This window comes from Miscanthus floridulus, chromosome 3 (genome assembly GCF_019320115.1).
Source record: "Miscanthus floridulus cultivar M001 chromosome 3, ASM1932011v1, whole genome shotgun sequence".
In the NCBI taxonomy this organism is placed as follows: Eukaryota; Viridiplantae; Streptophyta; class Magnoliopsida; order Poales; family Poaceae; genus Miscanthus; species Miscanthus floridulus.
Genome location: NC_089582.1, coordinates 26,460,596 through 26,532,396, shown reverse-complemented (window position 1 = coordinate 26,532,396; position 71,801 = coordinate 26,460,596). Strand labels below are relative to the sequence as shown.

At 45.5% G+C, this 71,801-nt stretch overlaps 2 protein-coding genes and 1 long non-coding RNA gene across 9 annotated transcripts; 1 reads left to right on the top strand and 2 right to left on the bottom strand.

Moving 5' to 3' along the window:
- Positions 1-34,484: 34,484 nt before the first annotated feature.
- Positions 34,485-38,937, bottom strand: LOC136545280 (potassium channel AKT3-like). Its single transcript, XM_066537318.1, has 9 exons — positions 38,262-38,937; positions 37,782-38,157; positions 37,408-37,653; positions 37,195-37,293; positions 37,003-37,035; positions 36,707-36,892; positions 36,373-36,570; positions 35,736-35,811; positions 34,485-35,637 (listed from the first exon to the last, which is right to left on the bottom strand). Exons 1-9 carry the CDS (start codon positions 38,810-38,812, stop codon positions 34,679-34,681), a joined length of 2,724 nt encoding a protein of 907 aa, XP_066393415.1. The 5' UTR covers positions 38,813-38,937; the 3' UTR covers positions 34,485-34,678.
- A 4,467-nt stretch (positions 38,938-43,404) lies between these two features.
- LOC136541495 (uncharacterized) lies at positions 43,405-53,805 on the bottom strand. 6 transcript variants are annotated; one of them, XR_010780375.1, is made up of 6 exons: positions 53,470-53,805; positions 52,899-52,949; positions 50,614-51,633; positions 47,339-47,591; positions 44,871-46,913; positions 43,405-44,469 (listed from the first exon to the last, which is right to left on the bottom strand). It is a non-coding gene; the product is annotated as an uncharacterized lncRNA (long non-coding RNA). The 6 variants fall into 6 exon arrangements; XR_010780376.1 differs by having other exon boundaries at positions 43,405-43,858; XR_010780374.1 differs by having other exon boundaries at positions 43,405-43,846.
- A 6,027-nt stretch (positions 53,806-59,832) lies between these two features.
- LOC136545279 (FCS-Like Zinc finger 8-like) lies at positions 59,833-62,635 on the top strand. 2 transcript variants are annotated; one of them, XM_066537317.1, is made up of 3 exons: positions 59,833-60,155; positions 60,263-61,192; positions 62,235-62,635. In XM_066537317.1, exons 2-3 carry the CDS (start codon positions 60,447-60,449, stop codon positions 62,332-62,334), a joined length of 846 nt encoding a protein of 281 aa, XP_066393414.1. In that variant the 5' UTR covers positions 59,833-60,155; positions 60,263-60,446; the 3' UTR covers positions 62,335-62,635. The 2 variants fall into 2 exon arrangements, with proteins under 2 accessions (XP_066393414.1, XP_066393413.1); XM_066537316.1 differs by having other exon boundaries at positions 59,833-61,192.
- Positions 62,636-71,801: the final 9,166 nt, after the last annotated feature.

The window sequence follows — 71,801 nt, the reverse complement described above, 5'->3', positions numbered from 1 at the left end:
ATTAACAATATTAAGCATGTTAAAATAATTAGAGCAACCCTAAAAACATACAAAACCTATGCGAACAAAATACACTATTAGATAGACCATGATTTTAGAAACTTAACAGAATTGGTTTGGCATTTTTATGATTTTTCTATGATTTACTTTTAATTTCCAAGCATTCAGCCAATTATTAAAATTACAGAACACCAAAAAAGAAAACAAAATATCCTTGGGCCCGAAGCAGCCCAGCTCGGCATGGTCCAACGGCCAATGCAGCCTAGATGGGCATGAGCGGCCCAGGTGCAGCGATGACCGGCTAGCCCAGCGGGCGCGTGGCACCAGGCCTAGGAGCGGCACAAGGCCGGCCCAGCTCGGAAGAGCTCAGGTGGGGACGTACTTTCGCATAAAAGACCCTATAGTATTGCGAAACCAACCCGAGATCCAGAGCAGTATTTATATGAGTCACGCAATTTGTATCAAGCACCCAAGAAATGTTCTATTTCAATTCTCACCCTTCTCTCCTTCACAAGCAGAGCATGAGCAGGGGGTGGTGCGACCAGCAGTCCAATCTGGCCGTGCGTTCATCGACGGCGGTGGGGAGGTAGCATCATGGTTTGCCCGATGCCGGGTGCACCCGCTGGTGGATGTGGCTCAGCTAGAGCTAGAGCATGGTGCCCCGGCCACGTGCGTCGACTCTCAGGACCGAGTTGATCCACGGTGAGCATGCCAGCGGCGAGGCGGTGGTGTGGGCTTGCCAGGCAAGGGGCGACTGCGCAGTGGCGGAGGAGCGGGGTGGAGTCGCACGCGGAAAGGCAGCACGAGGGAGGCATCGTGGTTGCGCTTGCTAGTGACGGCTGCCGAAATGCAGGTTGTGCGCTTAGTCGTGGCGGCTATGGGGCAACGTGGGCCTAGGCACGCTCGCACGCATGGCGGTAGGTGAAGGAAGCGGCCGCGCTGTGGAGCCGCAAGTCCAGCATGGGACCATACGAACTCGCACACACTCGCGCACTCGCGCGAAGGGGGGGGGAGGGCCAGTAATGGGCTGGCGGGAGGCACATCTACGGCGGGTACACTTGCATGTGCGATGGCCGGGCAGTGACCGCAGATGCATGTAGGAGGTCGCCCAAAGCAGCGGCGTCGGCGGTTGGCAACAGAGAGATGGAGAGCGGACAGAGCTGTGTGCGCTCACCACCAACCTCTTAAACATGGCATGGGGCAAGGCGGCCTGGCACAACATGGCTGGCAGGGGCAATGCGGCGCGATGCTAATAAATCTGATGGCTAATTCAGAGCAGGGGGGATGCACCACTGTCCCACGAACTAGCGCATAGATGGGATGACTCAAACTTGGCGGGACGCTCTTGGCACGACGAGAGGAGCAGTAACACGTAATCAACGGTCGTAGCATGATGGGACAGCAAAAGCAGCTAGCTCCTCCATGGTTAGTTGGGTCATGCGGTGGGCGAAGCACCATGTTGGCTAGATGGCTGGTAGGCAGTGCACTCAATGACCGTAGGTCGAGCCGTACGACGATGAGTAGTGATGCCCACAAATTTAAAAGAGATGCAAAAATTGTGGATTAGCTCACCAAGTTCCAACCAACATGCACTACCCTAGAGTTGACACTACCCTCTCCCCAACGAAGCAACCCATACAACTAGAAGATGACCAGCGAGAAGGAAAGAGAGGCACGAAGATAGACTGGTCGCGTAGAATGCTGGTTCACGGACACAGCGCCACTATCATGGTTAACATGTTCCAAGTGTAATTGGGAAATTTTTCGAGAGCATTGTGACTTCCAAACTAACCACAACCTACACCGTGTTCAAGTACACATCTCGATGCAACCTATCATTCAAAAACATAGATATATTGCCTATCCAGTTTTGTTGGAATTTAAATGCCAAAATGGCATTATCAACAATTCTTTTCCGACTTAGAGAGAATAATAACTTAGCTAGAACCAACAACCTTTAGCGCCTTTGCCAAAAATTTTAATATGCCTAAACCTAATTTATTCCAACCACTATGCATTTCATACACTAGTCCATATGTCATACTGACTCATAGAAACAAAACATCTAGGAACTAATTAACCCGTTGTTCAATATAATTCAAAAAATGACACTTTTAAACATAAGTTAAATTTTAAAATCCGAGAAAATCATTCGGTAAATCCTCTTAGGTCTAAATCTTGGTGCTAAGCGAGCTCGTAACACCAGAGGTGTTACACTAATGCAGGTACATTGGGCCAAGGGCTCTAATTTGGTCAACAAGATGAATGAGCATATGCAATGAGATATCAAAGTAAGTCGGTGGGAAATGCATCTCAAGCCTAACGAGAGTTTCGGCTATGTTCTGTTGTAGCTGCTCTAGCGTGGACACATCAATGACCTTTTTTGAGATCGCATTGAAGAACGAGCATAGCTTTATGATTGGGGCGCGGACCTTTGGGGGAGCATACCACGCAGGGCAATAGGGAGCAGCTGAGTCATAATGACATGACAGTCATGGGCCTTCATAGGGCCATAGTTGAACTTGAGTTCTCTCATGTTCACTAGCCCCTTCGGGTTCGCACAGTAGCCTGTCAGGACTTTGAGTTCATTGAAGAAAGAAATAACTGCACGCTTTTCTTCCTTCTTCAATGTCCATGACGCAACCAGAAGTTTGAACTAGCCATTCTCTAGCTCCACGGGATGCAGCTCCTTCCTGATTCTCAAGTGTTGCATGTCTAGGAGTGTGGCTAGTGAATCCTTTGATGTCCCCCCCGGTGTCCATCAAGGTGTTAAGAGTTTTAGCACACATGTTTTTAGTGATGTGCATGTGATCAAGACAGTGGCGTACACTCATAAATGGCCAGTAAGGTAGTTTCCAGAAAACCGATTTTTTTCTTCCAAACGCTACCATCAGGCACTGCTACTGCATTGTCCCCCTTCCCAAGGACAACCTCTAGTTTGTTGAGTTCTCAAAGTATCCCAGGCCCATCTCGATATTTTGGAGCTAAGCGTTTCTCAATAGTACTGTTGAAATCTTTTCTGTTCCTACGGTAAGGGTGATCCTTAGGTAGGAACCTACGGTGTCCCATATAAACTATCTTTGAGTTATTTGGTAGATTTACCGCATCGGTGTCGTCCAAGCACTCAACACATCCAGTATAGCCTTTTGTCTTCTCTCTAGATAATGAACCTTGACCTGGCAGGTCCGTGATTGTAGCGATAAGTACTCCCTTGATCGTGACATGTTCCTTTTTGTACTCATCCCAAACATCCGGCACACCCTTTTCAAACATCTCCACTAGTTCATCGATCATTGGTTCTAGAAACACATCGATGTCATTCCTAGGTTGTCTTGGCCCTTGCATCAGTAGTGGCATCTAGATGTACAACCGCTTCATACAGACCCAAGGTGGAAGGTTGTATATACAGAGCGTCACTGGCTAGGTGCTACGATTGCTTCTAACCTGGTCAAAAGGATTCATCCCATCTATGCTCAAAGCAAACCAAAGGTGCCTTACCTCTCCACCGATGCCCTTATAGAACATAGTACTGATAGTCCTCCAGTCATGCCCATCGGTAGAGTGCCTCATCATTATATCTTTCTTACGCTCTTTGCCATGCCAGCGCAACAGCTTGGCTAACTTTGCACATGCAAGCAGCCTATGCACCTAGGAAGCTATAGGGAAATACCAAACGACCTTTATGGGACCTCCTCTGGTCTTGGTACCCTCATCTAATGGCCCTTCCTTGTACCATGGAGCTTCACACTTGGGGCACTTGTCCAAGTCTTTGTATTTTTCTCCATGGTACAATATGAAATCATTGGAACGCACATGGATTTTTTCAACCTCGAGGCCGATGGGGTAGATCATTTGCTTGGCCAAGTATGTCTTTTCTGGCAACTCATTTTTTCTGGGAGCATTTTCCTTATTATTCCTAACAATTGATCAAAGCCTTTATCGCTCAATCCATTTGTCGATTTGAACTCTAACAGCATGATGTCAGCTTCTAGTTTGCTCATTGGACAATTCCTATACAATGGTGTTTTGCCATCTTGTCTCATTTTCTTTAGCTTTCTTAGCTGTCTTTCACTAAAACATCCGGTCTCTACATTACGTAGCAGCTGATAAATGCCATCGTTATCCTCGATGTCATCAGCTAGCATGTTCCTAAACACATTATTAAATATGGCCATAGGTTCCGTGTTGACACCGGGTTCCTCGTCAGGATTGTGGATGGCTACGTCAGGCATGTCCACATCACCATCGTTTTCCTACACAACATTCACACCAACCTCACCATGCATAGTCCATATTGTATAGTTTGGCATGAACCCTTGGTAATCAAGTGCGATCATATAGACTCAATTTGATGAAAGTTCCTTTGATTCTTGCAATCTTTGCATGGGCAGAAGATAGGGTTCCCATTCCTAGCATGGGCTTTGGCATTGGTGACAAATTGGCTGACGCCATGCATGTACCGCTTGTCTATTCAGGACAGATGCATCCACTCTTGATCCATCTCTGCACAAAAAAATAATGAGACAGTGATTACAAAGAATTAATAAGAAATCGAGCTTTGTGAACAACAATTGTAGCTCAAAAGTACCATTTTTGCCCTATAAATTGAAAATCATAGTAAAAACAATTATTGCACAATAATGAAGAACAACTATTCTACTCTACTTCTAAGAACTAATAATAGCATCACATACTAACAATGATGATCTTGACCACCATGGAATAATTAGCTAGGAATTTAAATGTGTTCATAGCCACCAACCTTTTGGATAATGGATTCACCACAATTTGAGCCTTGCACAAATGTCCAATTGGAAAAGTGCTATCTAGAATGGAGAAAGAACAAGAATGAGAATCAAGCAATGTAGCCATCAAAATGAAGCTAATTAAGCAACAAAATCAAAGGAGTGGATATTTGTTACTAACCTTAAAGCAAAAAGATCAAGCCATTCTTCAAAATCTAAGCGCTAGCTTCATGGTGAAGAGCAGCCACAACAATGGAGGGAAGGGCCCAAATGCGCGCCTCTGTTCTCAGGATGGAAGAGAGGAGGAAGAAGAGGACGGCTGCAGCCTTTTGTGCTGTAGGCTTATCACCATCGGTTCTTGGGTAGAACCGACAGTGATAGATCCCAATCACTGTCGGCTCTTTGGCTAAACCAGCAATGATAAGTGGCTACCAAAACACTACCGGTTCAAGCCACAAACCGGCGATGATGTGGTCCTTCACTGCCGATTTTAGCCCAGCCCCAATCGTTTTCTCATTTTCAAGTTCATAACTGGCAGTGAAGGTACATCACTGCCGGTTCTCACAAATTCGGCAGTGATGTCCAAATTTGTAGTACTGATATAGCATATAACATATTTTCACAATATGCTCATTTTATATCATAGATGTTGTTACTCTTTTCTATAAAGTTATAGTCAAGTTTGACTGGCATGGATTCTAGGAATTGATTTATTTGGGGACGAAGGGAGTACAACGTTAACATCATTGAAATTCTCACTCTGACCCACCATCCCTTCTCTCTCTTTTTTTTCTTTTTGGCATTATTCAGCTCTGTCTTTCAAGCTGTTTTTTGTGCTCACCGAGTTCTTAAAGGGTAAAGTGCAATGTTCTACCTCCAAATTGTAGCATGTCAGTTCAATTTTTCACCCTTAACTATGAAAACAGGCAACGAGCACCCTATAACTGTTAAAACTACATAAATTCTGGCATGTGTTTGGTTTTATATGTGGTTTTTTATTATTTTCTAAAAATAATAAAAATCTAGCTTGATCTCTAAAAAATCATAATTAATTTATTTTAAATCATAAAAATTTGGTCTCGACTGGTGGCTCCTTTTTCCATTGTCTTTTGGGATTGATCGATCCTTTGCCATATTTTAGCTAATCAATGATTACTTGTTAACGCGTGTGGGAAAGCCAAATAAGTTTTCATGTACATGGAAGCTTTGTTGCAAGTGCCAAGGCTAGGAATCGAACATTGACCACAATGAGTTTGGCAACACTAGAAATAATTTAAAGCAACAACCCCTGCTAGCTTCATTGACCTCCTGGATCACACCTAGTTACCACAATGAACTTAGCCACTTTGATTGCAATCCTTGTGCCTTGAATCAAGGTCCAAGGCATGAAGGTTGTCTCTATGTGGGGTTGATAAAAATGTCCACTCACTGATGCCTAGAATAAGCTCCTTGCTACCTAAAGAGATTGTCGACCTCGGTCCTAGTGGAGTTGATGACCACCTAACAAACTCAATAGTGGCCTCCTTTTTTGTGTGAACTATGAACTATAGCTAGGGGTGAAGGTCTCATCAACAAATTTGAGCTCAGATTGAGCTCCTCCTATTGCGATCTATCAAGTTAACACCCGACTTGCCATCCTCACCTTAAGAATTGAGGAAATCAGTATTAGGTGCAGGTACTACTATACTTATCACTTGGTAGGAAGAGGATGATGAGTAGAAGAAGGGAATAGTGTAGGGGAGGGAACCAAACAAGTGCCCTAAACATGCCTTGCTTTGCTAGGCAATGCTAGGAAACTTTTCTTCATGAGGAAATCCTCATAAAGGATCAAAACATGACTTTAGGTTGGATCTATGTAGCATGGCATTTAAGGAATACAAACCACATGTCCTAATTTGATCTTGGATGCGAGGCTCGCCAAGTGGTCAAAAGTTGATTGCTTATGTTGGTCTCACAATGTGTTGCACTCCTAATCCATACAAATTGTCCTACTTCTTTTGTAACAACAACAACAACAAATAGTCTCAATCACATGATGATTAACCTATTAGAAGTTGCATCCAACAGTCTCCATCAAAATATTACATATATTCTAAAACTACTAAATGTATTACAAGAGAAGCTGACAAACTTTGAATCATATAAGGGGCCTCACATGGGATAAAATAAATGGTTAATTGTTCTAGAGTGCTTAAACATTGAAGATGTTTGTTTCCAAATCTGATAACATAGAGTACAACTCAAGGATTTGTCCAAACATCTTAATCAATATAGCTAAGAGCTTGGGGTGGCAGATGAATGAAGAACTCTCCCACAATGTCTAGACTGGCTCATAGTTCCATATGTATGCACCTTAGTCTTGACGTTAATTTCATCATAGTTTTGCATAGTCAAAACCTATCAACAAAACATCCTTTCTGGGAGAATAATAAGCATATAGTAGTGATTTTTGTACAAATAACATGGTTTCACTTGTACATGTCATTATTTGCTTGTAGGTACTCCCTCCGTCCCTGAATATAAGGCGTGATTTGACTTGGTGTGGTCTTCAAGGACATATTTTGACCTATAATTTCTCTTATAATATATAATTTATAGGAACAAAAGTTTGATCATTAGATAGTATTTCTGAATGCAAATCTAATGTAACTACTTTTGTAATACAAACTTTTAATATAATTAGGTTAATTGTTAGTCAACGATAACAAAGTTTGAATTTTTTGAAATATGTCCATGTCTTATATTCGGGAATGGAGGGAGTACATAATTGAAGGACTTTGGGTGGTTGTGGGCCCACATAGGGGGTCGGCCAACCACCCTATGGGCCACTGCCCCCTCCCAAGCCATGGCAATCCTCCCAACACCATTGGATCACAAGTGTGTTTTCTCCCAATGGCCAACGATAATTTCACATGGATTGTATGACCCACATCTTCATCATCTAAAATATTAAGTGGACCCACTACAAGATAAACACACTAGAAGATGTGGGAAGGCACCCCCAACAAGAGGGGTGGCCCCACCTATCAAAGGGGGGGGTTAGTCGACCCCCTTATAGTCACCCGAACACGCATGTGGGCCCATCAGCCTTCCACCGCCTCTAGCATGTCTCCATGCAAGAAAATACACCTTATCTTGATCTCCACCTGTTTACACCAAAATTTGGGAGAAGAGCACGGGAACTCGCATGCTTCCAAGATTGTGCCAATCAAGGAGTCGATTGAGTAATGACGTCAGCAGGTAACAATGGCGAGATATGATTGGCATCGAGAAGATACATATCGGACTATACAAAAGGGGAAAGATTAGAGTCCAAGTTACCTTAAAATAGGAATGTTTTCTTCGTACCAAAGATTGTATTGAGTCATACTCGAGTAGGATTTGTTTTTAGGCTCCAGGTATAAATACCAAACCTCGACTATTGTAAAAGACACAATCAATCAAATACTAGTTATTTACTTTTTTCAGCTCTGGCCACCCCTTAGGAGTAGGAGTAGAGTAGATCTCAGCGAGTTCTTCAGCAAGTATGGCTGCATCGATCCGGTTGACCTCCACTGCTTGTCTGCAAGTACCATCATGGCTTATACCTCTGATCGTACGGCTGCATCGATCTGGTCGACCTCCATTGCGACTCTGGTATGAGTTAGTTATCGACTCTTGTCTAGTTCAAGTATGGCTGCATCGATCCGGTCGACCTCCACTGCTCGAACTAGATTAAGGTCAAGTTATCGGCTCTATCTAAGGGTGGCATTCCTTCAGATAGATTCATTAAGTTACCGATGTTGCTTATTGCTTCCATTATTTATTTAATTACAACAATATCACTTCGCCCGATTGGGATTGATCTAGATCGGCCTTATATCCTTTTTAACCCATCGTTTGTTAATCTAAAACTGATCTAATCTGTACTTTAAATGATGAGTTATGTTTTATCGGCTGTTTTATATCAATCTTGATCGTGCATAGCATGTGGTTAAGGCGTGTTTGATCTTGGGTAGATCTATTGGCTAGCGAAACTGTTCCATGGCCCGTTATCATGGCCTGTGTGATTCTACCACACACCCCACTATTAGCACCATGGAGTGGGGATCGTTATTTGGTAGATCTGTTCCTAAGAGGGCATGACCTTAACTGTGCGCTATGCCTGAATCGGCTGTTTTAGCCGATATCGAGCGCTTTCACGAACAGTTCGCATCACGAGATTGTTGAAGTAGCGATAGGTCGAAAGATGTGTTAGCCCCATGATCTATTATTGTATTATGGCCTGCATGATTCTGCCTCATGCCCCACTGATATTAGTAATAAGTTAGGGTCGTCGAGTCTATTGTTGTTTCTACGGCCTGCATGATTCTGCCTCATGCCCCACTGGTCATAGCGATAGATGAGATCTAATATGTTCATTAGATTTATTTCTATTAAATGGTTGAATGATGATGAATTGTTTCTTTTATAAAGGAGTTCGGTTACTTGTAGTCATTGGCTTAGCATGAACTAATTATTGTTAATATCTTATTGCCATTGACCAATATTTGTTTAAAGAATGATATTCATCCTGAACGATAAACGATTCTTCTTACACAACCCCATGAATTTTAACCGATTTATTCTTATGAATATGCTAGAATCGACTATTTAGTCGACCTCCTTTCATATCGGCTCTCAGAGCCGCACATTTGGGACTGTCTAGCAACACTGGCATGTTCCACCCTTATTTACTGATAAACTTTCTCTCCTTGTCAATTGCAGGGTCAAATTGACTGGCACGTCTCGGGAGGAGTGCGTAGGATTGACCACCCCTGCGCTAAAGCTAGGCCGATCTCTAGCTCCATCGAGCGGACCCTTCCGACTTGCTCGTGTGTCCTCGGCATGGGACAAAATTCTATGTCGACACACGTTTCTGGCACACCCAGTGGGACACCACAATCGTCATGGCGGTTCACAACAACAATGACATCCTTATGCTGCATTATGAAGATCTACCTGATGTGGATAAGAGTATCATTAGCAAAGCTATAGAAGAGTTTCAGAACAAATGCTTGTTGTCCTACACTAAAACACGTGACAACACGATTGTTCAAAAATTTCCACTACCAAGAGTTCTACTACATGGGCAGACGGATACAACTAAAGTTGAAGACAGACGTTTCTTTAAGGAAGTTGTAGACAAATCTGTTCGTGATGCCATATCAAGCCATAACAAAGCTTTCTTGGACATATTCCACAATGCCATGAGAGAGGCGATTCATGAGTTTCCAGTTGGTCAAGGTGGGCCGGCTTATTATAACATTCCAGTTCCATCGACCCAAAGGACTAATCAAGTTGGTACCAGCCATCAAGAAGCAGCACCAGCCGGTAATGGTGATGTCCAGGCAGTTCAGGGTTCATCTGAATAGGCTCAAGGAATTATTGCGAATCATATACAGTATAATCCTGGACCACCAGTACAGCATGTGCAACAGCCGGCGGGGCAAGGTCAGAACCAGGTGATCAATTTTGGCACATTAGGCCACATACCATTGTCAGCTCAAAAAATAGCACCATCAATTCAAAGGATCCGTAGAGATATAGATCCTTATGTCTACAATCAGAGACTTCAAGCAGCAGGCCAGCAAAGAACCCAGCAGATCGAGATTCCACAAGGGTATCACTATGGCACGGATTATAACACCCTTCACATGGTGCTAAATCTAGGATATCAAGGCACATAGGATTTCAATCCACAGATGGGTCAGTAGGTGCAGAGGAATCCAAATCCGCAAGCTGATGAGTTATTGCTGAGGGTGACCGAGATGATGAAGAATTAGTTCGGTCTGAAGCCAAAAGGGCTGACTTTTTCATACAAACGCCCATATCCAGAATGGTATGATTTGGTCGCTCTTCTCACAAATTATAGGCTCCCAGAGTTTGCTAAGTTCACTGGCCAAGACAGTACAAGCATGATAGAATATGTCAGTCGGTATCTTACACAATTGGGCGAAGCATCAGTTGAGGATGCCCATCAAGTTCATTTCTTCTCCTTGTCCTTATCAGGGCCAGCCTTCACTTGGTTTTTCATCACTACCAGTCAATTCCATTGCCAATTGGGCTGACCTAGAGAAGAAGTTTCATACATATTTTTATACTAGGACTGGAGAAAAGAAGATTACCGATCTAACAACTATAAGACAGAAGACTAATGAATCAGGCACTGAATTTCTTCAGAGGTTCCGAGAAACCAGGAACTTGTGCTTCTCCTTAAACTTGGCTGATGATCAACTAGCTGTTTTAGCTGTTCAAGGAATGCTGCCAATGTGGAAAGAAAAGCTGTTGGGACAAGAATTTGATAACTTGGGTCAATTGGCTCAACGAGTGGCAGCGCTCAATAGCCAATTCCAGAGTATGCACAGAGATACCCGATTTTAGAAAAGTACCACAGTGGCCAAGGCTTACAATCCATACTCAGTCGATAATGGCTATGAAGATGAAGAAGAAGAGGTTGTTGTGGCTGAATGGAATTGGGGCAAGAAGACAGTAATGGTGCCAAATCCTTGGGAAGAGGAGTCGAGGAGAGCTATGACTTTGATGTCACCAAATCAGATAAGCTCTTTGATTTCTTGCTTGAGAAAGGGCAGATCAATTTGCCCGATGGTCATGTCATGTTGCCCCCTGATCAGTTGAAGAACAAGAAGTTCTGCAAGTTCCATAATGCTACTTCTCATTCCACCAACGAATGCAGAATTTTCCGACAGCATAGACAGAGGGCTATTCAGTAGGGGAGGCTCAAATTTAATACGCCTCGAAAAATGAAAGTTGATGATCATCCTTTCCCAGGAGATCAAAACATGGTTGATGTTGGGCTACTCAAAGGAAAGACTAAGGTCCTGACATCAACCAAATCAAAAGAAGCTGGAACAGTCGACCCCAAGATGCAAATATCGGCTGACGAGTACAGAGAGATTAGAAGACGTCACGCCGAGCAAAAGAGCCGATACGAGCAGGGGGAGATGTCAAAAGATGGGGCGACAAAGCCATGAGTTACATCTCAGATCCTGTTGAATAAGTGGCAGCGACAGAAGGAAAAGGATTATCAGCGTTGGTTAAAGGATCAAGCATACCAGCATCAACTGAAAGAAGAGAGGTATGAAAGGAAACAAGCCAAATTACATTGGAATTGTCCTTTCTTCAGACATTGCTGGACTGAAGGTTTGAAGTTGCCTACCAGACATGACTGTCTAGAATGTAGCAATTAGTATTAGGAGTTTAGGCAATCTCAAACCAACCGCCGGTTTATCCGTACTCAAGATGCATATCATCATAACAACATGGATCGGAACTTAAAAAATAGAAGTGCTCATAATCGGCTGGGAAAAAGAGTTGTTGACTAGGACTAGACTGATTATGAAGAGGAAGGCAACAAAAGAAAATATGTTTGGCAGGAAGGCCAATGGTGTCTAGGAGGTTTAACAAGAAGCCAGAAGAGAAGAGTGCAACGCCTAAGGAATAAAGAGATGGAACAGGCTCAGGCATCCGGTAAACCTCAAGCATGGCGTACCAAGCAAACAGCCGATAAAAAGCAACCATCGGCTAATATCCAAATGGCTTTTGTATTGCCATCAGAATTCAGAGCTCCGGCAGATCAAGAAGTTTATTCAGATTTCGATGAATCAGAGTATGAGGAGATAGTTGCCAAGTTAACAGTTGTACAGCAACCAATATTTGATAAACCGGCCAAGCATTGACACTTAAAAGCTTTATATATGAAAGGCCTTGTTGATGGAAAGCCGATGAACAAGATGTGATGGAGGTGCTTCTGTCAATCTCATGCCTTACACCACTTTTCGTAAACTTGACAAGGGACCAAAAGATCTAATGGAGACTGACATGATGCTTAAGGATTTTGGAGGTAATGCATCTAAGACCCGGGGGGCAATAAATGTCGAACTAACAATCGAGAGTAAGACTCTGCTCACCACATTCTTCGTCATCGATGGAAAAGGGTCATACAGTTTGCTCCTTGGTCATGATTGGATTCATGCGAACTATTGTGTACCGTCAACCATGCATCAATGTTTGATCCAATGGCATGGAGATGATGTCAAGTTGGTTTGTGCTGATGAATCTGTGAGCATCGCAACAGCCGATCTAGTCTTCTGGGAACTAGGAGACTTCGAATGCTTTTCTAGCAAGTTGTGGGAAGGAGGCTTCATTAAGATCAGCAATGAAAGCCAACAGCCGAGTTTGTTTTAGAAAAGTCATGGCTCCACGTCGGCCATTGGATTAAAGGAAGAATAAGCATTGAGTCCTGGAGATGGGTTTAGGCCAACATATGTGGATGCTGAGTCAAATTGTAAGTGCAATTCAGAGTTAATGGATTTCTTAAAGAAGTTCCGTTTCGCTTAATAGGATGCTTGACCTACGTTGATTAATCGTTTGACCTTTGATATGAAAAGTTCTGCGGCAAAATATTTAAAGGGACGTTATCCTAACATCTGATCAACACTTGATAGCCGATTCATTCTCGGCTCTAATAGCCGGTACTAGGAGGGTATCGCCTCTAGTTCAAAAATGAAAATATTCAAAGACAATAACAGTCGATACGATATGTATCACCTATAGAGCAAAAACAAAAAGCAAAAATAGTTATACACGAGGGCATTGCACTAAGACAATCATGGAAAGGCAGAAGATTTCATTCATCAGTTCGCCCTAAATACAACCTAATTGAAGACCTTGTTCACCACATCCTGAGCGGATGTGATATCCACTATGGCCTCCGCTGCCATGACAAATTCTTCGAGCATGTCTTCATGTTCCTTAGGGCCGTCACCCATTGGGAAGCCAGTCTCCATGGCGTGGAACTCGTACCTAGTCTGGACCTGCGCCATGGTCAGCGACACCGCCGCACCATGGTGAACGTTGTGAAAGGCGATCTCCTAAACGTGGGTCGGAACGTCATGGAGGCGAGCGTCAATGAGGGGACCCCGAGCTTTGACGGCGTCCACGGCCATGTTCACCGCTAGTTGGAGAGACTCCAGCTGCACTGTCAGGGCTGATGATCATAGAAGATGGAAGGAATGTCAACATGAAAAAATAATGGAAGTAGAAGTAAAAGCATTCATGGAGTTCATCTTACCTGCCACCATGGCGTCGGATTTGGCCAGCCGTGCCCAAACGGCACTGGCCTCCTCTTTGGCGGCATGAAGGGCCGCTTGAGAGACCCTGAGACGGATCTCAAGCTAGCCATTCTCCTGAGTCGCTTCGGAGTAGCGGTTCTAGGCCACCCTCCACTCTCGGAGAAAGCGCCAGGCATCGTCGTCGTTGTACGAATCAGAGGAGTTCGACAACGAGGTCGGCGTAGAAGATGCAGTGTCAGAGGGCCCGCTGGCCCTAGGAAGAGGACGAAGACTATCATTCACAACAAACCTATAGGCGAGTTAGAGCAGTTCATCATGATAAACAAGAAATGTCAATCTCACCTCATGTGTTGGAGACGCTGGTTCATCGGCATGTTCTCCTCCGGGATTTCCTCTGCCGTGCGCTTGCCTTGGTTGTCCTCGCCGGCCATGAAGAATGATTGGATCTACGGAAGGGAGAAAGAAAACCGCTATAGGGTTTTGGCATGTGAAGAGGAGCAAAGGAACAGCTGACGATACACCAGTAATATCTAGTTGAATTAGCTCAGAAATCTCAACATCGGCATCTGCAAACATCAGAAGATTTTTAGTTCATGTTTACTACAGAGAGATAAATTTAACAAATAACTCCCTCACCATCAGTTGTTTGCCAGATTGGGGAATCAACAGTCTGAGTGTTGGTGGCAACAAGACCACCTTCAACGTCGACATGATCATTGAGCGGACTATTAGGCCCCTAATCTTGCACAGGTGTTTCATCAGGAAGTATCTGGCGCAGCAGGAAGTCAGATGAAGGGTAAAAGATTGAATGAAAGAAGTTAAAGAAAATACCCCGGTAAGCATCGAAGATAAAATTCACATTTTCTGTTGTTGTAGAAGTATCGGTTATTTCAACTGAGATCGGCTCCCTTCATGGAACAGCCGATGGGAGTTCAGTTGGTGCTGAGTCGAACGCCTGGGATGGTAGTTCCGCACCCAGAACATGTTGGGATGCAATGCTCGATAGGTGTGAAGGGATGAAGTCAGCAAGTAGATATCATTTTGAGAAGGAGATGAATTGTTTACCTGAGCAGCTGATGGTCTTGTTCTATGGAGTCTCTTCCCAGTAGTGGTTTTCTGGGTTGCCCCTTGGACCACCTTGCGCTTTGAAGATTGATATGTCACAATTATGGGGGCAGCAGGGGTTTTCATCAATTTCTTCAGCGAAGGTGCAGCCGATCCCATTCTCGAAACCAGGCACGGTGGCTGGTAATCTATAGGACGCCCCTTCCTATCCAAGCTCGGAGGATCAAATTCAACAATCTAAAAAGGTCGATTAGGACGGTTAACAGAGGAATTCATCAAGCAGTTTTCTTGAAGAGAAATAGCAAATTACCTCTCCGTTAGAAGTAAATTTTCCATCCAGGGATATACACAAAGGATGCACCGATCCACAGAAAAGATGGGAGCACCATTCTTGCCACCAAGAGTTGAAGAGAGTAGAAGAAAGGTTGACTCTAATCTAATCATGCAAATAGAGGGAAGGAAGATATGATCCCAGTTGAAAAACTCTGTCGGCTTCCAGCACTTCACTGATATCTTCCTGAGGCTTCAGTATGTCCTTGAAGAATAGCTAAGGAGGCAATTGACCAAAACCAAACTGACAAGCTACAAAGGATGGGTTGTAAAACTCATACGTTGGAAGATTGCCTGGAATAAAAGAGCATGTGGCCATTTTGCCACGGCCATGACGAAACTCGGCTAGAAGAACACAGGGCTTGATGAAAGAATTGAAGATTGCAGCCGTCACATCGTCCAAACAACCCAACTCAAATCAAAACTTGAATGGGAAGGCCAGCTCATCATTCTCATCATCATATGGTAGCCAAGTCAGGAAGTCTACACCAAATCCTCTATAAAACTTCTTGAAGAGATAGCCAATATCGAAACCAATTGTTATGGCCGATGCAGCCTCACCATAGCTCATGCACAGCTAAGTTCTTCCTTCTTCACCTCTATATTCTTCATCAAAATTGGAAGAAGGGAAACTCAGGCTTTTGAGATCAGGCCTCACAAACTTATGCATATACAAGTTAAGCCACAGTTGTATTAGCCACCAGGGGCCACTGACAGTATGCACTGGTTCATTCTTTAGTAATTGAGCAGCCACCTGGTACATTAGATGATAAGCAGCTCCTAGTAGATATTTTCCAAGAGGGATATCCTTGCCTAATGCTAGGTGCTCCGCCATGAGTTTGTGATTATAGGTTGGACCACAAGATGACCCGTAGAAAATGAATTTTTCCAACCACATGTTCAGAAAAGCCATGTATTCCCTTTCGCTGACAGTTGATCCATCTTCAACGTGGTTCAGAATGTAACCGACCCATCCTATACAATCTGCTATTTTGGCTAATTTCTTAGAGCCAGCACTCAAGTACTCGTAAGGTTGCATTGATCTAGTTATTCTGAGGCCGATCAACATGTAAACATCGGCCAGGGTGATGGTCATTGGGCCGTGGCCAAAGATGAAAGCATTCAGGGCATTGGACCAGAAATAAGATGCAGCAATCAGAAGTGAGTCATTCCTCTCCATCCCGGACAATGAAAGAGTCAAGCATTGATTCAGATCATAAAGTTCCTAATCTCCACCCTTTTTCTCAGACATCCTACGAAACTAATTTCTCCATCCCTTAGGCATCTTTGGCCAATTTCTGAAGAGAGTTTTGGTATTCCAAGAGGACAAATCCACTACAGATTATTTGAAGGGGATTTGATTGGTTTATTGGTGATTGAAATCTGATGGATCGGGATCACCCATAGGCCCAAGAAAATAGATATTGGGGGAACGGCTGATGGAATCAAGATTTCGTTCCTCATTTCCTAAGAAATCAGATGAAATAAGTTTGAGAAGAAAAGAAATACAAGGTAGCGGCTGATAATTGGAGAATGGAAACTTGGAGACATACCTCAGGGACGTGGTCGATGGTCGCCATCATGGTCGAAAATTGGTTTAAATCTGGCGAGGATCGCTTGGATGATGGCTTGTTAGAATAGATGGTTTGCTAGGGTTTGGGGCCTTGGCGATGACGGCATCGGCTGTTAAAGTTGGCTTGAGGAAGAAGGAGAAAGCGAATAGGCCGAGTGGGTTGCAAAAGATACTGTTGGGATGTTATATAAAACTCAGGCTAGAAAGTTAGGAGTCGTGCGTATATCTCGGGATAGTACAGTTGCAGCATGGTAAACCAATGAACTGGAATTTTGGGATAAAATCATTTTATCCCAAAATTGGGGGGCATGTGTTTACACCAAAATTTGGGAGAAGAGCGTGGGAACTCGCAGGCTTCCAAGATTGTGCCAATCAAGGAGTCGATTGAGTAATGACGTCAGCAGGTAACGATGAAGAGATATGATTGGCATCGAGAAGATACATATCGGACTCTACAAAAGGGGAAAGATTAGAGTCCATGTTACCTTAAAATAGGAATGTTTTCTTTGTACCAAAGATTGTACTGAGTCATACTCGAGTAGGATTTGTTTTTAGGCTCCGGGTATAAATATGTTCATTAGATTTATTTCTATTAAATGGTTGAATGATGATGAACTGTTTCTTTTATAAAGGAGTTCGGTTACTTGCAGTCATTGGCTTAGCATGAAATAATTATTGTTAATATCTTATTGCCATTGACCAATATTTGTTTAAAGAATGATATTCATCCTGAACGATAACCGATTCTTCTTACACAACCCCATGAATTTTAACTGATTTATTCTTATGAATATGCTGGAATTGACTATTTAGTCGATCTCCTTTCATATCGGCTCTCAGAGCCGCACATTCGGGACTGTCTGGCAACACCGGCATGTTCCGCCCTTAATTACTCATAAACTTTCTCTCCTTGTCAATTGTAGGGTCAAATTGACTGGCATGTCTCGGGAGGAGTGCGCAGGATCGACCACCCCTACGCTGAAGCTAGGTGGATCTCTAGCTCCATCGAGCGGACCCTTCTGGCTTGCTCGTGTGTCCTTGGCACGAGATGAAATTCCGTGTCGACACCACCATTGAGTGAAGGTCGGTTTGATCTAAGGACTATGAAGATGCATCACATGGATCCATGGGCCCACACTAATGGGCTATTAATACCCCCTACCCCCTGACTCTCATTCATGACACAAAGGAGGAGCTACACATTCTATACATGGGTGAAGCCCTACTCTAGTATTAGTAGTGTCGATGATATGTGCCCAGGGTACCTCATCGCATGAAAATAGCCCAAGTGAGATGGAGTACACCAAGCAGGCTACACAAGGAGCCCAACCCAAATGGGGTACCTCATCTACTTTTGACGACAAGCATAGCAATATGTATTTAGAAAACTAACTCTATCTTGTAGATTTCCTTGTAACAAACTAGGTGTCGGTGCGAAAAGTGACCAACACATATATATTTGTAGTTTTGTCGTACGTTGTGATCTGATGTGGCCTAGCACTCAATGACATGGGTTTATACTGGTTCAGGCAACGTGCCCTACGTCCAGTTTAAGTCGGTCGGTGACTTTATTCCTAAGCCTAGGTGCTCGAAGTTTGCTGTGGGGTTACAAACAAGAGGGAGTAAGATGGCAGGTATCAGAGGACTGGTCAGACTCTAGACCGAAGGGCCAAGAGTGACTGGATCTCCTATGTGTGCTAAGTGTTCGAATGTATGCTCTATCTAGCTTTAGAGTTCTAGAGCCAAGCAGAGAGCATCAGAATCAATTGTCCTTTTAGGAGAGGGCACATCCCATTTTATAGACGAAGGGGACGGCCTTAAGAGAGAGAGAGTGTGTGTTTCCTAGTCTTGTTGCCCACGCCGTCGGGTACAAGATGGTTTATCGGCGCCCACAATACTGTTGACGCCTAGATGCATGTGGTGAGCTCCATCGTCTTCTTCTGGTATGGCAAATGTTGACACCTACCATACTGTAGGATAAATATCGGCGCCCACAACATTGTTCGTGTTCTGACATGTCTATAAGGTTGAAGAGCACCCTTCTGATATGGCCTGATAGTACTATTCTGTAGGCATGCAGGGTACGGTCCTCGGTATTGTGGTTTGACCTGAGAGCATCACCTTATCTGCTCCACTTGAATCTTGGGTCCTTTACTGAGCGGGCGTCCCCGTTTGGTCGTTTCCCAGTCAGCTCTGACTGTGTCGGTCGGAGAAGAGCTATAAGTAGAGGTTCGGTGTATCCCCGGTCGGAGAAGCGGGTCGAAGTCAGAAGCGAGCATCGCCCTCCTCGGCCAGGCCTTCTGGTCAGAGAAGCAGGTCGAAGTCAAAAGCGAGCGTCGCCCCTCCTAGCCAGGCCTTCTGGTCAGAGAAGCGGGTCAGAGTCGGAGGCAAGCGTCGCCCTTCCCTGGTCAGGCCTTCCGGTCAAAGATTGGATCGCTCTTCCGGCCTATCGTTAGGTATCTGTGCCGGCCTAGGAGTTGCGCGTCGTTCGCAACGTCGTCTGCTAGGCTAAGCTTTTGCTGGGAAGCAGACCTATTAGGGACCCTAGGTTTATGAACCCGATAGGAGCCCCCAGGTGATTCGGGTAGAATCGTTTGGGGGATTTTTTGTTTTGACAGCGGGTGTGCCTGAGAGTACCCGGTGGGTGTAGCCCCTGAGCAATTTGGGTAGAATCATTTGGGGGATTTCTCAACTTGCCAGCGGGTGCGCGTGAGCGCACTCGGTGGGTGTAGCTCCTGAGCCTGCGTTCGACTGGCGAGTCGGTTGGACGCTGAGTATCTTGGTAATCTTTCCTACGGCTACAGACTCCTGTGTTTCTGCCATTTGGGGTGTTCGCCTATGTTTGTCCCACCCGTGACCTGCACATTCAGTAGATTTCCTGAGTCTATGTCAGGTGACTTGAGCCCCTGAGCCCCATTTGGGCTCGGTAGGGGTTGGTCTAGTTCCGTGCATTACCCTGTCCACGGTTTCCACAACCAGAGGGGCTGAGCTAACGTTGCTTGCCTCGATGGCTCGAGTGACGCGCACGGTGAGCTCACTAACGGGCACGTTCAAGCAGAATCTGGGTCCATCGTTCATGATTGGGTCAGTATAGCCCTCATGTGGCATTCCACTACTCCTTAACCCACGTCCCGGCAGATGCCCAGGTCGTTCTAGAGACTAACTCAGGTGGCCCACTGGCCTCCCCTCGATGGAGATTCTATGGGCATGGCTTGAGGTTAGGATCGAAGAAGAAGGTTGAGATGACCCTGTCTGCTTCCGAGCAGATTGGGTGAGGGTCACTGGGGCTCATCTACATTTTCTCCCCTAGCTCTGTTTGATGAGAGGCGGCCTTGAGCCCTTCACGGGCTAGCCTTCGAACCTCATTCATTCGTTGCTCATGTTGAATGAGGCAACTACCGATTCGTGACGCAACACGGAGCGTTGTGATGCATTAATTACATATGTGATGCTTTGGATGTATGGGATGAATGAATGACTATATGAATGAATGTGTGAATGCGTGTATGAGAATGGATGAATGAATGATCATGCATTAGAAAAATAAAGTAAGAGGGATTGGTAGAGTTACCTTGATGACTCGAGTGATAGGCTTGAGGAGTTCTTATTGGATATGTCCAAATGGGATCCATGTTCGTCGTTCATGACGGAGACGGCATGGCCCACATGGGGTGTCCCTTTGCTCCTTACCTGTCTCTCAGCTTTCGCCTAAGCCATTCGATCGACTTAGGAAGCCCATTGGTCTCTCCTTGGCGGACATCCCATTGTTGGGCCCTTCCAAGTCCTGCCTGGGAAGGCAGAGGGCCACCTACGTGCGGTTGAGCCTTGTTTCCCATGCCCAGGCCATGTCCCATTTAACTGGGCATCGTCTCATCAGGCAGGGCACGTCCCATCAGTAAAGACATGTCCCATCATATTCCCATCTGCATTAAATAGGGGAAGGGAGAGGGTTTTTTGCCCCAATCCTTCGCCTTTCTCCAACTACTGCCTCTTCTCCTTAAATAGGGGAAGGGAGAGGGCTTTTGTCCTGTTCTTTCATCTATTCTCCAACTACTGCCTCTCCTCCTTCCTTCTCACCAAGCATGTTCATGCACTGCGGCGGTTCCTAGGAGAAAGAGGGTAAAGCGAGGGAGAGGAGAACTTATAGATCTGTTCGTGAGTTCGAAGCGTGATGTCGAGCTAGAGGCCATCCAATGTGGATGAGATGGTGCTGGCCACCTTCACCAAGAAGGGGCTGCTTCCACCAAAGGAGGTGGCGCACTGGAGGGCTCCTACGGGGGAGGCTTTTCCATGACCTCGGGCCAATGAGGTTGTCTCTTTCCTCGCCTTCCATGAGCATGGGCTAGGATATCCCACACATTGGTTCCTACGTGGGCTCCTCAATGAGTGGGGCTTGGAGCTATAGCACCTCAATACGACTGGGGTGCTGCATGTTGCTGGCTTCGTGATCGTCTGCGAGGCCTTTCTCTGGATGGAGCCGCACGTGGACTTCTTCTGGTAGATCTTCACCAGGCGACCCTTGTCGGAGGGGAAGCCACCTAAGACTATGCCAGTTGGGGGCTTCACGCTGTAGAAGAAGCCGAGGCCGCCGGGCTCTTACCCTGCGTACACCCCCTATGACTCTAATTGGGGGTGGCATGAGGAGTGGTTCTATATCAGGAACCTAGCAGAGGCGCCGTTCTCGCCGTTCACTAGAAGGAGGCCAGAGAGGCGGGAGAGCTGGTCATGGGGTCCCTCTAGTCAGTAGAACAAGCTAGAGTTCATCGAGACGGAGCTCTAGAAGCTAGTGTAGCGCGACCTCGATGGGTTGCGGGTGTTCCACACCTTCTTCCACCATTGAGTTGCCCTGCTGGCGGAGAGGAGGTGGCCGATGTGGAACTACTTGGGCACAATAGATCGTGACCGCGCGTCGCCGGAGGAGTTGGCGAAGGACGAGGTCTAGAGTCGGCTCGACCGGGTGTTGCAACTGAGGGCCCCAAAGACCCTTGATGGAAAGCCCAGGCCCCTTCAGCCATGAAGCTGTCAACTCTGGTTCATTCTCTTCTCCTTTTTCCGTGTCCCTTTCAATCTTGCTCTCCTATAATTTGACTTCAAGTCGTCCGTTTCGTAGGGACTCGCCGGTTATAAATCCCGACCACATCTTCTGAAGGGGCCAGAGGGTGTGGCCTAGCAAGCTGCCCTAAAGGAGGCAGCGGTCGTGAAGAAGAAGAGAGTTGAGCAGGCTCAGAGGAGGCACGGGAAGGAGATGGAGATCACCCGGTGGGTGCGGGCCAGCAAAAATCAGAGCAACGTGGAGGCGGAGCTCGAGTCAAAGGAGCCCACGGAGCTGGGCGGTGACGCAAGCACATCTGAAGATGAAGGAGACGGGGACGTCGTTGCGACCTCGGAGGAGCATTGCGAGCCTACAGCCACATCTGCCAATGGTGGGCGGCATGCAGAGAGGCACGGCAATGTTCCCGCGTCAAGGAAGCGCGCCGTGAGCTCGAACGCCACCGTTGAGCGAGAGGCAAAGCAAACGTGGTCGCCGTGGCCTTCAGAGGCATTGCTAGCATTTCCCCCTGCTCTAGGCATGGTGGGGCAGGCCGGCCGATCGGAGGAGCGGGCTCGCACCCCCACATCTTCAGGGTCAGTGCGTGCGCGCAACCCTCAACGAGGGGACGCCCCGCTAGATGCTTCGGTAGGCGTGCCACGAGTTGGCGGTCGTGGCGACTCGCGGGCCGATCAGGAACCAGCTAGGTTGACTCCCCCCTCAGTCAAAGTGAGGGGGCATGGGTCGTTACCCATGAGCGGTCCTCGTTCGGTAGGCTCGTTGCTAGTGGGGCGGGGTTTCAGGGCCCTACCGCTTTCTTCCAGGTATGTATCCATGCTTCTTTTTTGATCTCATAGTTGAGTTTTTTAGCGTGATTGACCTATACTTTTTTGACAGTGGCCAGGTACTGATAGGACTAAGCATCACCCCGCCTCCCATGTAGGAGGAGTGGAGACCCAGCCTACAGTGAGTCACGATGAGCGGTGGGGAAAGCAGGATGGCGGCGGTGCGTCCTTCCCTTTCAGGGGTTGTGCCCTCCCGGCCGATCGCAAGTATGGCAGCAGCGGCGGCGACGGTGATGGCAGCGATCCCGATGGTGACGGTGGAGGTTGGGTCGAAGGTGACCCTTGCGACCCCTCCCCCAACAGTCACTGCGGAAGAGAGGAGGGAGACCGGGCTCCCTACCTCGCCTGGTGGAGGGACGCATGGCTCGCCCTCCTGGTCGGAGCTGGAGGCATTGGGGGGTGATGCGGCTAGGCCAGAGGCAGAACATCCACCGGTGAGCCATGATGTCGAGGTAGTGGAGACCCCTTGCTCTGATGAGGTAGGTGCTAGGGTGGAGCCGCCGGCCATCCCGCTGTCGCGAGACTTGGAGGTGGTCTGGTCGTCGCATGATGTTGCGATGGCTAGATCCTCCAGCGGGTTGGGGGCAACCCGCGAGCTAGTGTGGCCCTACCCTGGTGACCCAAGGAAGGCTTGGTTCATCCTTCATGACTAGGAGGAGGTGCAGCTCTAGGACTTACTTGGGGGGAGAGGACTCGCGATGGAGTCCGATCTCGCCCAAGCCAAGGCGAGGCTCAAAGAGGCCTTGGAGCGGGTTGAGTCCATCCATCAGGTGGTTATGGTCGACCTACCTCATGTCGTGGAGGTAAGTTTTCTGTGTTTTTAGCGATTGTCCTTGACTCCTTGTCTTTTGCTGGTTGTTTCAGCATGTTTGCTTCTCGTTTTGCAGGGTTTAGAGGAGATGTTGAGCCACAAGTCCCATTTCCTCTGGGAGGAACATGGTCGGATGGAGCGGGAAGCCACAATGTCATGGTGGGTCATCGAGCTTGAGCACCAGCTAGAGTCCGCCCACCGTGAGTCCCAAGACCGGGCGGATGAGGCAACGGGAGCGTAGGCGGTGGAACTGCTCACGGTGGAACGGGCGACTGCCGCCGAACGGGGACTTGATGCGGCGAAGGTCCACAAGACAAAGATCAAGGCGGTGCTCCAAAAGTCTCTAGTAGAGACTGAGGTAGCACTCCAGAAGTCCCTGGAGGCTCTAGAGTCAGAGCGGAAGGCCCAGTCGGAGACTGACCGAGAAGTACTCGCGCTACGGGGGCAGGTGCTTGGGGTGGAGTCGAACGCTCGACTACATGAGAAGGTGAGTCAGCAGGAGGAAGGACTATCCATCCTTGAGAACACCCACCTTGGTATGTATCTATTCCGCCTTTGATTGATGCCTTAGTTTTTCCCTTCCCTTGCTTCTGAACTTGTCGTGTTTTTTCTAGAACTGGGCGGAAGAATCGGTTCTCTAGAGCAGGACCTGGAGATGGCCAAGGCGATGATTGGTTAGAGCATGAAGGCACTAGCCAAATCCCTTGAAGAGTGACATGCTCTTGAGTGGGAGCTCGACCAGATTCACAACATCGCCTAGGTCATTGTTTCGGAGGTGTTCGGGTCGACGCCGAGCACTAGCACGCTCGCCATCCAGCTAGCGGAGGTCCCGAACAAGGTTTGGGCTCTTATCTCCGATGAGATGTTCTATGGGATGTCAGGGGTGCTGACCTCAATGGTGACGCACCACCTGGACCTAGACTTCACCGCCATTTGCAGAGGGTACACCGACGGCTGGAGCGCGGATGACATCCCTGCGCTCGGGGAGAGCTTGGTGCCATGCGCACAGATGGTTATCGAGCAAGTCTTCGTGCAGTGGGTGATGGAGCTCTCCATGCGAGCGTAGCTGAAGGTGTGCGTCTAGAAGACATCGTCTAGCTTGCGGATGGAGTGGAGCCCGGGTCAGAAGCGAACATCGTCCCACCTCCGACCGAGCCAAATGTCGTCCCGTTAGAGACCGAGCAGCTCTTATCCTCATCGACCGAGCCGACAGCTGATGCTGCTAGGCGGCCACAATAGAATGTAAAGTAAAAAATAGTCAATATGTGTAAGGGATAAGTTCATGGGGGAGCCCCCTATGTAAACATTTTTGTGTTTTCATGAATACATCAATTTCGTTTTGTAATGGAATCACTTCGTAAGGGGAAGCATGTCCCATCCATTCCTTATTTTTACCCTAGCATAGCTTTGTTTTTTATTCTTTCTTTTTTGCACCTGCCCATTTGAACCATAGGCTGCAACCTTTAAGAACCCGAGCGTGGCCTGTGAGGCTCAGCTGCTCGTAACCGTAGGTCGTGGTGGGGTGTGATCGGTCAGAATATTTAAAACATAAGTTACATAGGGTGACTAAAGGAACGGACTACCCTATTGATCGAGTAAAAAGTATTTACTATATGATAGTAAAAAAGAGAGGTGGTACCACACCCTCATGGTGCTCCCAAGCGTCCTAGGCCGAAAGTGTTCGGGCCGGGGTGCTTGTAGGAGCAAACGTTGAATGAAAGAAAGCGGTAAGACCGAATTTTTAGGGGAAGAAACAACGTAACTGTTCGATGTTCCAAGTGTTGGTGAGAATGTTACCGTGTCATCCTTCAGTCGGTAGGCACCCGGTCGGATCACCTCGGTCACCGTATAGGCGGAGAGAGTTTGTGTTTCTCCTTGGTTGATTGGGTCTTTAGAGTACGAGGTCTCCGACCTTAAGGATCCTCCCTCTGATTTTCCTTCATGGTACCTACGGAGAGTTTGCTGGTAGCGAGTGGAGCGGATGGCATCCATCTCATGAGCCTCCTCGAGCAGGTCAGTTGCGTCTTATTGAGCCTCCACGGCTTGTTCATGGTCGAAGGCCTTCACTCTTAGGGCGCTGTGGTCGAGGTCAGAGGGCCAATACTACTTTGACTCCATAGGCTAGGAAGAAGGGTGTGAACCCTATGGATCAGTTCGGGTCATTCTTAGGCTCCAAAGGATCATGGGACCTCTGCAAACCCATCGCCCAGCGTACTTAGTGAGTCGGTCGAAGATTCGTGGCTTGAGTCCTTGGAGGACCATGCCATTGGCTCGTTCGACCTGACTATTAGTACGTGGATGTCTGACTGAGGCCCAGTTGATCCTGATGCCATATCCATCACAGAAGTCCAGGAACTTCTTCCTGGTAAAGTTAGTTCCATGGTCAGTGATGATATAGTTAGGAATGCCAAAACGGTAGATGATGTCAAGTTAGAACTTGACCGCCTCTTCCGAGCGAATGTTGGTGATGAGCTTGGCCTCTATCCACTTGGTGAATTTGTCGACCGCTATGAGTAGGTGAGTGAAGCCACCTGGCCCCTGTTTGAGGTGCCCTACCATGTCGAGGCCCTAGACCACGAATGGCCAGGTGATGGGGATGGTTTGAAGCTTCTGTGCTGGCAAATGAGTATGCCGAGCATAGAACTAGCATCCCTCACACCTACGGATGACCTCCTCTGCATCTCATAGCGTGGTGGGCTAGTAAAAACCTTGATGAAAGGCTTTTCAGACCAGCGATCTCGGGGTCATGTGGTGTCCACAAATTCTGGCATGGACCTCGAGGAGGAGCCGCTTGCCTTGGTCGGTAGGGACGCACTTCATGAGTAATCTCGATGGACTTCATTTGTAAAGTTCGTTACCGAATGTGACAAATGTCTTGGCGTGTTGAGTGATCCGTCGCGCTTCATTTCTTTTAGGTGGGAGAACCTCCTCAAGGAGGTAGGTGAGTAGCGGCACTCGCCAGTCAGCTTGATCGAGTGCTACCACGGTGACATCGGTGGGCGTCGTCATCATGGAGGCACCGAGGTCGGAGCCCCCGAGCGCCAGGTTGGCATCGAGGTGTGTCTAGATTGGACCTTCTAGGATGTAGGCAAATGGTTCATGAAGGTCGTTGATGAAGACCCCGTCTAGAGACGGAACCCGCCTAGCAGCCAATTTTGTGAGAAAATCAGCGGCATCATTATCCTTTCGGGGGACATGGTGTAGCTCATTCCCCTAGAATTTGTCCTCGAGCTTGCGCACCTCTGGGTAGTATGCTGCCATGAGGGGGCTTTTGCAAGAGGACTCCTTCATGACTTGGTCAACAAACCAACTCCGAGTTGCCGCGGACGTACAGCCATGTAGCGTCGAGCTTGATGGCGATGCGTAGTCCGTTAATGATGGCCTCGTATTCCATGGCATTGTTTGAGGCTAAAAAGTGGAGACAGATCGCATAGCAGAGCCTACTCCAGTCTGAGGAGATCAGAACCACTCCAGCCCCTGAGCCAGGCGCCATTACGGACCCATCAAAGTACATCGTCTAGTACTCGTGGGTGACGTCTGGGGTTAGGAGCTAGACCTTTGTCCACTCGACGACAAAGTCCATGAGAGTCTAAGACTTAATAGCGATACGGGGGATATACCTGATGTCGTGACCCATTAGCTCGAGTGCCCACTTGGAGATTCATCCCGCGGCATCATGGTTGTGGATGATGTCTCCCAATGGGTATGAAGTGATGACCGAGACTTCATGGTTGGTGAAGTAGTGTAGGAGCTTCCGGGTCACCATCAGCACGTCGTATAGAAGTTTCTACACCTAGGGGTACTGAACCTTGGCGTCGGTGAGTACCTCCCCGACGAAGTATGTGGGTCGTTGGACCTTAAGGTAGTGTCCCGGCTCCTCCCTTTCGACGACTAGGGCGGCGCTCACCATGTGTTTCTTGCCACGACATAGAGGAGGAGGGGTTCTCCCCGTTCGGGAGCGATGAGGATTGGGGCCAATGTCAGTGACATTTTGAGGCATTCTAGAGCCTATTGTGCCTCCTCAGTCAAGATGAATGTGTCTGTCTTTTTGAGAAGCTTGTAGAGAGGCATTCCCCGCTCACCTAGCTGGGAGATGAACCGGCTCAGGGCGGCCAAGCAGCCAGTGAGCCTTTGTATGCCCTTGACATTGCGTATGGGGCCCATGTTGGAGGTGGCCATGATTTTTTTGGGGTTGGCCTCGATACCACATTCGGACATGATGTATCCAAGCAGCTTCTCCTTTGGAACCCTGAAAACACATTTTTCGAGGTTCAGTTTGATGTTGAACCTTCGGAGGTTCATGAACGTTGCGGCCATGTTCACGATCAGGTCACAAGCTTGAGCCGTTTTGACCACTATGTCATCAACATAGATGGCGATTGTTGGTTTTGGCCACTCAACTTGGTCAGGTTGGTCGAGTGGGTCGATTTGATCGGTGAAGCATTGCTGCATGCACCATTGATAGGTGGCACCAGAGTTCTTTAGACCGAAAGGCATGGTTACGTAGTAGTATGAACCATATGGGGTGATGAATGAGGTTGCGAGAAGGTCAGACTCTTTCATCGTGATCTGGTGATACCCTGAGTAGGCATCCAGAAAGGAGAGGATTTCACATCCTAAGGTGGAGTCGACTATCTGGTCTATGCGCGGCAAAGGAAAATGATCCTTCGGGCATGCCTTGTTGAGGCTAGTATAATCAATGCACATTCTCCATTTCCTGGTTTTCTTTTTAACAAGAACAGGATTGGCAAGCCAGTCAGAGTGGTATACCTCCTTGATGAATCCGGCTACCAGGAGTTTGGCGACCTCCTCGCCTATGGCCCTGTGCCTCTCGTCGTCAAAGCGACATAGGCGTTGCTTGGTGGGCTTAGAGCTTGGGATGAGGCGTAATGCATGCTCGACAACCTCCCGTGGTATGCCTGGCATGTCAAAAGGTTTCCATGCGAAGACATCGTGATTGGCGCATAGAAAGTTGGTGAGCTCGCATTCCTATTTGGCCAGGAGCTGGGTCCCGATCCACACCATCTTGGTTGGGTTGGTGGGGTCGATCTCCACTGCCTTAGTCTCCTCGAGTGGGCAGTAGGCAGTCGAGGAGGTAGGCTTGTTGCAGTCGAGGACTGCTGGAGTCGATGAATCTCCAAGCTGAGGGAGCTCGGCTGAGTTGATGATGGTAGTGGCGAGCTCAAAATGCTCGCAGTCGCACATGTAGGCGTGCAAAAAGGTGCTACCCACAGTGATGACGCCATTTGATCCTGGCATCTTCAGCTTGAGGTAGGTGTAGTTGGGGATCGCCATGAACTTGGCATAGCATGGTCGCCCCAAGATGGCATGGTAGGACCCTGGGAAGTCCACCACTTCAAAGGTGAGGATCTCCGAGTGGAAGTTGGCTCGGTCGCCAAACATGATGGGAAGGTCGATCTGCCTGAGTGGGTATGCCTACGTTCCCGGGATCATGCCGTGGAAGGGAGACCTCACTGGGCGGAGCTCCGACCGGGGGATGCGCATGGCATCGAGGGTGTCGACATAGAGGATGTTGAGGCTGCTGCTTTTGTCCATCAGCACCTTGGTGAGGCGTTTCTTGAGGACAATGGGGTGATGATGAGCGGGTAGCGACCTAGTCTAGCGACGTGGGAAGGATGGTCCCTCTGATCAAAAGTGATCGGAGATTCTGATCAGCTAAGGAAGGAGGGGACGGCTGTTTCGGCGACGCATGCCTCTCTGTAATGCACTTTGTGCTGGCGCTTGGAGTAGATGGCATCGGATCCCCCGAAGATCATGATGCATTCCTTGGGATCAAGAAAGTCGTCCCCATCCTTGCCTGCTATGCCTCCTTTCTTGGCCACTGCCTCCTTGCCCTTTCCTTCTTTTGGCCCACCGACCTATCGCATGAAGCGCTTGAGGGGCTCATAGTCCTTGTAGAGGTGCTTGACAGGGTAGGCATGGTTGGTGCATGGGCTATCCATGAGCTTGTTGAAGTGATCAGGCTAGCCCTGCTAGGGCTGCTTGCCCGTGCAATCGTCCACGGCGACCAACGCGGAGTTGGCCATTCAGCGCCGATCCTTCTTGTTCTTTTTTCCCCTTTGCGTGGAGGGGCCCTCGTCTTGGTCCTCACGCTTGGCCTTGCCCTTGTCCCAGCCACCACTAAACATCACTCCGACTGCCTCGTCGCTGGAGGTGTGGTTCCTGGTGATGTCGAGCAGGTCATGGGTGGTTTGGGGCTTCAGACAGCCAAGCTTGTGGACCAAGGACTCACAGGTTGTCCCGAAAAGGAATGCATTGATGACGTCCGCATTAATGACATCAGGAAGGGAGTTGCATTGTTTCGAGAACCTATAGATGTAATCCCGCAGGGACTCGTTGGGCTCCTGGTGGTAGCTCTTGAGGTCCTAGGAGTTCCCTAGGCGAACATACGTCCCCTGGAAATTCCCGACGAAGATCCTCTTGAGGTTCGCCCAGTCGTGGATGCTGTCATGCAGGAGGAATTCGAGCCATGCTCGAACATGTTCCCCCACGCAGATGGGGAGGTATTGAATGATGAAGTGGTCATCATCCACTCCTCCGGCTCGGCAGGTGAGCTAGAAGTCTTTGAGCCATATACCAGGATTCGTCTCCCTAGTATACTTAGTGATGTTGGTAGGCGGTTGGAAGCGCTGTGGGAATGGCGCCTTCTGGATGTGATGGCCAAAGGCCCGTGGTCCTGAGCCATCCAGGTTGGGACTCTGGTCATCTGGCCGGTGACCATGCCTGGGGTGCATTTCCCTGCTCCCCTCGATGGTCCAGCCGAGGCCCATGCCGCCTGCTCTCACCGCCCTATGATGGACGTCATCATCATGCCGAGCTTGACGCCGGTTGTTGATAACGCTGTGAGCATCTTGGTTCGGCCCGAGCCATTCGCGCATAGGGGGTCGGTGTGGAGTGGGCATCGGGTTAGGCCATGGTGCAGCTACGGCCTCCTATTATGCGCCTGGCGACTGTAGTGGTGAGCGGATGGAGCGATTCATCTAGTGCATCCCCATTCCCCTGGTGGGGAGAGAGGCCACGAGTCAGTGTAGCGACGTGGAGCTCTCCGTCTGTTGAACGGCGGTGGTTTCCACCAGCACCCAGAGGTTCTGGTGGACCACCTACTCCTCGGGGTTGACAGGCTCTGGAAAGCCACGCAGAAGCATCGCCGCAACGGTGATGTTCTGGCCAGCCCGAAAGAACTATGGGGGATCGTTCCCCCTGTCCATGATGTTGCGCTAGACCTAGCAGGCGCGACCCCGGGCGCCGCTCGCTAGGTTACGCGCGCGTGGCGTAACGTGCTGCGCCGAGTGCTCCGGCGTAGGTGGTGGCTGGCTTTGCCGCCTTTGTTGTAACTCCTCACCGTACTCCTGCGCGAGCGCAAGGGCCTCCGCATGAGGGTATAGAGGGGCGTGGGTCTATAGAGACTCCGCTACCACCAGCGGCTATCCCGGAGCATCCGCCATAGCACACTTTCGGGACAAAGGGTGGCTATGTGCCACGACATCGCCGATGCTAGAGCCATCGCTTTCAACCTCGTTATCCAAGAGGTCATGGAAAGAGGCGAGAGAGTAGCCCGCCATCCCCATGAATTCAGATGTGAGAGGGGGCGACATCCGCATCTTTTGGAGCCCCCGTGCGTACGCGTCTACGGGGGACGCGTGGCCGTAGGGGAACCGATTTCATGGCGGTCACGGTGGGGACAACGGGGTCCCTCCAGAGAGTTAGCAGAATATATGAAATAGCGAGTAAAGAATAATATGTACGTTACTCACAGTGGGGTTTAAGCCTAGCGTAGACTCAGAGTGAAGTGTAGGCATCTCGTCATTGAGGTCGCCGGGTGTCTCAGGGCCGACGGAGGGTGCTCCTCCTTCGACGGGAGCTGGGACAAGTGCCTCCCCACGAAGGCGAAGCATGATGAGCCAGTTGGCAATGAAGTCTGGGCTTCCAAAGAGGAAGGTCTAGAATGGCTCGAAGACAGGAGGAACCCATGTCCCAACAGGTGGGAGCATGGGAAACTCCAGCAAGCCGAAGCGAATCAAATCGCTTGAGCCTGTCATGGCGAAGATGGCAGAAAGGTGGGCCATCTGATGACCAAAAGTGTGAACGTATGGCGTCCTCCCCATAGACGGCACCAACTGTCGGTGCGAAAAGTGACCAACATGTAAATATTTATAGTTTTGCCATACGTTGTGATTGGATATGGCCTAGCACTCAATGACACAGGGTTTATACTGGTTCAGACAACGTGCCCTACGTCCAGTTTGAGTCGGTCGGTGACTTTATTCTTGAGCCCAGGTGCTTGAAGTTTGCTATGGGGTTACAAACGAGAGGGAGTAAGATGGCAGGTATCAGAGGTCCGGTCGGACTCTAGACCGAAGGGCCAAGAGTGACAGGAGCTCCTATGTGTGCTAAGTGTTCGAACATATGCTCTGTCTGGCTTTAGAGTTCTAGAGCCAAGCAGAGAGAATCGGAATCAATTGTCCTTTTAGAGAGGGCGCATCCCCTTTTATAGACGAAGGGGACGGCCTTACAAGAGAGAGAGATTGTGTGTTTCCTAGTCTTGTTGCCCACGCCATCGGGTACAAGATGGTTTGTCGGCGCCCACAATACTGTTGACGCCCAGATGCATGTGGTGGGCTCCATCGTCTTCTTCTGGTATGGCAAATGTTGGTGCCTACCATATTGTAGGATAAATGTCGGCGCCCACAACACTGTTCGTGTTCTGACATGTCTAGAAGGTTGCAGAGCACCCTTCTGATATGGCCTGACAGTACTGTCCTACAGACGTGTAGGGTACGGTCCTCGGTATTACGGTTTGACCTGAGAGCCTCACCTTATCTGCTCCGCCTGATTCTTGGGTCCTTTCCCGAGCGGGCATCCCCGTTTGGTCGTTTCCCAGTCGGCTCTGACCGCGCCGATTGGAGAAGAGCTATAAGTAGAGGTTCGGTGTATCCCCGGTCAGAGAAGTGGGTCGGAGTCGGAAGTGAGCGTCGCCCCTCCTGGCCAGGACTTCCGGTCAGAGAAGCGGGTCGGAGTCGAAAGCGAGCGTTGCCCTTCCCTGGTCAGGCCTTCCGATCGGAGACTGGATCGTTCTTTCGGCCTGTTGTTAGGTATCTGGGCCGGCCCAGGAGTTGCGTGTCGTTCGCAACGTCGTGCTTTGATCCATTTAGGATTCTTTGAGATTTAGAATTAAGTCTCGGTTTCTTTGAGATTTCTTGAGATTCAAAAGAAAGTCTTCGTTTCTTTTAGATTCAGAAGAAACCCTAGTGTTTTCCTCACGTCTCCTGACAGCCATTTGTTTCCCACTTTCTCTCTCCTGTCTGCCATAAGTTGCAGATGTACTGTAGTTACAAAAATCATAGCTACCGTGCAACATAACTTAGCACAAAATTACAGCTCCAACAGAGATTACTCAATAGTATGACGGTAGAACTTAGCATATAGCAAACATAGTTCTAAAACAAGCTAGAATCTGCACCCATTTTCAAATTAAAAGATCCAAAGACCAATAAGACCAGGAAAAGTCTACATCACCCCCTGAGGTTTGGAGAGTTGTCTACTTAACCCCCAAAGTATAAAATCAGGTATTGAACACATTAAAGTTTACAAAACCGGTCAATTTACCCCCTGGGTGGTTTTGCTATGCGATTTTTACTATAGTTCAAACATACCATAAGTTATACAATGAACTTATACAATGTAAAATTTCACCTAAATAAGTAATACAAGTTATACATGATCCGTTGAATATAAAATTTTTGCTATAGTTCAAGCATACAATAGTTAGTCCATCATAAAATTTCACCACAATTGGACCATAGAAACTGCATTTATGAATTAATTATAGAAAATCATAGATCTAAAGCTACAAGAAAAAATTTGTACTAAAGCATACCATATTCTATGTTCACTATGTAGATCTACTCATGTGGAGTCCAACAAAATTAGATTTTCTATTTTATTATTTTTTTGTGATTTACTATGATTTTTTAAAGATTTAACCGAAATAAATAAAAAAAATAAAGATAAAACCGCCTTTGAACCACTTATAACCGGTCAGGGAGGTAAAACGAACGGTTTTAAAAGTTCAAGGAGGTGGTTTACCCGGTTTTAGAGTTCAGGGAGGAAAAGTAGACTTTCGCAAAAGTTGAGGGGGGTAATCTGGACTTTTTCCTTGTCTTTTCTATGTCGATATAACTAACTATCGTCATGAGCTCAGGCCTACACCATTAAGTTTATTTCTACCAATAATGATGTTTATTCCTTGCTATTAATAAGTTTAACGTTCTTTTAATTAGTTTTGGGGTATTTTAAGTATTGCACGGAATACTTTTCCTGATAACTTAAAAGCATGAGATGTTAAGACCATTCATTTATGTTCTTTTTAAGTTCTTTCTTAGCAACTTAATTATTGATTTAAGTTTATAAAATAAGTTTGATGCTCTCATAACGATACAATAATGATATTCCCACTTCATTTTAAGTATCTTTTTTCATTAGCAATCTTTAAGTTAATTTTATGTATGTTTTGAAAATATTTTGCTGAGAATATTTAATTTTAAGAATTTTCTTTTCTTTAAGTGCAATTTCCTTATTAATCTTTCATGCACTATTTTAAATGAGTTTTAAATCCAAGTTTTATATTTTCAGTTTCAGTATTAGATTTTTTTTCATGCTTTCAGCATTTCATGTTTTATTGATGTCCTAAGATCAAGTGTTGCATTAATTTGCATTTAATTAAAGTTTTGTCTGGCCTCTCTCTCTAACTACTCATTAGCCTCCCCCTCTAACTACTCATGTGGCATCACTCTTCTTCTGTCCATTGGGTCGTCACCACTCGCTCAGTTTAGAGTTGTAAATTCATTGGTTTATCATCACTCATTGGCCTCATTCGTTTCGCTGAAAAAACAAGCCGAAGTACCGTTCCGGCTGATTTGTTGTAAGAAAAAAACACTGTTTCAGCTGAAAAAACAAGTTAAAAAAGACGGATTATAAGAGAAGCGAACAGGGCAATTTAGTTTAGAGTTGTAAACCTTAATAGCATTGCACCACCCTTGTCCTAGCATAGCCGGTTGAGTCTGAATCTACAGCGAAGGGTCTATCCTCTCATCAGGCTCCCAATAGCCATGACGGCCAACACGTGCAAGCGCAACGATCATCCCATCTACTGTTGCTGATCCGTATGCACGACCTTAGTGTCAGGCACCCACTGATGAGTGACGAGGAGGAGGTGGTCGCCGTCCCTGACAAGCCTGGCGTCGTCAACTTGGGCACCGTCCATGGTCACCACCCTCGTCGGAGCGAACCCGAACTGGCTCCCGGCGAGCTCCACCAACTGCACCATGGTGTCAGGCATGAACACCAGCTTCCTCGCGCTGACGCCCTGCTCGGGGCAGGAGATGGTCACCCTGACACGCGACCTGCTGCTGTGCGTGTGCCTCTCGTGGCGGCTAGGCCCGCCGCCCCCTCCTCCTCCGTCGTGCCGGTTCACGTGCGACGAGGACAGGACGCCGAAGAGGGAGTTCCGGAAGCTGACCATCCGGCGGGGAGTGCTGTGCCTGGACGACGACGGCGACGGCGACGAGCCGGCGCTGTCGTTCTGCGGGACGGGGACCCTCGGAGCGGGCGCGCTCTTGAACCTCGTGACCGCCGGCTGATGAGCCGCGACCGCGAGCCTGCTTCCATGGTCCGTTCCGGAGCCCTGCTGTTGCTGCCGCTTCGGGCTCTCCACCACTCCTTCCCGTTGCGACGACGACGACCCGAACAGCTGCTGCATGTCGCGGTGGCCCAGCTGGTCGGCCATGGCCCTCGGGGTGCGGCCGCCGCCGTCCTCCCTGTCGGCGTCGGCGCCGTGCTCCAGCAGGACCCTGACCATCCCGACGTTCCCCTGGAGCACCGCGCGGTGGAGCGCGGTGACGCCGTCGTCCCAGCACGCCACCGTCACGTCCCCGCCGTGGCGCGCCACGTCCTCCAGCAGCGCGACGTCGTCCGCCTCCACGGCCGCGCGAGCGTACAGCGCCGCGTCGCCCGCGGCCAGGTCCGCGCCGGCGTCCACCAGCAGCCGCGCCACCGCGCGGTGCCTCCTGGACAGGGCCTCCCACAGGGGCACTCTTCCTTGCGCGTCTGGACATTACGATCGATCACAAGGTTTGGTTGCATTGGTGACCCCAATCTGTACATGTAATAGTGATGATCTTAATGGTAGTACATGGACATGGTACCTGTGGCATTAGGATCAGCGCCATGCTCTAGCAGAAGCTTGACGCACTGATCATGTCCGCTGGAAGCTGATATGAGCTGTTAGATCATGAGCAGTGTGAGCATTGAAAATTTGTAGTTTAGGCAGTATAGACATTAAAAAAAACAATCATTTTAGGGCATGTCTGGTTCCATGAGACTAAAGACTAGAGACTAATTTTTAGTCCATTTTAACTAAATACGAGGGATTATTAGAGGGACTTTTAGTCTCTAGTCCACTAGTCCTTTGGGAGAGGTTTTTTAGACTAATGGACCAACTTTACCGTCCTTATGCCTCCCTCCCTCTCCTCCCTCACCTCTGTCCAAAGGAAGAAGAAATATATTTTAGTCTTTAATTGTTCAGCTCTTTAGTCTTTTTTAGTCCCTGAAACCAAATTTATTATTTAGTCCCTCTTTTAGCCTCTAGTCTCTGTAACCCAAAAAGCCTTATGCTCTGTTCGTTTGGTTGATAAGTCATGTCTGAAAGTACTGTTGGCTAATTTGTTGTTTGAGAAAAATATTGTTCGTTGGCTTAAAAAAATACGGCTTATAAGCCCAGCGAACATATCGTTAGTGGTGACGGTAGAATAGAGTACAGTCTTGAATAGTGAGATGTATTACCAGTGCTGTATGCCAGTAGTTGTCAGACTCATTGGGGTCAACCCCGCGCTTGAGCAGCTGATGCATCAGGAAGTCATCTCCTTTGGACGCGGCGTAGCACAGCGTGACGGGGAGCTCGAGCTGGCCCCGAGCTAACATGTACTCGATCTCCTCCGCGACGCCGGCGATCGCGCAGCTGTCTCTCTTCTCCTTGAGGTACTGCAGTTAGTTGTTCAGTGCAATGCAATAGCATGGGAATCCACAAGCTCATCAGAGCAGAAAGCAGTACGAATTCAGAGTTCCTCTGTTTTATTTCCCCCCAATTTTTCAATGTCAAAACTGTGACTAGGCTTGCCTGGATAAGGTTGTTGATGATTATGGTGCCGTCCCCGACATTTGCCTGAACAATCCTGAGGAACGCGGTCCGTTCCATGCGCAGGAGCTGGCACAGGGTCCGTGTCCTCACCGTGAAGAGCTGGGGCTTGTAGCACAGCATCCCGATCTCACCGACGACGTCGCCCGCCCTGGCCATCCCAGCCAGCTGCAGATCACGATCACATGCCAAGATTATCCGAGCGCATTGCGCAAGCAACCGTTCGATGAATGAACCTCAGCTCCGAATGCATGCTCGGAGCAGGGAGAAGGACTTGCCTGCTCTGAACCGTTCTGGAGCTCTATCAGCTCCTGTCAATCAGTCAATGCACCATCGCTTGTCAGTGTCATTTCTTGTTTGTTCAGTGACCACTTAGTAGTAGTACCGGAAAGAATGTCTATCAAAATGCAGTAGCTTCGAACTAATCGTGAGAAGAGAAAACAATGTGTGCGCTTTTGTTTGTTTTTTACCACACTGCCAGTGACTAGGATGTAGAAGTCCGACGGCGCCTCGTTCTGCAGGATCACGTCCTCCCTGGGCGCGAAGTACTCGGCCTTCATCTCAGAGACCTGAATCGATCGAACACTCAAACATGTTGCAGACAGAATTCAGAACTGCACGGATCGGAGGTTCCAATGCCTCTGATGGTGGCGTCGTTACAGTAAATGGTAATTACTAATTACCAGCTGGAAGATGAGGTCGTTGGAGACGCCCTGGAAGAGGTAGACGCCCTGGACGAGGGCGAAGAAGAGGTGGTGCGAGATGCCGGAGCGGATGGCCTTGGGCAGCGCGTCCAGCGTCTCCTGCTGCTGCAGCCCCTCCGAGTCGGTCCTGAACTTGAGGCTCAGGTGGGAGACCATCTGCTCCTGCAGCCGCGCCGGCAGCTGGTGCCGCACCGCGAAGCTCGTCGCCGCCTTGATCGCGTCCCTCTGGATTCATTCATTCGATCGGTGTCCATTTCCATGGCGACGGTGCACGCAGACAAGAAGATGTCAGGGCGGCAGGGCTATAGGTGTCGTCTGACGACGGCGGCGGCAGAAGAAGCGTGCGTGCGTACGTATTTCCTGGTGCGGCTGGTGCCGTGGACGACGAGGTTGGTCATGTTGCCGATGAGGTAGGCGGTGAGGCCGAGGTTGAAGAGCATGTAGAGCGTGGTGAACACCATCTCGCCCGTGTTGACGGCGTGCATGTCGCCGTACCCGACGGTAGTGAGCGTGGTGATGGACCAGTACATGGACGCCGCGTACCGCTTCCACACGCTCTGCTGCTTGAAGTCCGGCATGGAGGAGCTCAGCCACGTGTGCGCCGGGTCATGGTACCTATCCGCCAGCAGGTAGTAGAAGCACCCCGCGCAGTGCACCGCCAACAGCGTCACGCAGATGAGCCTTATGCATCGAACCCAGAAGTAGCTCAACTTCCTGTCCTTCTCCAGTCTAGGTAGAGATCAACGAACCAAGCAAAGCAACGCCATTGTTGATCAGTTCAAGAAAAAAGCATCGAACAATCCATCGAGAAAGCAGCGTGCGCGCGTGCGTACCGTGTGAAGAAGGTGCCGACGCGGTGGAGGCGCCAGAGCCGGAGCATGCCGAAGAAGTTGTAGTCCCTGGCCTGCGGCGGCAAGATCCGGCGGTACACCTCGATGGGCACGGTGGAGGCGACGTCGAGGGCGAGCCAGGTCCGGGCGTACCGCCACGCGATCCGCCGGGGGTCGTCCTGGAGCAGGTACGTCCGGCCGTCCGCGTACGCCACGAAGAAAGTGAGCGCGATGTCCACGGCGAACGCCGTGTTCACGGCGTTGTCGGCGATGGCCAGCGCGCCGCGGGGGTCCGGGAGGAAGCCGAACTCGAACGGCGCCACCCACGCGCAGTACGCCACCAGCGCCACCAGCGAGTTCTCCCACGCCAGGTACCGCGGGTCGTAGGGGGACACGATGAACCGCCGGAGACGGAGCCGCAGCCGCCACCCGCCGCCGTGCGCGCCCAGTGGCGGCAGGAGCGCGCCGATCGCGGTGCTGTACCGGCTGCTCGTGGTCCCGGCCGCCAGCCGCCCCGAGCTGCCGTCGCCGCCGCCGCCGCAACACAACGGCATGGCGCGCGCGTTCGGTCGTCCTGGTGGTGGCTGGTTCCCGGCGTAACTGTGGCCGGCGGCGGCGAGCCGTGCACGCGATGCGACTGCCCTTCCTCTGTGCTGCCGCCAGATCGTGGCATGTTCTGATCCGCTTCCTCGTGCGAGCGGCTTTAATTAGTAATCGAGCATCGAGCGCGGCGGGAGTGACAGTGGCTTTGCCCCCATCGCGCAACTGGGCTTCATTGGGCTTTGGGCTTTCGGGTCTATCGTTAGGAGCAACGGCCTGACTAGAAAAAGTTAGGCTCCAAGGGCTCCGATGCAACAACACTCGACTAGTTGATATTACTGTGACTAGCAATTTTTTTAATTTACAAAAATGTACCATATAAAATAGTCACAATTATATTGTTGTGAAAATATTTTTCTAACAAAACTAATAATATCAACCATGTGTCACAAACCTATGTTATTTTTGTATATTGATTTATACCAACTTAAAAGAGCAATTTATTCGGATAGAATCCTAAATCGACCTGCATACGAAAAACTGGAGAGTGAAAAATAGCATTACATTTGCCTCCTCTAAGAAATTAATTGGACAATTAGCTTTTGCCACTTATGTTTGAACGCATCCAACAGTATATATGTCCCTTGAACCTAGGAATTGACCTCAAATCATAGGAAAGATTTCACTTTTTTATTAGGTTGTAGGTTTTTTATGGAATTTGTTCACCTGGGTTCTAGTTTTATACTTAGCACGGGTGCTCGTATTTCCTAGATTTACTGTGGGAATTGGCCGTGTTATTCTTTCAACGATAGCCGGTACGTATGTCGTCAACAAATCGCCTATGCTGACTTTATCAATCTCAATATCTGGCAGCTCAAACTGTTGGAGGTACTCATAGGGCTATGTGTATGTGCGTAGTCATAGGCATAAGTGTGTACATGGGCACTGCTCTTGCTCTATGTTTAAAAATAAAAAAGATATTAGCAAAGAACTTGAACTCTAAACATGGAGGGTTAACACCTTTTTGTTTTATTCAGTAATATGATTGAAACATGTTAGTCCCCTAATCCATTTTATAAGACGTAATTTCGAATGACATGGTCTCCAAAATTATACTTTGATCATTCATTTACTTTATATTATATTTTTTATGCTTATAAACTTATGATTATTGGATAGTACAATTGCTTATAAATCTAGCATATCAAGTTTGGATTATAATAGTTAAACTTTTAACCAAATTATTTGTCAAAGAATTTAAAGTTTGAATCTTGATATGCATGTACGCCTTATAAAACAGAACGGAGGTAAGTAGTTTTTATGAATTATGATTCAAGTTTAGATAATTTTTCTACATAATAAATGGTAAATAACCAACTAAATTTTTGTGGATAAAGAATAGGGAGGGTGCCAACGCACGCAATACATGATCTTTTTTTTTTGTCTGCACAAAATGGTATCCACTAAGTTCTTCTCGCTCGTAGTAGTATCGACCAAGGCATATTACCATCCTAGTGGCATAATATTACCATCATAGTGGCATACAACTATGTACTCATCGACGTCATTTAAATGATCTTGTAAGCCCCCACGGACCCCTACCGCAAATTATTCATCAAAGTGATCATCATTTCAGTAATCATTAGGTTTTTACCACGAATTAGTGGAACTGGTTAATACGGCCGGTACTCATATCGCATTGGTGTTATTGGTACGTCCTATGTTTGTTTAACCAATCTCTTCATGTCAATTTCATAAGAGCTCAGGGTCTACTACTGATTCATGTTCGCTTCAATGCGGTCGTTGAGCTATCATTAGTCAAACAAAAGCGATTATCATTTGGCTCCCAGATTGGAGCAAGGCGTACTACATGCCAAGTCCCATGTGTGAAGATGCTGTCATCTTCCTCAATTTCTTCTTTTCTAAAAGGGTGGTTGTTTCGGTTTTATGTGCATGGCTTTTGAAAATGTCACTTGTATTATGTGTGCGCTAGCCAAATGGATCATTGTTCATAATCATAGTTGAATCGAATCTTTATATTTTATTTTAGATGGGTTATTTTTCTCAAATAAATAAATAAGCAATCAAGAGTATGGCCAGCCAACAGTGGCAGAGCTAGGATCTGGAGAAGGGTGGTCCACTGTAGATGTAAAACCAAATTATAGAGTGGTCCATGTGTAATTTTTATGATTTTAAAGAGCTCATCTACTGTAGTTTAACCTTGAGCTAAAGTTTAGGGTGGTCCATGGACCACCTGTCCACCTAGCCAGCTCCGCCTATGCCGGCCAATAAACTATAAAAGTGTTGCTTCATTATACTCCCTTGGGGCTTGGGTTAGAGCATGTGTTGCTTTATTTAGGCAACCGATAGTGACAGATAATTATCATTGCTGGTCATATCACTACCGGGTTGTATTACCAACCGGCTGCAATTCCCTCATCCCAAATTTGAATTTTTTTTTCAACATGATTAACTCCGCTTCATGTCCGTCTACACCTTCTCTCTCTATTTTTTAGATAATGAATTCATTAATGCGGCCTATATATCCACCAGGGATATACGCAGCCAAAAGGAAACAAGAGCACTTAGACTCACATCTCAACAAAGAGCATGCAACCAAAAGAGAGAAAAAAACTAAAAAACTGCGACCACGGCACATTCCCGACATCCTCTCCTAAAACGGTCAGATTCGGCGAGTGGAAGTCGTCAAGTCACCGCCGCCCCTAGTGCACCATCGCTGCAAACCTCCGCTGGTGCCATCTTCATCCGCTTGAAGTGAGGTGACGCCAAGCGCCGTCGCTTAGCCCAATTCCATCCTCGTTCAGTCAGAACTAGCTGATCACACACGAGCCGACAGGATTCTCTTCCGCTTTACCGGACTCCAAGGTCTTTGTCGCCCATAGGGTAGCCACCGTCATCGGGATCATGGTCGTCACCTTTGTCGAAGTCCTCCGTCGCTGCCGTCGAGGCTATCCTCTTCTGCCAAGACTCCCAAGCCACCGCCGCCCATAGGGATGCTGCCGACGGGATCCGCCTCCACCGGAACCACCTCCGTTGGATCCGCTTCTCCTTGCTGAGGACTTACCGTCGACGCTTAGGCCGCCACACCCGCGGCCGCCCCATCTCCGCTGCCGTCAGCATAGGGTCCCGCCGATGCGTCGACCCCATGATGCCGAAGATGGAGGCGAGATCCGCCGTCGACACAATCGGTGAGGGAGAGGGAGGCGGGATCTACCCTCGACAGCGTCGGTGAGGGAGAGGGTCGAGATCCATCCTGGGCGGGCGGTGAGGGAGAGAGAAGCGAGATTCGCCTGGCCACCTCAGCCTCCAAGCCACCAGCGCGCGGGGCCCACCTTCTCTCTCTCTCTTATCCTTGTCTCTCCCCTCTCACCCTCATACTCTCTCTCCTTAGGATCTCCTCTCTCCGCCGTTCCATTCTCCTACCCCTGTGCTCTCCTCCTCCCCGGTGCGGGGTGCATGCAACGAGTTCAGCCTAGGGCGGCAGCCTGCTCGTGTTTTTTTTTTTCCTTTTGTTGTTTTTTCTTCCTTTATTTTTGTTAAAATGGGCATGACTGTCGGGTGACCCGCTGATAGTGAAATGCCAAGGCTAAAGCTGTCAGATCAAAATACGACAATAAAAGCTGATTCCAAACCGGCACTGATTGTAGGTTTTGGAGCGCCACAATATCTTTTCAAATATTTATTTCAATAGTAAATTTGTGGCAGATGTGCTTTCATGATACAAGAATTAAATCTACTGGATTTAGTAATAAGTACATTAATATTGTAAAGCAACTTAATACCATCATTTTAGAACCATATCGATGTCTAAAAATCACATGTAGTTGTGAGTGAAAGGAGAGTATCACATATTCTGTGTAGTTTGTCAAACCATCTTAGAGAATGACCCTTGGCACACCACATGCAAAGTTTGAATCCATTTTAGACATCGAGTTTGAGCGCTTTTCTTTCTTTATAGGTAAAATTTTGGGTAGTATTCCACGGTGTAGTTTAATTACCCAGGGTACTAAATAATACTCAGTACCCGACCCCTCCGCTCCACCAGCGTCTTTTTTCCTTCCGCAGGCGTGGCCGCTGCTTTTGTGGCGTGGTTTTTTTTCCTTCCGCAGGCGAGATTTTCATGCACACATGGATCCAGTTTTCTATTTCCTATTGCGTGGACTGAGTTTCCATTTCCTTTTTGGCGTGGATTTTTCACGTTTTTTTTTGCATGTTTCTTTTTTGCGTGGCATTCTTTTTTTTTTGCATGTTTCCTTTTTTTGCGTGGACTTTTCACGTTCTTTTTTTGTATCTCTTTTGCGTTACTTTTTTTTTTGCATCTATTTCTTTTTTTTTCATTTTTCTTGGCAGTGCTCAAGTTATATCGCCTTCAAGAACAATGAATTTTTATATTTTTATATAGATATTTATTCTCTTCTTTTGCCAAGGATTAGTGAAACTATATACTTCCTATAATCGCTGCAACTGATCCATGATAATGAAAACAGACTTTCCTTTTGATCGACACAAATCTGCTATTTGAATGGGTGAAACTTATAATTACTACAAATTTTCAGCAAGATCAAGTACTCATAATAAATTACTGTCAACTATCATAATTCATTATCCAAACCACAAATACATTATTTGATCATTTGCCTTGCAAGATACAGCTATTTGATCTACTCATTTTTCTTCCCACCCCAGGTTCCTCATGATGAACTACTTGTCAACTATAATATTTCATAATCCGAAACATAAATACTAATTTAACTGGATTATTGCATCGCCAATCCTTAAGACAAATAAATTTATTTAGACATTATTCAAACCACAAATATTTCCTCCAGACTATTCAACAACATGATGGTGTTGGTCATGAGCAGCACCATCGTAAGATGCTGTTCACAACTTTCTAAAGTGACCTTGCTGATCAAACTTTCTAAAATGAGACTCCTTCAAGGCAGAATTAAAGAAATTTGTCGGTATCGTGTGATCCTGGTTCTCTTGATGGAAAGGTAGGTAATGCAGCAGCTCAGCCTTCATATCTGTTAAGAGATCTTGCAACAAAAGTATTATACTGATATAAATCGTGAATCTTCGATAATGAATTGATAGTAGCATACACTTGCACATCGAATTAATAGTACACTTGTAAAATAGAAACAGCAAAGGCAAACTGCTCATGAGTGCAAGCCCCAAAAAATTCAGTATCAATAGAAACTAGAGGCGAGATAATTAAGATTGGAATGTCACTTCACTAAAAAACAATGATCAGGCCGGCGACTACATACACCGGATACCCAAAATACCTTTGCTCCTATTAGTTTTCAGAGTCCTCTAACAGACGAACAACTGGGGACAATTATTGTTGCAAAAATGGCATTTGAAGTAATGCTTCGTTGGAGGACTAAGCATTTGGTTGTCAACAAAATTTGTGATCAAAGAAAGCTAAGATCAAACAAAAGCATCCATGACCACAGACACAGAGTAGAATTTGATGGGTGTCCAGTGTCAAGTTAGTTTCTTATGCACAAAAAATGATGCTTGTGACTGCAAATAGATCTGGATATATACATCAATACTAATACCTTATCTCAAAGGCCACGTGAGGTTATTGTCAGAACTCCTAAAACACTTCCGCGCAGATGATGGTCCTCTAGCTTAGAACCTGTGTGGTGGCTGCTAACTTATAAACAATGTTTTAGCTAGCTGTGTTGAAGAATAATTAGTTCTTAGTTGTTCCTATACACAACATGGTTATTTGAGACAGGTGCAGAGATATTATCAGTTAGAGAACCGAATAATTTTGATCAGATTGTATAGTGTATACATCTATCCTATTGTATATAAATTCAGTTCTAAATGAGCCATGTTTAGGAACAGGGAAACAATACTATACTGAAATTGATATATTCTAATCTGTTCTAGTTGAACTGAAAACCCATCAAAATCAACACGCCTAGATTTCAGATCGTATCTGACCATGCACATGCTACAATTTCATTCCATATGTACAAAAAAAATAACCAACAACCTCGGCTAGTGAAATACAAGTGAAAAGCAATATACCTGTATATTACTCCAACAACAATGTAGATTCCTTTGGGTGTCGTTGTCCAGAATGGAATGTCGCCAGTTCTGGTACCCTGCTATTGCGCGGTTGCACCATACAGCATAGCCCTGTGGAAAATCTTTGGATTCCTCAGTGAGAGATCTCATAATGCATCACGAGACAACGAAACATCGCTGCTGATGCCAAGGTCTCCTGCACTCACTCAATATTATTTATATGTAGGGATAAAGGGATGCATGATAAAGAAGCATTTTTTGGTTTGAAAAATACAATTTTATTGTATATAACATGTTTCATCATAAAGACTCTTGAAGAGTTGATCTATATTGATGAGAAGGAACTACAATTTATTGTGGGAGGAAGAATTATCTGTATGTTGGGATAAAGGGGTATATGCAAGAGGGCTTCAGTTGATTAAAGGGCACCAGAAAATATATTTGTGGGTCAAATAACAGAACTTGTGGATAGGACAGTAGAGGTTTATGAAAGAATAACTGAACATAGAACCGATACTACATGTTATGAAAAATTAATACACATAAAGGATGATAAAAACATTTTGTGCTTAAGATAGCAGACTTTTATTGTTTAGAAAGTACTTAGCAAAAAAGAGTCGTGAAAAGCTGCAGGGGAGCTAAACGGATAAGGGACTGTCGCAGCCGTCGAATAGGCCAAACAGGCCGAGGAGTCACAGGAGGAGTTGAATGGATGATTGGAGCAGGATGGAAGCCAGCACCGCCACTGCCAAATACACGGTGAACCCACGGAGGAGCTAGACTACAGCCACCATGAGAAATGAACTGCCTCTACCAGGCGAGAAAAAGGAGGAACCACCCTCTTCCCCCCTGTCCCATGACCGAAAAGTTGAGGAAAAGAACTAACATAAAAAAAGGAAGAAGAAAGGAGGGGCGGTGGAAACGAACGAAAGGGAGGCGCCAAGGCTGTTTTTGGTGGCTTCGGAAATAGCTTATTGGGCATCCACAAGCCCTTGTGACCAAATTTATTTCTAACCACAAAATTTCATTGTTCGAATAACAAATACTGTTTCTTTTCTTGGATGCACATATACTTATGGCCATATGTATTCTTAGCCGTAAAAAATATATTTTCGAACCACATTGTTTCCTGAGTTCGATCCACAAATACTTATACCTAAGTTTATTCTTACTTTAAAAATTCATTTGTCAAACCACAAGGAGTACTCTGTTGAGTAGATAAAAATGCATCGTAAAAAGGCAAAACCAGATAGACTACTCAAGAAAATTATATTTGACCAAAAAACATTAATTTGTAGCATACAGCTACATGCAAGGAGTATTTTATTTTCCTATGTAAATTGATAGAAGTGAACAGGAAAGGAGGAAATATTTTCTATCTCATGCAGAGCAAATACTTGAAGATGTTTACTTAACTAAGAAAGATACGTGAACTGGATCACAGAATAAGACTGTTGTGAGTGTCTACAGCTGTTTATTCTGGAGGCACAAAAAAACAAAATAGAGAACAGGTATGAGATCAGGACCGAGTGTTCCTACTGAAACATATTTCATATTTGTACTGAAGCGTTCTCAAGTGGGCAATAGGTAGAAGATAAAACAACAATATGAGTAGCAGTCCATTAGATTAAACAAGAAAAATTTGAGAAACAGGACAGGAGATCAGGTCTTGCAAATGCTGACTGAAAATAAACTAAAATAAAGTAAAAAAGGTAATAAGATGCACAACTAAACTGAAAGTTAGAAGACAGAAAAAAGGTCTGGCTCCTCATCAATCCTCACTATACAACCTGTAGTAATCTGTGAACGATAAATACAAATAAGGTATATCTAAGTAAGCTAAACAATCTGCAGGCTCATTTCACGCAACAAGGAAAAAGCCAAAGAACAGAAGTACCTAAGGAAGCATTGCACAAATCTGATTTTGATGGCAGATGAGATGATGACATCGGTGTCAAGCCTGAGCACTATAATGTTGCTGCAGCGGTGCTGTTTTGTAACAGCCTCGCCCTTCGCCTCCTCCACAGGTGCTCCATTCAGGTGCTGCCAAATCCAGCGCACACATGTGGTCAAGCCAACACTAGATTTGCACAATACAATGTGTAGCTGCTGCTGGTGAAGATATACAGATTAAAGAGAGGTGGATTTAGGTTGGGAGTAACTTGCATCGTTGCGGATCTCCACACAAAATGAAGAATTAGAAATGTAAACTATATGCTTAAATGTACATATTTACTGAATTATGGCTCGATGCATTAGTTATCAGTTATCACAATCAGAAATTAGGTAATCCTTCATGAGTGATGTTTACAAAACAAATTTCAATTAGGCAATGTACTAATATCAATCCTAAGCTTTTCGACATGGTGAACCCAAAAGCACAATTTCTAGAAAATTAAGCTAAGACAGTGATTGTGTTCAAATTAAGAACCAGTAAGATCAATCCATTGGAACTATCGATGGATTACCTTCTATTCCCCGCTGCCCTCGCAATTAGTGGTAGCAGCACGCATTGAAGGTTCTCCTGCAGTATCCCAAAATAGGAGGAAGGACACATTTAATAAGATGCTTAAAATATCACGTAAACCATATGAACATTAGGTAAAATAAGAATGATAGCATGGCAACTAGGAACACCAGCACAGTGATGTTGACATCTTCAACAATACTAGCCTTTGAGCGTTCTAGAGAGGAACCTAGCTCTGTTTATCATGTCCGTATCTTGCATATCAAAAGAAAAAATGAGAAGTACAATTATCAAGAGGAAAAGAAGAAAATATAGGCAAGCAGAGAAAACTGAGACAGAATAGCATGGAGCCATAAATATGAGCACAAGAAAAAGATCCTGATCCAATCAGACAAGATGGAGAAAACATGACAGAGGGAGGCCATGAATACACATTGGCATGGAGTGGACAGCCCAATTCAGTAAACAGGTGGCAGTAGAACTGTTCACATGAGTGCAGCATTTTTAGAATTAACCGCAATGAGCAATAACTGTGAAAGGTCCTAATGGCTAGAGGGGGTTGAATAGCCTATTAAAAATTTCTACAACAACACTAAGACAAATGATTAGTCAATAAGATGGCGAAGCGAATTTTGTGCTAGCACTATACTTGGGATTGTAAGCCACCTATCTAATTCTATTTTCTATGATCTCTAGTATATCACAACAAAGCTATGTCACTAATATACACCTAGGTGATCAACCTAGTCAGAGTAATATAATTAAATGATACACTATCTAGTCTTAACTACCACTAGCTCTATCCAAGTGAATGTATAATGAAATACAAGAGAGTAGTAGAGAGGTATACCGGCGTGGCAAGTGACCAATGAGTGAATACCAAGGAGACAATCAAGACATATTGATTTTTCCTCCGAGGTTCACTTGCTTGCCGGCAAAATAGTTCCTGTTGTGGCGATTCACTCACTTGGAGGTTCACGCGCTAAATGGCATCGCACGCCAAACCCTCAATAGGGTGCCGCACAACCAACACAAGATGAGGATCACACAAGCCACGAGTAATCCACTAGAGTACATTTTGGCTCTCCGCCGAGGAAAGGTCAAGAACCCCTCACAATCACCACGATCGGAACCGGAGACAATCACCAACCTCCGCTCGATGATCCTCGCTGCTCCAAGCCGTCTAGGTGGCGGCAACCACCAAGAGTAACAAGCCAAACCCGCAGCGAAACACGAATACCAAGTGCCTCTAGATGCAAACACTCAAGCAATGCACTTGGATTCTTTCCCAATCTCACAAAGATGATGAATCAATGATGGAGATGAGTGGGAGGGCTTTGGCTAATCTCACAAAGTTGCTATGTCAATGCAAATGGCCAAGAGAGTGAGCTTAAGCCGGCCATGGGGCTTAAATAGAGAGCCCCCACGAATAGAGCCGTTGGCTCCTCTGGCCAGTGAAACACGGGCTGACCGAACGCGCCGGTCAGGTTGACCGGACGCAGGACCCCAACGTCCGGTCGCCCGATGCTCGCCACGTGTCATCAGCCTCAAATGCTGAGCACCCGATCTTAACGGCTAGTCTGCTTCGCCCCACGTCTTATGTTGCGACCGGACGCACTGCTTAAAGTGACCAGACGCTCCATCACTGGAGTCCGATCGTTTCCAGTGAGGTTCCAGAGAGGCAAAATCATGACCGGACGCGTCCGATCATAGGTGACCGGACGCGGCTCAGGGTCCGGTACTCACTGGCTTGTTCTGATGCTTGCGTCAGCGTTCGTCATAGCCTGACCGGACGCACCCACTCCCAGCACGTCCGGTCCTATTCAAAGTTCGGCCAGGCGGCGATTCCGCGGCGACTACGCGCGCCTAGTCGCTGGGCGAAGCCCGTCGCCGCGACTAGGGCCATAGTCGCCCATCGCGGCGCTAGGCGGCGCGGAGGCGCGCTAGGCCCCGCGAGGGCGCCAGGAGGACGAGGGGGCTGGGGGCCGCTCGCCGCACCGAAGGAAGGAGGAGGCCAGGGGCCATGGAGCCGCCGAGATCCAGGCCCCGCGTGCCGGAGGGAGGAAGGAGAGGCGCGCCGCCGGGAGGACGAGGAGGCCGCTCGCCGCACCGGAGGAGAGGGAGGAGGGGGCCAAGGGCCGCGCTGCCGCCCAGATCCGGGACTGCGCGCCAGAGGGAGGGAGGAGACGCACGCCGCCACGAGCGGGGCCGCCCCGCGCCGCCGGGAGGACGAGGGGCCGTGGGTCGCGCGCCGCGCCGGAGGAGAGGGAGGAGGGGCCGCACTCCGGAGGGAGGGGAGGCGCGCCACTGCAGCTGCCCTGCGCCTAGCGCACCGCCGAGAGAGGGAGAGAGAGATTTGGCATTGGAGGGAGGGAGAGAGAGGAGGGCCAGTGAGGGAGAGAGACGTGTGCGCCGTCGGTTGCAGTTTACCTAATTTCAGTTTTGATTGCAGTTGCAGTTTACCTACTGAATATCTAATGTGCACGCTCTGTTCCTACTGAATTTCCTACTGAATGATTGCAGTTGTAGTTTACTGAATGTCTAATGTGCATGCTCTGTTCCCTATTATCTGTACTGCGGTTCATTGGTGAACTCTTGAATTTGAATGTAGGATGTCGACAGAACAAGGTGTTTCTGCACTAGCAGCAACAGGAACTGAGGCCCTCTTTTTATACTTATTGTGACTCATATATAGTAGTTATATACATATATATAGTTATATACATAATATATATATATATAATTTATGGCTATATTGCCAAAACGCCTAGGAAAACGCCTAGGAGCGCCTAGGACCGAGTACTCCCGACTAGGCGCTAGGCAATGGGTCAGCGCCTAGATTCCGCCTAGCGCCTAGCTGAACTTTGGTCCTATTTCTTCTCAGCGTCCGGTCAAATGACCGAGGGCGGCCTTCACTGCGCACCACTAACTGGACGCAGGGTCAGAGTCCAGTCACTGCCCAAGGCAGAGTCCGGTTAATACGAAATAGCTCCTTTTGACCCCAAACTTCACCACCCTTGATCAAATGTGCTAACCACCAAGTGTAACACTTCATGCACGTGTGTTAGCATATTTTCATAAACATTTTCAAGGGTGTTGGCTCTCCACTAGATCCTAAATGCATATGCAATGAGTTAGAGCATCTAGTGGCACTTTGATAACCGCATTTCGATACGAGTTTCACCCCTCTTAATAGTATGGCTATCGATCCTAGATGTGATCACACTCACTAAGTGTCTCGATCACCAAAATGAAAAAGCTCCTATCAAGTTTCACCTTTGCCTTGAGCTTTTTGTTATTCTCTTTCTTCTTTTCCAAGTCCAAGTATTTGATCATCACCATACCATCACCATCATCATGATCTTCACCATTGCTTAATCACTTGGAGTAGTGCTACCTATCTCATAATCACTTTGATAAACTAGGTTAGCACTTAAGGTTTCATCAATTCACCAAAACCAAACTAGAGCTTTCAAAATGGCATAAGGTCTAACTAGGAACAGAGTACACGAGAAATAATGAGAGACATAAATGTTAACTACATTTAGATGTGATGTAAAACAAGGGAGAAATATTCAAAAGAACTGCTAGTATTAAACGACACTAGTTGACCATACCATGTTTTTTCTACATTCAAGTATGGACACACATCATGCTAATATATTAATGGATCCATACCAGATGCAAGCATATGCAAATACGGATGCAATCTAAGCTATGTTTCCAATCTCATTAATTTACTCTTGTGTTCTTATTCACAAATAATAAAATAAAAAATCTCTAATTATGCTCCTCAGCCAGCATACAACCAACATATCAATTGATGTTAGCAACATCTCCCACAAAATGGATCAGACCATGATCCTCCCACAATCAAGAAATCGATGCACGTCAATAATTAATTGTAATAATCTCATCATCATCCTGGTACCATCTACAACTATGGAATCGCTAATAGAAAATTTAAGCAACATTTTCAGGAATACAAATTTTAAAAGCTAGTTGAAGGAATGAAGGCTTCAGTTGTATTCATATGAGATAATACTGAAATGCATGTGCTTCTGGAAAGAAAAGATTCACTTCTAGCTCGAAATCAAGCTTTTGTCCACCCTGTTAGTGTTATGCCATATTTTCTGGTAATCTCATATGAATTCAAAATTAGAGAAAAAATTATCAACCCTAAAGACAATCGACACAGCAATAGGAAAAAGGTTAGTGCACTACACCAAGGGGACATGATTCCTGAACTTTGCTGCTTCCACGCCCTTTATCAGATGGCCATGAGGATGTATGAATCTGTGTCAAAAATCAAATTCATGCATGGTTCGGATCAGGCAAAGAAGACCAGAGGCTAGGAGACAAGGATGCAAAGAAGGCCTGCAGCACTGGGAGGATGGGACAAATTCACAGGCGTTCCTGGCGCTAATGTTTCCCCCATGCAGCACATTTGCACAAAAAACGACAATTACATGTTGCATAATCCTCTTAAGTTCTGACAGAAACGTGAAAAATAAAAAACCCATAGGCTTGCCTCCACGAAAAAGGAGGCAACACACTTGATGATGTAGATGAATTGGGGCGGGGATCATCTAACAAATCTCCTAGATTTTGGAAAAAACCAAAACAAATCATGGGGTTGATAGCTCTCTTTTTCCTTTGTCTTGCCTGGGACAAATAACGAAAAATTGAGATACAGTACAGACAAGTTTGGGTTAAAAAAGAAGAGATGCTCGATATTCTGAGAAGGGCTGTAGCAACGATGAACAAATGCAGGGGGCAGGGGTAGTCCCAAACAAGACATTTAAAATAAAAAACTAAGAATTGTCGAAAGGGATGGAGCAAAGATATGCTAATGCAGGGGTAGTCCAAAACAAGAAATAGTTAATATACTGTAAAGATTTGACAGTAGAGCTGTGGTACATTAAGGGGGGGGGGGAAACTATTGATCAATACCTAGAAAGTCCAATGCATGTGGGGATCCCAACTTTTCATCAAGTGATGAACATATGAGAGCTTACCTCAGATGCCTACGGCTGGAGGTCCTCGCCAAGGAGAGCCATGAAAGGAGAAAAAAACAGAGAATAGGACAGGAAGGATGCATAACTCAAATGATAATTTAAAACTAGACTATGGTTTCTAGATAAAGTCCTACCTTGCAACCATCTATCCAACCAGAACTTGATCGATTCCCCATTGCCAGCTATGGTTTCTACTGCAACATTGAAGAGGGCCCTAACCTATTGTGGCACTTGGATTGGCAAACTTGTCCAAGAATATAAAAGATGAACATTTATATGGCAAAAGAATAATATGATTATCCAATGTAGCATAATTAGTCACCCAAACAGATCAGAGGACCATATTGATATGGTTATCGTCAAGTTATTTTAAAACAGATCAGAGGGCTATACTGATATGGCTAATTATCTAGCAAAGCATAAGTAGTGACACGAACAAAAGATATACAATATGAAAATTCAAACATAATAAGTCACACAGACAAATCAGGAATATTATAAATAAAAAATGACTATTGTTTTCAGAGAGTTTGCATCACTCACATAATTCTGCATCAAGTGTTGCCTTCATTCTCAAGGAGTCTACATCAGTACCTGGAAAAACAGAAATGATAACATGCTGTGATCTCATAAGAATCCTACTGGGCTTGATAAAGAAACACCAAACTACTTGCAAACCAGCCCTAAAATTCACAATTTACAAGATAAGCCTCAAATTAGCCTAATCCAAATCCAAAAAAATACAAGATAAACCTGTAAATTTAAAGAACAAATCAATTACGGTATATGATATGTGATAATACATTTACACAGCTATGAAAAGACATAGCACTAGTGCATTTCGATAATGAACTGTAACAATCAACTGGTAAATCATAAAATCAACTGCCATTAGCTATTGTATACCAATGGGGGAATTTTTTTATTTTGACATTTTCCCCTACGCAAAGGAAGACAAAAATTATCTGATAAATCCAATCTAGTCGCAATGTTGCCTATGCGAACCCCAGTTTCGACACGCTGGGTCATCCCAAACCAGAGGTTTCCCATCCGAACAGATTCAAGGCAAAAAGAGAGAGAAGCAGGGTGGGAGGGGGAAATCGATCTAGCGGACCTGGTAGGGCTTGGGAAAGCCATAAAAATTGTGGATGGTGTCGTTGCTGCTGCGGATGACACTGACCGCCGGTGTGGCCGTCTCCAAGTCTCTCGGAATCAGGAAGATGGCGCATGGTGGCTGGTCGCCCGCGACCGACGCTAGCAGCCGTGACACACAGCGCTACGGCGGCCAGTGGCGCGACGCCCTGATGCGGCACCAGAGGGGTGGGGAGTGGCGCCGATGGGATGGGGGTGGCGAGCTGGGCTCGTGCGGCGGAGGGGGCGGCGAGCTGGGCGAAACCGGCGTCTGCGCATCTCCTCCCCACGATCTCGAATTATAGAACGAAAAAAAACTCGATACGGTAAAGAGGAGGTGGGCCGTGGGCGCGGGGGGAGCGCCCGTGGGTTTGGCTCGGGTGCGGTCATCTGGGCTCGGTGTTTGACTCGGGTACTCATTATTATTCAGTACCAGGGTAATACATAGAATATATATATATAGGACATATATATATATATATATATATATATATATATATATATATATATATATATATATGTGTTTTTGAGTGTCGCAAATTGACATGGCGCGTCAGCTGATGGCAAATTAAAGGAACACATTCACTGTGATACTTTGCCAGAAATTTCAAAGCTACATCAAACTGAATAGATAAGAACGGTCGGCGACTTAATCGAGGAACTTCGCTATCATGATCGGAAGATAGTGAAAATGTTATTATGGGCTTATTTTGCACTGTCGCAGTCCAAAGGTTTTTCTTTTTAGTTCTTTCAGTGACACCCCAAGTCCCCAATTAACCTAGACTTACTACGTACGTACTTTGCTCGCCTGCATGTATGTCACAAGCAATATTAGACTGGTTCAAAGGTACTAGAAATCAAATTACACACCGTCATCAACAAATAAAACAATGGTCAAGGATATATGGAACCTAGGAGTTTTTCATCAATTGTACAAAATAAACTATTGAAAGAGAGCAGCGGCGAAATAATTCTCCATTTACTTTGAAGGACCTCATGATATTGATGTGTCTTTCCGAGATATATACAATACATATTGCCCACTAGCTCTATTAAATTCGTTCACCCACACATATGGATCAATCTATTTTGTGGGGGTTCTAATTTGCACTGGAAAAGTGCACTGTAGGTCCGATCGTAGTCCTTCAGATCGACGTGCATTATTTGATGTGCTCTTGTCACCTCAGTGGATTCATGGCCTTACTCCATCCACGTCGTGTGGTGTGGTGCATCATGGTTCCCTGCTGCCATGGATTCTCCTGTCCCTTGGGTCTACCATGCGTGTTCTTCATGTTTGCTGCAAACCCTACGTCAAACACCTATTCTCTTCAGAAAATGGAGAGAAAAAAAGTCGTTTTTAATTAACAAAATGTTGGTACTACTACTGTATCTACAGATTAAAAAGAAATATAGTACTCCCTCCATAAAAAAAAGTATCGCTATGAGATTCGTGCTGGTGAAATATTCTTAGATTTTACTAGATTTATAGAAAATATTAGCAATATTTGTATATCTAAATATGTTTATTGTAAAAATATATTCAGCTATTTATCTGATGATACTAATTATGCACCAGAAATATTAATATTTTTCATATATTTTTGGTCAAAGTTGAAAATAATTGACTACTCGGGAAAGGAGAATGACACTCTTGGATGGAAGGAGTAAGTTGTACATGTATTCCTTCTTAAATAATGGAACTAGTAATATAATAAACCTATAAAAATGTGAAACAAAAACTGTCAATGCATGGATATATGCATAATTTATTTTATAATTTATAATAACTTATTATAAAAGTATGGCCAAAGGAAAGGTCTTGTCATGGCGCATGGGTAGCTGCAAAGTGAAACCAGACATTTATGCGGAATATGCCAAATTGCCAATAATTGGAGCCCTAAAAATATTCGGAGCTACATGAACGAGGAGATCGCTAGCTCACGAGACGGACGGACGATGCATGGCCGGAGACGACGCGTCAAATCGTCCCTTCTTCTCCATCAAAAGTTGCGTCCAGCAGATCGATGCGCGCGCGCAGCGGGCATCCGGATCACTCGCCCATTTCGCGCCGGCGCTTTTGCCGGGGGAGACTGCCGGTCCCCGGTATGGCGAAACCTAGACCAGCCGTGATGCCAGCTCTTGGCTCTGGCTGGCCGGCCACCATGGACGTGTGCTAGCTCTAGCTCTTTGTGCACTGGATGCTAGCTGACTGCATGCGTCGATTATGGAAACGCGTACATTGCATATTTGCATGCATGTTAAGGACATTTTTAGATTGCTTGTGGATATATTGGTCTTTTATTTAAGGTGTACTCCCTCCATCAAATATTATTTTTTGTATTTTAGCTCTAGACACGGGAATTACGAACGAGTGAAAAACTTGTGGTGCACAGAAAACAAGAAGTACTCCGTATAGAGATAGAAATGTCTTGGCAAAAAACAAAATATGTATTGAGAAGCACAAATAACAAATAAATTGGGACAAAAGTAGAAGATTAAAATGACTTTTATTACCTGATAGAGAGAGTAGGTTTTATTTTCATAGATAGGATGTAAATAATGGGTTCTGCCTATGCGATTTGCCACATGGGCCAAAGTCAAGACACACCTCTAGCTAGGGGGCACCATGTCTAAAAATAAAGATTCGTAGAGGTCATTGTTTAAATTATCAATCTCTGATAACTATCTATTTTCAGGGACGAGAAGTGTCTGCCCTATGGAAAGAAGCATAAACGAGGTGAGTAGTACCCCCTTCTTTCCTGGACTGCTCCATTCAGAGTAGCAAGGGCTTGGAAAGGTTAAATTTTGTCATTTATTCCCATGTGTGCGTTTTGTTTTTTAGCTTGCTTCTTAATTTATGGCTTGGTTGGTGCTTTTGACTTAGAGAGGGCATAGTATTTTTCTCCATATTTTGAAGATCATTTTAGCTCAAATTAGTGGTCAATCTTACTCCAATGAAGTGTGATCACTCAATTGGATGTTCTATAATCTCTAGCATGTCCACCATGGATGGAGAGTTGATTGGAGGCATACATTGTATTGCCGCTAGATGCATGTTCTCTCTCGAATGTGGCAGAAAAATGTTTCAAATCTAATGAGAAAACAAATTTGAATAAAAGGTGTGAAATAAGATTCAAATTTTAAAAATGTTTTTCAGTGATAGTTCTTAGCTCACTACCTTTGGAATACACTCCTAGAGACAGGCCATTCTAGCGAGTCACTTTTAAAAATGAATTTTCAAATGTGGTACCTTGCATATCCTGCCTCTAAAAATAAAGTATCTTTAGGGCAGTCTCAATGGTGCATTTGATGATGGTTTCTATCCTCATTAAATGACTTGCCACGTAGGCAAAACGCTGACATGGCAACGTAATTAATGAAGAAAGAGAGCAAAAATCATAGAAATGGTTTCTTTATGAAGAAATCAGGTCTACTCTTGACCCAATGCACTAAGAAACCATGAAATCGCCATTGGGAAGAAACCACCAGTTTCTAGGGAGCTCGTGTCGCACTCCCATTGGAGGAAGAAGATAGAGTTGGGAGAGAGAAAGAGAAAATAATTATTACTCATAGAAATCATGGGTTGGAAAGCAGTACTTTTTTTGTGCGGTATCCTATGTTATAGAAACTACTAGTTTCTTTCATTGGTACTGTCCTTATAGGGCTTTACTGAGAAGGTTGTCCTGCATACTTTATGTTAACCAATTTAACCTATCTTGGAAAATGGGTTTATAGTGGTGCGTGAGCTAGCAGGTGCTGCAGCACCAGCAACACTTGCCCTGGCTCCCCCGGTCCATCGTGATTGGATTAGTAACTTAGATTTGTTTGTGTAACACAAGATGTTATATGGACGTGAGAACATCTCCAAGCTCTCTCATGCTGGAGTGCTACCATCCTCCAAAATCATTAAAAAATAAACAACAATATGAATCATGGAGCACATAATAATAATAATAATAATAATAATAATAATAATAATAATAATAATAATAATAATAATAATAATAATAATAATAATAATAATAATAATAATAATAATAATAATAATAATAATAATAATAATAATAATAATAATAATAATAATAATAATAATAATAATAATAATAATAATAATAATAATTTGTACAAGAAAAATTTCTGCAGAACGGCATTTTATCCTCCAAAATGCTCAGCACACTGCCATTCATGTGCCAAACGGCAAACTTCAGGGTCAAATAAGTATATAATAATAATATAATTCGTACAAGAAAAAAATTGAAAAAAACACACATTTTAAGGATTTAGACAATGGCACTATTCACATAGCCATTTGTTCTTTATGCTTCTCTTATGCAGGTTGCTCGAGCTCAGATTGTACAGGACGGTAGATTTATGTTTTCACAGTTTTGTACAGGGGTTTTGGTGGTGGTGCACGCTTATATTTCCCCGTGTACACGCCTCGTTGCTCTTTTTGTGTCAGAGTAGTATCTAAGAAAAAAAAAATCAGAGCTCTGAAAAAGGTAGTAAATGAAAATGGGAATGGGTAGTTAACCACAATTGGCGGCATTCGCCGATGGGACCTTTCCTGCTAAAGCTTTTCGCAGAAGCCCCCACACTGTCAATGAAATGATGGCCCCACCACGTGCCGTGGCCTGTTTTAGTGACTTATAAGTGATGCTTGTTTGGTTGCAGATGACTTATAAGCTCATATCTGTTAAGTGAAAGGTGTGGACCCCACGCGGAAAAGGGTGACTTATAAATTTTAAGCAGGGGTGAACCAGCTTATTTCTTTTAAACAGAGGTGACTTATAAGTTAAGTGGATGGTGTTTGATAAAATTAATCACTTATTTTATTTTTTTACTTATAAATAGATGACTTATGCCTTGTTTAGATGCCATCCAAATTTTAAGTTTTTTTACTCTCTCTCTGTCACATCAATTTTTAACCGCTTGCATGGAGTATTAAATATAGGTAAAAAAATAACTAATTACACAGTTTAGTTGGAAATCACGAGATGAATCTTTTGAGCCTAGTTGGTCCACGATTAGACAATATTTGCCAAATAAGACGAAAATGATACTATTCATCGGTTTGAAATTTTTTCGTAATCTAAACGAGACCTTATTTAGAACCAGACCCTAACTTTCACGCACATCATCTTCATTCATCTATGTCCTCGTAAATGGAGCAGAGGCAGAGCTTTGCGTTTCTTCTGCTGGCTGGGAAGTGACAAGCGGCACATTTGCAACAGAGCCTGCGCAAATATTATATTTGCATGTCTTCCCTAGTACAAATTTTGTGTTGTTTGAACACTCGACATTATAAACTTCTTTTCAACTCTATGTTGGATAGAAGTGTTTTCTTTCTTCCTTATAAAGCAGTGCCAGATGTCGTGAACTTTCAAACCTATGGTACATAGACTAGGTAGTACTCCCTTACTCTCTCTATCCAAATTATAAGACATTTTAACTTTTCTAAATACATAAGTTTTGCTATGTACTTAGATATCACTATTTCTAGGTACGTGGTAAAAACAATGTATTTAAAAAAACCAAGACATCTTATAATTTAAAATGAAGGGAGTACATCATAGTATAAATTTATGGTTTTTTATTTTAGATGCTTGCACAATGCATATGAGCATAGGATGATGGGCTGTTAAGAGAGAGGGTACGATGCTCTTAACCATGCAGCGGGTTATTCTCTATATAGGCACCACTGGACTAATGCTAGGTAAGACAATAGTCGATAGTGAGAATAAGATGATGGCTTGTTAATTACTGTACTAGCATGTTTGATATGCATAATTAGCGTGCACTTTTAGTTATGACATACATGACAAAAACAATGACACCACAAGTTTTTGTGTTCCATTCAACCACCCACAAGGTTCATGTGGCCTCGGTCTCTTAGATTCCCACCCTTCTGTAACTTGTGCTCACTGCTTACGTGGTTCCACTTTGTGTGGTGTTTCTCTCTCTCTCTCCCCCCTCTATTTTAGTTATTGTGCTTTTTGTAACTATGTTAATTTACACCGTCTATTAATGTACAATCAAATATCAAAAATCACATCTTGAGAAAGGTAAAATGGATGAATAATCTCGGCACAAATTTTTTTTTTCTCTCTCTCAAAAGGTAGTGTAGCTCACATGAAGAGTAGCACGGGAATATCCAGCCTTCCCTAGCAGTAGGCGAATGGAGGAAGTGACCGGTGACCACCACAGTCCATGAAAACTTTGTAATTATTGTCTCTGGGCATGGATGCAAATAAACAATGTGTGGATGGCCTAGTTTTGAGAAGGCGCCTTTAAATAAGGCGCGCCCCTCGGGGAGAGCAGCACAATCTCCTTCTGCTAGCCCCCGTACGCTTCTTCTATAGGCACACCATTGTCAGGGCCGTCACTACACTACACACCAGAGTGTGTGTTTATCTCTGTGTGCGTGAGAGACCCACACTTGACTGAACTCAGCAGCCGCAGTTTACCTGTTTGCTCCTGAGATAGGAAAGAGCAACATTTTCCAATCAGTCAGGCCTGTTGCGTGTTGGCTTCTCCTAATCCATCGTTTTCTGGTGTGATCAGTTGGGGGATCAATCTTCTCAAACCACCCACTGGATTCCTTCCGTCCCCTGATTTCGACGCAGCAGGCCAAGGATGGCTGCTCTATGATTTACTAGCTGACGCCTGAGTGTGAGTGAGTGTGTGTTTCTGATCATTTGTTTGGCCTCTTTCTTCTCCCCTCTCCCTGTTCGTCGCCTCTTGCGTGACCAACTGACGGTTTCATCATCCCATCTCAGATCACTCGACGGAGCAGCACAAGCTGCGTACTTGCTCTCTGACTCTGATTCTTGTCCACCTCACTCGCTCCCTAGGATCGATTTCAATAACAATCAGTCAATATATCTTGCTACTCTGCATAGATTGGATTAGGTTCGGCTGAAGTTGGAACAGAGGATCGGGTTGTATTTCTTGACTGCAGCAATGCTGAAGAAAGCATCAGGAAGAGCTGCGGCCGCAATGGGCTGCGGTGGTGATCTCCCAGCACCATCGCGTCCCACACCCAAGGTCACCGAGGGCGGCACCGGCACCGGGAGGGCGGCGTCTCGGCTTCTTTCCACGAGGTCGCTCCCGAGCCTCTTCACGGACTCCGCCACGAGCGCCGCTTCCGTGGCCGAGCTGTCCAGGAACGCTCCCTGCTCCTCCGGCGGAAGAAACGGCAGCGCCCGGTCCGGTGGCATCGGGGGCAACGCGGCCGCCGCGGGCCTGGCGGGCGTGCTGGTGGCCGAGGAGGAGGCCGAGCGGGGGTCCTGCAAGAACAACCGCAGGGTGCTCCTCGGGATGCGGCTCAGGGTGCAGCTGCCGCCGCCGCCGCCGCCGCCCAATAGGGGACCCGGCGGCGGAGGAGGGGACCTCCCGGGCTCGCCGATCGAGTTCGGGGTCAAGAACAGGGACGCCCTGCTCGCGCTGCTCTCGCCCGTGCAGCGGTCGCCGCTGTCGTCGGCTGCGGCGAGGCTGGCGCGGAGGAGCGAGGTGGAGGAGCTCGCCGGGGAGGACTACACCTGCGTCATCGCCCGCGGGCCCAACCCCAAGATGACGCACATCTTCGAGGACCGCGTCGTCGAGAGCCGCGCCGACGCCGGCGCCGGTGGTGGCGGCGCCGACGCCTGCTGCTTCCTCTCAAGCTCTTGCTCTGGGTGCATCAAGGATGCTGCTCTCTTGCTGAAAAGGTGAACATCTCTCTCGTTTCTGATCATCTGCAATCTGCACATCAAGCTTCCTACTTGTTTGTGTGATTAGTTTACTGAAACTGCTAAATATTCAGTATCCTTTTGTTTTGATTGCGCGGTTTCAGTTCGTTGCTCATTCAGATTTCATTCAAGCTGGGTGAATTTTGCAAGTTTTTATATAGTCAGCATTTGAGATCATCATTGTTAGTGGCTTTCTTATGACTAGTGGTTTAGGTGCCTTGGACTAGTTCCATGATAACTAATAATTATTGTTCAGAGATAATGGAAATGCTTTTGAAGTAGGATACAAGATAAGATCATGGTCATATTCTATTGTCAACCTTCTTAGTCTAACAGCGACGGCTTTGGCCGCGACCGCATTGTTCATGGTCTATTACCACTCACTCCAGCAACACCATCTCATTTTCATCTGGCCTGAAAGCAACATGATTCCTGCAAATAGTTTAAGCTTCAGCTTGGGAGCTCTACCTTGTAAAGTATTTGCAGCAGGTAGCCTGTAACTGACTGTGAGTGAGTGACACCAATTGATCCCAGACAACCTCAGGATGCAGAAAAAAAAAATGGATTGAATACCGGCCCTTTTTTTTCTGTGGTCCATGAACCATGACATGACGCTAATATACAGATTGTGGTCGTGGATCTGGGGTCCCCGATCTTTGTCGATCATTTGTTGCCGGCCCTGAATTTGTTTCTCCAACAGTGACGTTTTTTTTCGCCTCCTTGAATTCGGGCTCCAAGATCCGCTGCTGTCTGCTAATTATTCAGTTTCTTGGACGCAATGGGTTCATAATTTATGTTCCTTTGGACTTTCTTCCAGCATACTAGTTAGTCTTAGTACGGGGCATACAAGGCGTATTTTGGAGGATAGCTAGTTGTAAATGTAATCATGTCTGAATGGACTGACAGCCTAAATGCTACTTATCTCAATTCACATATAGAGACAATTTTACATGATGTTGTCTCTTGGATGGATTATAACAATTGTATTTGTATGTACTGATCCATCTATTTCGTCTTCCAGAGGTGAGAGAGAACTCTGCCGCAACCAATGGAATGAAGGGCTGCTGTTTGGTGAAAGGGCTGGCGGGTCACGGGACTCATCGGTGAAGCTGAAGCCCTGACTGAATTCTCCGTCCTGAATTTTGGCAGAGCCTATATGTTAAGTGATAAACCATTCTTGTCTCCTTATTGAGAAATTTTGATCTGAAATGGATGTATGATCGGCGCTGGGACCAATGTTATCCGTGCTTTGTTCGTGTGTCTTTTGGCTGTACTCAGAACTGATGACAAATGCTGAGCGGTCCATCAACTTGTTGCAGTCAGATACTGTTGAGTTGATATGCCCTTGTTTCATCCGTTCAGGCTGGGTCTGAGGTTCCTGTATTAATTGGAATTGCGCACAAAATCATCCGTGTTCATTTTTTTTTTCATTGGGAGGAATTCATTCGTCAGTTTTTTCGTTTTTTTTTTTCTTTTCGGGAGATGGGGAGCACCTATTTCTAAGGCAGAATTCTGTGTGTTCACCAGGACTGATCCAGTAGCTTGAGGAATTTCATGGGAGTATGAGGCCCAGTAACATGTAGACGGTAATAATGGGCCGCCGAAACGATGGGCTGGTAGTATCACTGGCAGAATTCTGTGTGTTCACCAGGACCGACCCAGTAACCTGCCGAATTTCATGGTATTTGGAGGCCCAGTAATATGTAGGCGCTAATAGTGGGCCACCGTACCATGGGCTGGTAGTATCACTGGCCAGTGAGTGGCCACCGATCCCATGATCCCAAACGAAAAGTTTAATAAGCGACCGGTCGCGCTCCGCCTCCAGCGCGCGACACCCGTCCGTGACGGGCCGGCCCAGTAGTGGCCATCGCCTCCCCATGCCGAAGCACCGATCCCCAATCCGGGCGTCTCCTTCTCCACCTCCTTCGTTCGCAACACACCTCTGCGCTCCGATCGAACCTCCCGCATGCCGTGTCCGAGACGAGATGAGCGAGCAAGCAGCGGTCGACGAAACGCCCCCGACGCTCTCATCCCGCACCGCGCTCGCCGGCGCACTCTCGGCACATGGCCGGTGTGCGGAGGCGCTGGCGTTGCTCGCCGTCCCGGAGGCGGCGGCGGACGGCAGGGCGGTGACGGTGCTCCTGGCGGCGTGCGCGCGCCGGGATGGTGACCGAGGGGAGGCGCGTGTTCGCGAGGGTACCTCGCCCCGCTGCTGCAGCACTACACGTGCATGGTGGAGATACTCGGGCGCGCCGGGGAGGTGGAAGAGGCGGAGGGCCTAGTGGTCGGGATGGAGGCGCATCCGGACAGGGTCATCTTCGCGGCGCTCCTCGCCATGTGCATGGCCGCGTCGACGTCGCCGAGCGGGTGTCCGAGCTCATGCGCCGGTATGGTATTGAGTGAAAACGCACGGTCTGACTAATGCATCAGCAGTTGAAATGCAGTTCAGACCCAAGATCTGATCATCCATCATCGTGCATCTTTTGCGATGATTGCTTGGACATGAACCTGACTATGTGGTAGTGACCTAGTGTTTCCTGTTAGTACATTGGATTTATTCAGTCGTTCATGCAGCAAGAGCCCTCCTAGCTTCTAAAAGTCAGAAATCTATTGACTGTCAGTCTGTCTGCTGTGGGTGAAGGTCTTCAGGTCCGTTCTGGCATCACATAAACATTGCGCCTGAATGCAACAAATGGCCATGAGATGTGTGTATATAGATTGTCATGCCAATTTTCTTGTCTCAGTCTGTAAATTGTCACATCAACTTTGTTGGAGCTAGCAGTACAGCCAGGACTTGTGAAACATGGATGCTTGATTACAAAATTTTAACTTTTAGTCAAGTTTTGTGCAACAAGGTTCTGATTGAGACTTCCATGAAACTCGCAAATTTGGCGTTGTTGTCATGTCTGGGAGCTTGTGGTGATGCACACTCATAATTAAGGTCTAGAAGCTGCCGAGTTTCCAACATGTTCCGTGGTATGGAATGTATCTGCTAATTAATATTGTTGAAATGGAATATTAATGGCCAATGTAAGAATCTTAACATCCAGCGGTACCATATTTCCTGAGTTAGCATGAAGATTTTTCTTTTTCATTGTGTCTACATTAGTTTTCAACTTCTATTTGACAATTTCAGTCTGATTATCTTGTTGTCAATTTCGGTTTTAGTATTATGTTTCTTTCTTTATTTTTTCATTTTATCTACTTTAGTCCTCAGGAACTAAAATTGTCGATTTCAGTTCAATTTTCTAAATGTTATTTTCAGTTTCAGTTTTTTTACTGTTTTGTACTATTTAGCCACTTGTGACGAGATCTATGAAATAAGACTATGATGCATGTGTTTTCAAAATAGTTTGTATGTACTAGCAACTTATGTTATATATGTAATATCTATTTATGTATTAAGCGTGTAGCAACCTATATATTAACCTTCCAACAAATTATATATACTAGCAAATGTGTAGCAACTTATGTATTAAGCGTGTATCAACTTATTTGTCAATTTCAGTTTTCATTATTTGTTGTCATTTTGAATTCTAGTTTATTGTACTTTCAGTTTTAGTTTTTTTATTGTGTCTTCTTCAGTTTTTATTTTCTATTTTAGTTCTATTTTTTGTTTGTCATTTTCACTTCTATTTTTTTTGTTAATTTCAGTTTCATTTTGTAGCAAGTCATGTTTGCTGGATTTTGTAATAACCGCCTACTAGTTGGAAGCAAGTCTTTTTTTATGTTTTTCGTTGTGTCTACTTTAGTTTTATTTCCTATTTGTCATTTTTCAGTTTTATTTTCTGGTTGTCATTTTCAGTTTTAGTGTCTGGTAGCTATTTTCAGTGGTTCAATTTTTTGTTCAGGTTTGAATGCCAATTTAAATCCTGCATGTTAACTGTTCTTCAATATTTCCTTCTTTTAAATATTTCTTTTTTTAATGCTTATTTTAGTTTCAGTTTAATGAGTTTTGAGGAATTTTATTTTTTTTGTTTGTCAATTTCAATTTTTTCCTGGTAATTTTACTTTCAGTGCTATTTTGTAATTTTTTTGTTTTTTCAGTCATGTTTTTTTTAGTTTTAGATTTCAATCACCTTTTAGGTCTCATGCATATTAGTTGCTTCACCTACAATGTATAAGTTATTACAAAAGGGTAGCTATTGAACACATAAGTTGCCACGAAAGAATTTGCCTCCCAATTTCAGTTTTCAGTCAAGTTTTTTTTTCAGTTTTATTAGTTTCAGTTTTCAGTGTTGTCTTTTTAATATTTCTTAGTTTCAGTTCTCAGTCACCCTTTTAGGTTTGAATGCATTCATAAATCGTACATATTAGTTGTATAATAAATTATTTCATTTTTTCTCAATTATTTGTTTTGTTTTTTGGTTGTTAATTTCTTTTTTAGTCATTGGTAATTTCAGTTCCAGTTTTTTTTCACTGATTTATACTATTTAGCCACTTGTGATGAGATCTATGAAATAAGACTATGATGCATGTGTTTAAAAATAGTTTGTATGTACTGGCAACTTATGTATTAAGCATGTAGCAACTTATTTGTCAATTTCAGTTTTCATTATTTATTGTCATTTTCAATTCTAGTTTATTGTACTTTCAGTTTTAGTTTTTTTATTGTGTCTTCTTTAGTTTTTATTTTCTATTTTCAATTTCAGTTCTATTTTTTGTTTGTCAATTTCACTTCTATTTTTTTTGTTAATTTCACTTTCTTTTTGCAGCGAGTCATGTTTACTGGATTTTGTAATAACTACCTACTACTTGGAAGCAAGTCTTTTTTTTATGTTTTTCGTTGTGTCTTTCAGTTTTATTTTCTGGTTGTCATTTTCAGTTTTAGTGTCTGGTAGCTATTTTCAGTGGTTCAATTTTTTGTTCAGGTTTGAATGCCAATTTAAATCCTGCATGTTAACTGTTCTTCAATATTTCCTTCTTTTAAATATTTCTTTTTTAATGCTTATTTTAGTTTCAGTTTAATGAGTTTTGAGTTTCATTATTTCATTTTTCATTCAAGGTTTGAATGCATTACTGAATCCTACATATTAGTTGTACAATAACTTACCCTCTAAGTTAACACCTTATGTAATGCTTCTTCTAATAATTTAGGCCACTACTCTTGTCTTTTAATAAATGTCCCTCCATTTGTCAGCTCGTCATGTTTCCTGGCTTCTACAGTGGGTTATATAATAACTTGCTCCTCTAGTTGGCAGTTTATGCAATGCTTGTTTTAGTAATGTGCCCCCAGGTTACAACTTATCTTGTTTTGTGTCGCTACCCTCATTTTTTAATAAATGCTCTTAGTGGCAGCAAGTCATGTTTACTGGCTTTTTTAATGTGTTGTATAATAACTTTCCCTTGTAATGTGTTGTATAATAACTTGCCCCCTAATTAGCGGCTTATGCAATGTTTATTTGAATAATTTGCCTCTCCAGGTTGCAGTTTGTCTTGTTTTGGTCCGCTACTCTCTCTAGGGGTGAAAGCATCTAGGCCCTAGTTGGGTTTCGGTGATTAATGACGACACAAGATTACTGTGACTAACGTGTGTTTTGCAGAGAGAATTTGAGTTAGGTTATGGTAATGGTGATTGATTGAACAATTATGGTTTTCATGCCCCTATCGATATAAATCGTTTCGGTTTTCAAAGGATGGATGACAAGGTTGAGGACAACTAGTTCTAAGTGTCATTTGGTGTTGTAGAGACACTTAGAGTAGTTTAGGATTTTGTTTTTCCTTTGGCCATACTATTAAGGGGGTATGAACTAGTAGCTTGACCTAAGTGAGTCTAATGGTTTAGGTGTGGTGCACACTTGTAAAATTTAGCACTAGGTAGCTCAGGGATAGCCCAAAGATCAGTTGGAATCAACTTCATTCACAAAGTTTATCGAATTGGAAGCGAATGGAATTGAGACAAGGTGATCGGATGCTGGTCCTTGTGGGACCGGACGCTTCAGGTCAGTTGCTTGGCACGCGCAACAGGAACAGAGGAGTGATCGGACGCTGGCTACTGGCCAGAACCGGACGTGCAGGTGCTGGCTACTGTAGCACAGAGGGCGCAGCGCTCACGCAGGACCGAACGCTGAGGACGTTGTGACCTGACGCACTGGAGGCCACATCCGGTCGACAACAGAAAGCATCCAGAGAAGGTTTTTGGGGACCTAACATGTCAGGTCAGGGTGGACCTGACTCCACAGTGAGTCCGGTCACTTTAACGGTCGACTATTTGAGCGGTCACCCCGAAATGTGCTGAGTTGGACCCCAACGGGTATGTTTTGAAGTGGGGAGTATAAATACTTCTCCTACTCGTTCAACCTAGTTCTCTTGCCATTTCTTGAGCTGAGAAACATCTTTGGAGTGCAAGGGAGAGCAAAAGCCTAGTGGAGTGATTGAGATTTGAGAATGCAAGATTAAGGACCTCATTAGTGCATAGGGAGTAGCAAGTGTGCATCCACCTTTCTTATTAGGCTTGTCTTGGTCAAGTGAGAGTTTGTGCTTGTTACTCTTGGTGATCGCCATCACCTAGATGGCTCGGTGGTGATTGGAAGCTTGGTGATCATCCGGCGGAGCTTGTGGATGACCCAAGTCATGGTATGAGCAGTTGTGGGCGATTCACCGCAATGGAGTGTCAAAGAATCAGCTCGTAGAGAACACTTGATCCTTACACGGATCAAGGGGAAGCTACACCCTTACGCGGGTGCTCCAACGAGAACTAGTGGGGAGTGGTGACTCTCCGATACCACAGAAAAATATCATCGCGTTCCTTTCTCTCTCTCTTTACTTTGAGTATTTACTTTTGATCAATTCAATTCATATCTTTACATTCTTAGAATTGCAATGTTAGAGTAGGATTAGAACCTAAGGTGCAAAACTTTTGTACGGTAGAACAATAGAAACACTTCTAGGCAAAAGAGAGTGAAATAGGCTAAGTGTAGGACTTAATTATTGAAAGAAATTTAGAATTAGCCTAATTCACCCCCCCTATTGGGCATCTTAATCCTTTCAATTGGTATCGGAGCCTTGTGCTCCTTAAATTAGGCTTAACCGCCTAGAGCAAGATGTTCCATGGGGATGGACCCCCTCCCGTCTTTGAGAGAGATGATTTGCCTTATTGGAAAATTTGCATGGAGGCGTACCTAGAGGCTTTAGATGTTGGAGTGCTTAGAGCCGCCTCACAAGGCTTCCCAAAACCTAAGGATCCCGCCAACCTTCAAGGTGATGAGGTTCACTACGAGAAGTGGAATGCAAAGGCTAGAAACACTCTTTTTAGAGGCCTTTACAATGATGTCTTTACCTGTGTACGGAACCACAAAGATGCTCATTCACTATGGTCGAACATTTGTGCGCTCCATGAGGGAACCAAGAGTGAGCGTGAGGAAAGCTATCACCTTGTGATGAAGAAGCTTAATTCATTTGAAATGCTTCCTAGTGAAAGTGCTAATGAAATGTATTCATGATTGAATGTTCTTGTAGAGGGTCAATGGGCTTGGACTCACTCAAATGCAACCATCCGATGTTGTGAGAAAGATCTTGAGTGTCCTCCCCATTGACAAGTATGGGTATATTGTGATGGTGCTTCATCAAGGTGATCTTTCCACCACTACGCCAACTCAAATATTAGGAAAGATCAATGCACATGAGATGTATATGCACATCACTCCATAAGATGGCTCTTCTTCCACCAAGAAGAAAGATTTGGCATTCAAGGCTAGCCAAGAGAAGAGGGGCAAAGCAAAAGTTAATCATGATAGCTGAAGTGATGATGAGATTGATGATACAAGCCTTGCTCTCATGGTGAGAAGAACCGCCAAGATGCTCAAGAAGCTAAACGAGAATGGTGTCAAGTTTGATTGCAAGAAGAAGAAATTCTTCACTAGTAGTATAAGGAAGCCTATCTCCGAAATGGATTGCTATAATTGTGGAGATCTTGGTCATCTAGCTCATCAATGCCCCAAACCCAAGAAAGACAAGTATAAGAAGAAGTACAAGGGCAAGAAAGATGACTCAAGTGTTGATGATGATGAGAAGAAGAAGAACAAACCATACAAGAAGAAGGATGACAAGAAGAAGAAATTTCATAAGAAGAAGAAGAATGGCAAGGCCTATATTGTTGGTGATTGGCTCATGGACATTGAATCATCAAGTGGCTCATCCAATGATGAAAGTGAAAATGAGAAGGAGAAGGTGGGCGCTCTTGTGATTGGCTCTTCACTATCTCCATCGACACCGTCGCCGTCATCCTCTACACACCTATGCCTCATGGCCAAGGGTGAATGAAAGGTACAAAATGATGATGATAGTAGTGGTGATGACAATGCTAGTGATGATGAGAATGGTAGTGATAGTGATGAAGAATTTGAATCACCTTCTTATGATGATCTTGTCAAATTGCTAAACCAATACACTAAAATCATTAGAAAGACAAGAGCTAAAAATGAGAAGCTAGAACTTGAGAATGACTCACTCTTAGCAAAGTATGACATAGCCAAAAAAGCTAGTGATGAGCTTAGAGAAGAGAATAAAATTATGTCATCCAAACTCAAGGAGCTCAAAACCTCTAAAAGGGAGCTTAGAGAAAAAACATGATAAACTTGAGGGGATACACAATGAGCTCACCACTAGTTACAACTTGCTAAAAGAAGAGTACACCAATCTCAAGATTAATCATGACAATCTTGTTCTTTCTCATGAGTTATTGTCCAATGAGCCGCATGATGCTACTAACAATGTTGTTAAGATTGATATAGCCACATCATGTGATGACTTGATTGTTGAGAGCGTTGAGCAAGGTTCTAGTAGCAAAGGCACGAAAGTGGTTGAGTCTGACAACTATAATGATTATGTAAAGCTCAAGAATGAGAATGAAAAGCTCAAGAAGGATCTTGAAAAGCTATCAACCACCAACACAATTGTGATAGAGAATCTTGACAATGATCATGATATGGCTCTTGAGAATGAGATGCTTAGAGAAGAGAACAAGAGACTCAAGATGGAGAAGAATCATGATGAACTTAGAAGAAAACAAGAAACTCAAGTTGGAGAAAGAACATCTCAAGACCGGTTTGAGCAAGTTCACAAGAGGCCAATATCTTCAAAGTGAGCTACTTATGAATACTGTGATGAAGATGGATAGAAGTGGCATTGGGTTCTTGGAAAATCAAGAGAAGAAAGCTGAAGCTCAACATCAACAACAATACAAGACAAAGCCTAAGCCAAAGAAATGCTTTGAGTGTGGACAAGAAGGTCACTTTGCTCATGAGTGTGAAACTCCACCACCACAACCCTTGCCCAAGCAAGCTAGACCCTTTGCTTTCAATGCTCACTATATGCTTAGAAAGGATTCTAGTGGAAAGATGAAAGTCATGTTCTTAGGTCCACCCAACAAGAATAGGCCTAAGAAAATTTAGGTTGCTAAGTCACTAGTTGAGAAAGTCAAGGGCCCTCATCAAGTTTGGGTCCCTAAACAACAAGCTTGATCTCTTGTGTTGTGTAGGTGAACTACAAGACCGGTGGAAGTCATTGGGTTATTGATAGTGGTTGCACTCAACATATGACCGGTGATCCTCGTATGTTTACCTCACTAGATGAAGAAGTAGATGGCCAAGAAAGGATTACATTCGGCGATAATTCAAAGGGCAAAGTACAAGGATTGGACAAAGTTGCAATATCAAATGATCACTCAATATCAAATATGCTATATGTTGCTTCATTGAGCTTCAACTTGCTATCCGTTAGTCAATCATGTGTGATCTTGGCTTTCAATGTTTGTTCACCAAGAAGGAAGTGGTCATGTCAAAGAAAGATGATGATCAAGTTATATTCAAGGGCTTTAGATACAACAACCTATATCTAGTGGATTTCACCTCCGAAGATGCAAACTTGAAGACATGCTTATTCACCAAAACATCACTTTGGGTGGCTTTGGCATAGAAGACTTACACATGTTGGGATGAGCTTACTCAAGAAGTTAATGAAGAATGAGTTGGTGTGAGGTTTGAAGGATGTGAAATTTGAGAAGGACAAGCTTTGTAGTGCATGTCAAGCCAGCAAACAAGTTGCAAACACTCATCCAACCAAAGCTTACATGTCAACAACAAGAGTGCTAGAGCTTCTCCACATGGATCTATTTGGACCAACAACTTATAAGAGTTTGGGAGGCAACCTCTATTGTCTTGTGATAGTTGATGACTACTCTAGATACACTTGGGTGTTTTTCCTTCATAATAAGACCGAAGTGGCCGCTTGTTTCAAAAAGTTTGCCAAGAGAGGACAAAATGAATTTGAAGTGAAGCTCAAGAAGATAAGAAGTGACAATGGGAAAGAGTTTGACAACACAAACATTGAAGCATATTGTGATAAAGTTGGGATCAAGCATAAGGTCTCTGCAACCTACACTCCTCAACAACATGGTGTAGTAGAGAGAAAGAACCGGACACTAATCACCCTTGCAAGAACAATGCTTGATGAGTACAATACACCTCAAGATCTATGGGCGGAAGCCATCAACACCGCATGCTATGCATCCAACCATCTATTTCTTAAAAAGTTTCTTGGCAAGACCCTTTATGAGTTGCTCAATGGAAAGAAGCCGGATGTCTCATTC

Excerpts from the sequence above, each read along its gene's own strand:
- LOC136545280 (XM_066537318.1), bottom strand. The coding sequence starts at position 38,812 with ATGCCGTTGTGTTGCGGCGGCGGCGGCGACGGCAGCTCGGGGCGGCTG. Across the intron at positions 37,294-37,407 it reads ACGACCTCATCTTCCAGCTG|GTCTCTGAGATGAAGGCCGA; the intron begins GTAATTAGTAAT and ends CGATCGATTCAG. Across the intron at positions 36,571-36,706 it reads TCATCAACAACCTTATCCAG|TACCTCAAGGAGAAGAGAGA; the intron begins GCAAGCCTAGTC and ends AACTAACTGCAG.
- LOC136545279 (XM_066537317.1), top strand. The coding sequence starts at position 60,447 with ATGCTGAAGAAAGCATCAGGAAGAGCTGCGGCCGCAATGGGCTGCGGT. Across the intron at positions 61,193-62,234 it reads GCTGCTCTCTTGCTGAAAAG|AGGTGAGAGAGAACTCTGCC; the intron begins GTGAACATCTCT and ends TTCGTCTTCCAG.